The 55,069-nt window shown below is 47.3% G+C and overlaps 4 protein-coding genes, 1 long non-coding RNA gene and 1 pseudogene across 8 annotated transcripts; 3 read left to right on the plus strand and 3 right to left on the minus strand.

The window, feature by feature from the left end:
- The first annotated feature begins 954 nt into the window (after positions 1 to 954).
- On the plus strand, positions 955 to 9,562 carry LOC110969831 (actin-binding protein WASF3-like). Of its 2 annotated transcripts, XM_051946385.1 has the most exons (11): positions 956 to 1,100; positions 2,303 to 2,442; positions 2,845 to 2,979; positions 6,087 to 6,240; positions 6,329 to 6,446; positions 6,741 to 6,785; positions 7,198 to 7,322; positions 7,392 to 7,649; positions 7,789 to 7,910; positions 7,985 to 8,197; positions 8,473 to 9,562. In XM_051946385.1, exons 2-11 carry the CDS (start codon positions 2,310 to 2,312, stop codon positions 8,634 to 8,636), a joined length of 1,467 nt encoding a protein of 488 aa, XP_051802345.1. In that variant the 5' UTR covers positions 956 to 1,100; positions 2,303 to 2,309; the 3' UTR covers positions 8,637 to 9,562. The 2 variants fall into 2 exon arrangements, with proteins under 2 accessions (XP_051802346.1, XP_051802345.1); XM_051946386.1 differs by lacking the exon at positions 2,845 to 2,979 and having other exon boundaries at positions 955 to 1,100.
- A 376-nt stretch (positions 9,563 to 9,938) lies between these two features.
- zgc:110222 (uncharacterized protein LOC550336 homolog) lies at positions 9,939 to 11,598 on the plus strand. Of its 2 annotated transcripts, none has more exons than XM_022220008.2 (3): positions 9,939 to 10,252; positions 10,550 to 10,828; positions 10,902 to 11,598. In XM_022220008.2, the coding sequence occupies exons 2-3, from the start codon at positions 10,570 to 10,572 to the stop codon at positions 11,108 to 11,110; spliced, it is 468 nt and encodes a 155-aa protein (XP_022075700.1). In that variant the 5' UTR covers positions 9,939 to 10,252; positions 10,550 to 10,569; the 3' UTR covers positions 11,111 to 11,598. The 2 variants fall into 2 exon arrangements, with proteins under 2 accessions (XP_022075700.1, XP_022075699.1); XM_022220007.2 differs by having other exon boundaries at positions 9,942 to 10,252; positions 10,568 to 10,828.
- Positions 11,599 to 11,805: 207 nt separating this feature from the next.
- On the minus strand, positions 11,806 to 26,093 carry alg13 (ALG13 UDP-N-acetylglucosaminyltransferase subunit). Its single transcript, XM_051945881.1, has 25 exons — positions 25,974 to 26,093; positions 25,624 to 25,707; positions 25,404 to 25,454; positions 25,290 to 25,336; positions 24,571 to 24,643; positions 24,369 to 24,450; positions 24,109 to 24,274; positions 23,969 to 24,029; positions 23,331 to 23,448; positions 22,847 to 22,911; positions 22,556 to 22,656; positions 22,321 to 22,406; positions 21,942 to 22,203; positions 21,731 to 21,838; positions 21,145 to 21,289; positions 20,760 to 20,931; positions 19,536 to 19,571; positions 15,147 to 15,202; positions 14,958 to 15,026; positions 14,696 to 14,822; positions 13,483 to 13,602; positions 13,078 to 13,412; positions 12,782 to 12,890; positions 12,541 to 12,654; positions 11,806 to 12,179 (listed from the first exon to the last, which is right to left on the minus strand). The coding sequence occupies exons 1-25, from the start codon at positions 26,091 to 26,093 to the stop codon at positions 11,806 to 11,808; spliced, it is 3,081 nt and encodes a 1,026-aa protein (XP_051801841.1).
- Positions 26,094 to 27,973: 1,880 nt separating this feature from the next.
- Positions 27,974 to 37,289, plus strand: aars2 (alanyl-tRNA synthetase 2, mitochondrial (putative)). The gene is given in 23 exon segments (XM_022220014.2): positions 27,974 to 28,299; positions 30,391 to 30,579; positions 30,666 to 30,811; positions 30,895 to 31,086; positions 31,186 to 31,330; positions 31,948 to 32,093; positions 32,194 to 32,302; positions 32,640 to 32,678; positions 32,751 to 32,865; positions 33,126 to 33,253; positions 33,336 to 33,471; positions 33,554 to 33,723; positions 34,679 to 34,792; positions 34,909 to 35,049; positions 35,144 to 35,281; positions 35,363 to 35,466; positions 35,573 to 35,681; positions 35,755 to 35,880; positions 35,957 to 36,067; positions 36,156 to 36,239; positions 36,392 to 36,505; positions 37,019 to 37,139; positions 37,142 to 37,289. Coding segments are annotated over 23 exon segments (2,955 nt in total). The 5' UTR covers positions 27,974 to 28,065; the 3' UTR covers positions 37,186 to 37,289.
- LOC110969838 (calpain-2 catalytic subunit-like) lies at positions 37,288 to 54,564 on the minus strand (annotated as a pseudogene).
- On the minus strand, positions 38,591 to 40,235 carry LOC127533414 (uncharacterized). Of its 2 annotated transcripts, none has more exons than XR_007941166.1 (3): positions 40,112 to 40,235; positions 39,901 to 40,005; positions 38,591 to 38,695 (listed from the first exon to the last, which is right to left on the minus strand). It is a non-coding gene; the product is annotated as an uncharacterized LOC127533414 (long non-coding RNA). The 2 variants fall into 2 exon arrangements; XR_007941167.1 differs by having other exon boundaries at positions 40,070 to 40,192.
- Positions 54,565 to 55,069: the final 505 nt, after the last annotated feature.

Below are 55,069 nucleotides of genomic sequence, written 5' to 3' on the forward strand. Positions count from 1 at the left end.
GACATGAAGGTAGTTGGTGTGAGAGAAGAGGATGCAGCAGACAGGGTTAGATGGAGGCAATTGATTCACTGTGGAGACCCCTGAAGGGAAAAGCTGAAAGGAAAAGAAGAAGAAAGAAGAAGATCTGGAATTCATTTGAAATTTTGTCCAAAATCACTCAAGATTTGTTAAGAATAGCTATAAATTAGTTACAACTCATTAAAATATGTCAAAAAAAATTCATAAAGTTTGTCCAAAATGATTCAAACTGCTCAATTTTACTAAAAATGCATCCAAAAAAGCTAAAATGGTCAAAAAATGACCACAAATCTGAAAAGAATATTTGAAATTCATCTAAAATATCTCAAAATGTATCCAAACTGAATTAAATTTGTCCATGTTTGTGGATATTTGTCAAAAAATACTTTGAATTGTTTGAACATGATCTGGAATAAGTTAGAAATTGTCTAAAATGACTCAAAATGTGTCCAAAGTAGCTCAACAAAAAATCCTTAAAGATTGTGGAAAATTACTTAAAACTTGATGAGGATGACTCAACCTTTTCACATTTCTGGTGAATATTTGTCATTTGTCACATTTTTTGAGCCAATTTGTAAAATATTTTGTCATTTTGGACAGCTGTGAAGGGATTCTGATAGGTAGTACACCTGAACGCACTCACCTGGACAGACGTGGTTTTACTGCTGAGGCGGGATCAGCTGCTGCTCACCTGCTCAGGTGTTGCTCAGTTTCTGTTTCTCCTTCTGGATTATACAGAGTTTTCAGCTTTGACAGATAAAATTACAAAAGTAATGACTTTACATAATTAAAGTTAATATTAATATGAGTCAATGTTTGCAATTAATAAATTACACTACTGACTTCAAGTTATTCAAATACCCTTCAATGAGAATTAAACAAGCCGATCGGAGCCGATGTGAGCCGAACGGAGCTGACCGGAGCCGACGGGAGTCGATGGGAGCCGAGCGGCTCCGAGCAGCTCCCCTCCTCTTTTCCTCCTCTCCAGCATCTCTCTGGTCGGAGGAACCCGCCGCTCTGTGACGGAGGAGAACCAGCAGAACGAACCGGACCCGGATCGGAGCCGAACTGTCCTCAGCCCGGTGAGTCCATCGATCCGTTATTGGCTCTCAGCGACGTGTTATCACAAACCGGCGTGGTGATCGATCAGCGGGCTGTGACGTGTCTCTGATCAGAAACTTATCAGAGACCTGTCAATCAACCCGGCCCGCCGGTGACGTCATCTGATGTCAGCTCGAAGCCGAGATCGATCAGTCAGCTGACCAAAGAGATCGATATACACAGATACACACAGCATTACGTCATGCAGACATCTGATGAAGCATTGCGCGCGTGTGTTGATTACCTGTGTGTGGGCGGGGCCTGATTGATTGACAGATGAATCAGACTTTTGTCTTCTCATGTTTCAGTAAATCTGTGTGAATGTTGTAAGCTGCTGTTTGTTATAAAATCATTATTTAGATGAAGTTAGTTAGCATGTTAGCATGAATGAGTTTCTCTGTTTCATCCTCGCCATGCTGTCTGACAACAGAAACATCTGGATTGTACAACTGTATTGTAGTTTAGATGGATTAAAATGTAGTTTAATGAGCACAAACAGCAGGATGGAAGCTAACAGATGCTAAAAGATGCTGACATGAAAACACAGTCACTCACCCAGTTCTAGTTTTAAATTAATTAAAGTTTTCACAGATATCTGAACATCAAAGCTAATGTTGTCCACATTAGCCCTCGTTAGCCTACAGCATACTAACACTGAAGATTCTGCTATTCTTGTAGCTAATGCTAACATTAGACCACATCTGATTACAGCTAGAGGTAGTAAATAGTAATCTGATTACAGCTGGAGGAAGTAACTGAATCTCAGCCATCAGTAATCTGATTACAGCTGTATCAGTTACCTGGTGTCTCTGTGGTAACTGGATGTGATGCAGGACATCCTGCTCCATCTCCTAGCAACAGTAACCATGGTGTTCTATGTGGGCAGCAGAGCATGATGTGAGCGGCTGGCTGTGTTGCCATGGCGATGCTCTCTGAGACAGCACTGCTCACACTACGTAGAACACACTGAGATTAGAGAACATGACAGAACCAGAACCCTGAGCCTAAAGCAGCAGGAAATAAAAATGACTCACCTGAGAACCTGTCACTCTGACGACTCACCTGTCAGAACCATCAGAACCGGATCCATCCAGAAACTAGGTTCTGAGGTTCTGCTGCAGCTTTAAGGTGTCGTTTCTTCCAGACTGAATGAAGCACTGATGATGATGTCATATCTGTGCAGGTGAGTCATGCCGCTGGTGAAACGCATCATCGAGCCCAGGTACCTGTGCCGTGGAGCTCTGCCTGATGGGGTCGCCAGCGAGCTGGAATGTGTCACCAACAGCACCCTGGCAGCTGTCATCAAACAGCTGGGAGGACTGAGTGAGTAGACCAGTATGACCAGTAAGATCAGTTAGAACCAGCTAGACCAGTTAAAACCAGTTAGACTAGTTAGAACCAATAAGACTAGTTAGAACCAGTTAGACCAGTTAGACTAGTTAGAACCATGTAGACCAGTTAGAACCAGTTAGACCAGTTAGACTAGTTAGAACCAGTTAGACCAGTTAGAACCAGTAAGAACAGTTAGAACCAGTTAGACAAGTTAGACCAGTTAGAACCAATTAGACCAGTTAGAACTAGTTAGAACCAGTTAGACCAGTCGTTCTGACCAGCCACATCAGTCAGAGAACATTTAGAACCGTTAGAACCCTTAGAACTGTTAGAACCATTAGAACCCTTAGAACCCTTAGAAACGTTAGAACCCTTAGAACTGTCTGTGTGCAGGTCGCCATGCTGAGGACATCTTCGGTGAGTTGTTCTCTGAGGCTAACAGCTTCTATCTGAGGATGAATCATCTCCAGGAGAGAGTCGACCTGCTGGCGGTGAAGGTGACGCAGTTGGACTCCACTGTGGAGGAAGGTAGCAACACGGCAGCAACGCGGCAACAACACGGCAACACGGCAGCAACACGGCAACAACATAGCAACAACACGGCAGCAACACAGCAACAACACGGCAGCAACACAGCAACAACACGGCAGCAACACAGCAACAACACGGCAGCAACATAGCAACAACACGACAACAACACGGCAGCAACACGGAAACAACATGGCAACACGGCAGCAACACGGCAACAACACAGCAGCAACACGGCAACAACACAGCAACAACACAGCAGCAACACAGCAACAACACGGCAGCAACACAGCAACAACACGGCAACACGGCAGCAACACGGCAACAACACGGCAACACGGCAGCAACACGGCAACAACACGGCAACACGGCAGCAACACGGCAACAACACGGCAGCAACACGGCAACAACACGGCAGCAACACAGCAACAACACGGCAACACGGCAGCAACACGGCAACAACACAGCAGCAACACGGCAACAACACAGCAACAACACAGCAGCAACACAGCAACAACACGGCAGCAACACAGCAACAACACGGCAACACGGCAGCAACACGGCAACAACACGGCAACACGGCAGCAACACGGCAACAACACGGCAACACGGCAGCAACACGGCAACAACACGGCAGCAACACGGCAACAACATGGCAGCAACATAGCAACAACACGGCAGCAACATAGCAACAACATGGCAGCAACATAGCAACAACACGGCAGCAACACAGCAGCAACACAGCAACAACATGGCAGCAACATAGCAACAACACGGCAGCAACATAGCAACAACATGGCAGCAACATAGCAACAACACGGCAGCAACATAGCAACAACACAGCAGCAACACAGCAACAACATGGCAGCAACATAGCAACAACACGGCAGCAACATAGCAACAACATGGCAGCAACATAGCAACAACACGGCAGCAACATAGCAACAACACGGCAACATGGCAGCAACATAGCAACAACACGGCAGCAACATAGCAACAACACGGCAGCAACATAGCAACAACATGGCAGCAACATAGCAACAACATGGCAGCAACATAGCAACAACACGGCAGCAACATAGCAACAACACGGCAGCAACATAGCAACAACACGGCAGCAACATAGCAACAACATGGCAGCAACATAGCAACAACACAGCAGCAACACAGCAACAACATGGCAGCAACATAGCAACAACATGGCAGCAACATAGCAACAACACGGCAGCAACATAGCAACAACATGGCAGCAACATAGCAACAACACGGCAGCAACATAGCAACAACACGGCAGCAACATAGCAACAACATGGCAGCAACATAGCAACAACACAGCAGCAACACAGCAACAACATGGCAGCAACATAGCAACAACACGGCAGCAACATAGCAACAACATGGCAGCAACATAGCAACAACACGGCAGCAACATAGCAACAACACGGCAACATGGCAGCAACATAGCAACAACACGGCAGCAACATAGCAACAACACGACAGCAACACGGAAACAACACGGCAACACGGCAGCAACACAGCAACAACACGGCAACACGGCAGCAACACGGCAACAACACGGCAGCAACACGGCAACAACACGGCAGCAACACGGCAACAACACAGCAACAACACAGCAGCAACACAGCAACAACATGGCAGCAACATAGCAACAACACGGCAGCAACATAGCAACAACATGGCAGCAACATAGCAACAACACGGCAGCAACATAGCAACAACACGGCAACATGGCAGCAACATAGCAACAACACGGCAGCAACATAGCAACAACACGGCAGCAACATAGCAACAACATGGCAGCAACACAGCAACAACACGGCAACATGGCAGCAACATAGCAACAACACGGCAGCAACACAGCAACAACACGGCAGCAACATAGCAACAACACGACAACAACACGGCAGCAACACGGAAACAACATGGCAACACGGCAGCAACATAGCAACAACATGACAACAACACAGCAGCAACACAGCAACAACACGGCAACACGACAGCAACATAGCAACAACACGGCAACAACACGGCAGCAACACAGAAACAACATGGCAGCAACACGGCAACAACACGGCAGCAACACAGCAACAACACGGCAACAACACGGCAGCAACACGGAAACAACACGGCAGCAACACGGCAACAACACGGCAGCAACACGGCAACAACACGGCAGCAACACGGAAACAACACGGCAGCAACACGGCAACAACACGGCAGCAACATAGCAACAACACGGCAGCAACACAGCAACAACACGGCAACATGGCAGCAACATAGCAACAACACGGCAGCAACACAGCAACAACACGGCAACATGGCAGCAACATAGCAACAACACGGCAGCAACATAGCAACAACACGGCAGCAACACAGCAACAACACGGCAGCAACATAGAAACAACACGACAGCAACACGGAAACAACATGGCAGCAACATAGCAACAACACGGCAGCAACATAGCAACAACACGGCAGCAACACGGAAACAACACGGCAGCAACACGGAAACAACACGGCAGCAACACGGCAACAACACGGCAACAACACGGCAGCAACACTGAAACAACACGGCAGCAACACGGCAACAACAAGGAAACAACACGGCAGCAACACGGCAACAACACGGCAGCAACACAGCAACAACACGGCAACAACACGGCAGCAACACGGCAACAACACGGCAGCAACACGGCAACAACACGGAAACAACACGGCAGCAACACGGCAACAACACGGCAGCAACACGGCAACAACACGGAAACAACACGGCAGCAACACGGCAACAACACGGCAGCAACACGGCAACAACACGGCAGCAACATAGCAACAACACAGCAGCAACACGGAAACAACACGGCAGCAACACAGCAACAACATAGCAACAACACGGCAGCAACATGGCAAAAACACAGGAACACAGGAACACAACAACATACAACAATGTTCTGATATTCCCCTCATGTTCCTCTAATGTTCCTCCGATGTTCCTCTGATGTTCTTCTGATGTTCCAGTCATATTCCTCTCATGTTTCTCTGATGTTCCTTAGTTGTTCCTCTAATGTTCCTCTAATGTTCCTCTGCAGTCTCTCTGCAGGACATCAACATGCGTAAAGCCTTCAGGAGCAGCACCATCCAGGACCAGCAGGTGGTGTCACGGAGCTCCATCCTCAACCCAGTTCTGGAAATGTACCATCGCTGTGACAAGCCGCCGCCCCTCAACATCCTGACACCCTACAGGTCAGTTTAATCCCCGCTCCTCAGCTGGTTCTGCTTCAGTAGAACGTTGATATGTGGAACTGAGGTTCAGGTGTGTTTGTGTCTTCAGGGACGATAAGAAGGATGGACTGAAGTTCTACACCGACCCGTCGTACTTCTTCAACCTGTGGAGGGAAAAGATGCTTCAGGCCACCGAGAACAAACGCAAGGAGAAGCGACGCCAGAAGGTTCTCCATCCATCGTGTCTCTGTGTTCCTCAGCTGGAGATCAGGTTCTAACGCAGGGGTGTCAAACTCAGTTCCTGGAGGGCCACTATCCTGCATGTTTCGGATGTTTCCCTCTTCCAACACACCTGATTCAAATGATCAGCTTATCATCAAGCTCAGCAGAATCCTGATAACGAGCCAGATCATTTGAATCAGGTGTGTTGGAAGAGGGAAACATCCAAAACATGCAGGATAGTGGCCCTCCAGGAACGGATCTTGACACCCCTGTTCTAACGGTTCTCTGTTTGTCTGCAGGAACAGAAGAATGTGGAGGAATCTTCAGGACGGGAGGTGAAGAAGGTGAGGAACCATCCCTGTAGAACTCCCTTCAGAGGAACTGTACCTGTAGAACCTCCGTCAGAGGAGATAAAGCTGCTACTGCAGCGTTGTGGTCCAGATGTTCTCTCCAACACCACCATCAACAACGTAAAGTTCTCCAGATGTTCTAAGAGAACCAACCTCCATGGTTCTTTTTCCTACGTAGAACTGGAGTTCCATCCACTAACTGTTGGTTCTGAAGTTAGAATTTCAATCTACAGTCTAACCAAAACACTGGAAGGATCCTGTAGACGAAACATCCTTGTAAATGTTCTGACATGTTCTCGTAAACATTCCTGTAAATGTTCCCCTAAACGTTCCCCCAGGTTCCTCCTGACATTCCATCGTTGTGTCTCGCTAACGTTCTGCTGTGTTCTCCTCGTTCTGTCTGAAGGTCCGTAAAGCTCGAAACCGGCGCCAGGAGTGGAACCTGATGGCGTACGATAAGGAGCTCCGCCCAGATGCTCGGGTGACGCCGTCGCCGTACCACACCTCCGACGGCTCCATGTCACCTGACAGGTAAACACACCTGACACTCCTGTCCAATCAGCGCTGGCCACCTGACCTCTGACTAGCTCCACCCCTCAGGTCAGGGATGTCAGATGACCCCTCCTTTCCGGCGAGCCCCCACCACCCTGATGGGAAGGACCACGTTGCCGTGGCGACCAGCAGAACCGGTCAGACTCAGTCGTTGGACCGAGCTCTCAGACCCGCCTCAGCCTCCTCTGCCGTCACCACGGCAACCGCCAGGCAGCATTCTCTGGGACGTAACCAACCGCATCATCACCACCATCCTCCTCCCACTGGCTCAGCCAATCAGAACGGAGCACGGAACAAGGATGCCAAGTACACACACACACACACACACACACACACACACACACACACACACACACACACACACACTGATTGTCTGTACAGGAAGCGTTTCCATATTTGGGCGTGCTGCAGCGTCCTGTCTGACCTCTGACCTCTCTGCCCTCAGTGACCATCAGATCCCTCCCGCACCCCCGCCGCCGCCCCCTCTGATGACGTCATCTGGACAGATGGCATTAACCAACAGCTCCGTCCACGGCGCTGCTATGGCAACTCCACTGCATGCTGCTGGTAACCAAGGTCACGACAGTCAGCTGATGGAAAGGAAGCGTCCAGGTGCTCATGTTGTTTCCTGTTTCCTGCAGGTGGCCCCGCCCTCTCTCGGCCCTACAGCCCCTCCCCTCCGCCCCCTCCCCCTGTTAATTACGTCCCTTCCCCCTCCCGCCCTGGAGGACAGGCTCCCCCCTCTGCCGCCATTACCCCGGCACCCCCAGCGACGGACGGCAGGAAGCCTCCCGGCGACCCTAATGTACCGATGAACGACGCTCGCAGCGACCTGCTGGCTGCCATACGCAGAGGTGAGCCGCTAGCATGCTAATAACAGGCTAGGCTAACATGCTGGCTAACAGGCTAACAGGCTGGCTAACAGGCTAGATTAAAATGCTTAGTGCTCCACAGCTAACGTTAGCATGTTAGCTTGTTTTTTCAGAGACATCAGGTTGGGTTTATCAGAAAAAGCCGATAAACCAACGTGTGTGGTGTGTTTTAGTATTTAGCATGTTGTTCTTCATGTGTTTTTCTGAAACTCAGACGTGTTGTTGAGGTTCTGTTCTGTGGTTCTGTGATTTTGCAGGGATCCAGCTGAGGAAGGTTCAGGAGCAGCGCGAGCAGGAAGAAGCCAAAAAACGAGAACCGGCAGGGAACGACGTGGCCACCATCCTGTCGAGACGCATCGCCGTGGAGTACAGCGAATCGGAGGAGGAGTCTGAGCCTGAGGACCAGGAGTGGTCCGACTGAGGAGGAGAACATCCAGAACATTCAGAACATCTAGAACATTTAGAACATTTAGAACATCCAGAACATCTACAATATTCAACCACCAGAGGAGAACCCTTCTGTTGATGGTTCCAGTCTAACTTTAGTTCTTTCTGTCACTGACGGAGAACGTTTTGGTTCTGGTCCGGTTCCAGCAGCTCTACTGGAGGAACCTTCATCCATATTCAGGAGAACCTGGTGTTTAAATCTGGACTTTATCCAGATGTTCTAGAATCCTTTAATCTGATTCTATTTATTTTAATCTGGATAATCTTTGTTCTGCTTATTATTTAGTTTTTATTGAGTTCAGAATAATTTTACATTTTTAAATCATTTTATTGTGAAAGGTCTGTTTTACTGATAGAAAATTATTTTTCTTTATTTTGTTTTAATAGATATTAAATTTTTATGATTGCCGTTAAATGATTCACATTCTGTTTATTTTTTATTTATTTCATCACTTTTATTTTAAATCTATTTTTGTTATATCATTTTATTTTCACACATTATTTATTTTCTCTGAATTCTGTTTCAATTCTGAAATAATTTATTAAATTATTCACACTTTTTCCTGTTTTTTTTTTTATTCATTTTGAGGTTTTGTTTTCTCTTTAAATAGTCTCCGAGCTGTCTGATTGGTCGACGGCCTCATTCGCGGTTCCTTAGTTACCATGGTGACCGGAGGCAGTCCTTAACGAGGGCGGGCCGCTGTGGACATCACTGTATAAAGGGGGCGTGTGCCCGCTGTCCTGTACTCTGTGATCGGTTAGTCTGTGTTTGCTGTGTTTCTGCATGTTGGTGATAAAAAACAAACAAACTGTGAAATAAGAAACTTTGTTTGTTTCAGAGGATTAAAGCTGCTCCCAGCTCTGATTAACATTTAAAAATAAAATCAAAATAAAAACCTGCAGAGTTTATACTTCTATCATCACCTCCACTTAAACTGAAATACAATAAAATATGTAGAATTTAATTACAAGCACTTTAAAACACTCAGATCAGGCCGTTAAGTTCCTCTAAAAAAAATCCACATTTTTCAATTTGTATTTGAACAACAATAATAAAACAACAACAAAACAGCAACAACGCACAGCAGCTGATATCGGAGAGACTCATAAAATCCTTCAAAAAGTATCAATTTAGCCTTTTTTTTGCATTAATTAAACCATAAAACACTCATTTTCCTCCATCAGATCGTCTTTCTGCGGATTAAAGAGGATTCTTTTTTTATTATCGACCTGCTATGAGCCGCTCTGGCCGCTGGGGGCAGCAGAGCGCAGAAGAGACGTTCGGGCCTTCAGCCGGAAAGAGCCGACATTTACACAGCAGCGGCCGCAACGTCATCAACGAGCTCCCATAGACTGTGCGAGTTCCAGCCGTGCATTGACATAGGGGTGCATAGACACTGCAGCCATAGATATGATGGTCTTCATATCTTCATATCTATGGACACTGCAGCCGCGGAGCTTCTCCTCCCGACCGGAAACTAAAAGTCTGTTTCTTGTGTGCAACCGGGAGTAACATTCCAGTGAAATAAACCAACAGAAAGCAGGAACAGTTTCATGACGAGGTTGGATCCGTGCGGAGCGAAAGTCTGGGTGCGTTTGTTTTATCCTCTTTATTCAGGGGTGCGTGTGTGTTATACTTTTCACTTCAGGGTGCGTTTGTTTAACCTGTTTATTCCGGGTTGCGTTTGTTTTTCCCTCTTCACTTCGGGGTGCGTTTGTTTCATGCTTTTCACTCCAGGGTGCGTTTGATTTATCCTCTTTATTCAGGGGTGCGTTTATTTTATACTTTTCAGTCCAGGGTGCATTTGATTTATCCTCTTTATTCAGGGGTGCATTTGTTTTATACTTTCACTCCAGGGTGCGTTTGTTTCTCCCTCTTCATTCCAGGTTGCGTTTGTTTTGCAGACATGGCGGTGCAGCTGTGGTGCCTGTCCTTCCGGCAGCCCTACGCCGGCCTGATTCTGGACGGGGTGAAGACGGTGGAGAGCCGCTGGAGACCGGTTCTGGCGCCTCTGGAGAACCAGACCCTGGCAGTCCACGTGGCCTGGCGGAACTGGGACGGGGAGGAGTGGCAGGCGGTGCTTGGCGGCCCTCTGGGGATGAACCGGGTGCAGGTGGAGGCGCTGCTGGAGTCTGGGGAGCGGTGGGGCCGCAGTGTGGTGGCAGGTGGGAACCGAACCCGAACGCTGTCTAAAGGGCTGGAGGTCGGAGGGGTCACATGACTCTGCTTCTCTTCCAGGATTGGTGGACGTGGGCCGGACCTGGCTCTGCCCCGCCTCCTTGCAGGGGGAGGAGCTAAGCCAGCTTGAGCGCGCAGCCGTTCTGATTGGTCTTCAGGAGAAACATCTGACTCACCTGTCAAACCCCCGCTGGCTGAAGGAGCCGCTGAGCGTGAGAGGAGGCCGTGACCTGTTCAGCGTGGAGATCCCAGCCCACCTGTTACCATGACGACATGTCCACCTGTTACCATGACAACCTGTTTAATAATTAGTTAATCATCCGGCTCTAAATTAGTCGTTAATCTTTAATCCTAAACTTTAACCAGATATTCGTCTCACAGCTCATCCTTTAGAACGGTTCTGTCATTATTTTTATTGTTCTTTAGATCATCCAGAAGGTAAACCAGGAAATAGAAACTGTTACCACAGCAACCCATCAGGTGTTCCTTGGTCATGTAACCTGCAGGTAAACCAGGAGAGAGTCTCTGTCTGCTGGTGAAACTAAACTTTATTCACACGATCAATCAACACAAATACATCCCATAATATCAACAGGGACTGAGTGCGCCCGGCCCGAGGCCTCTGATTGGTCAGCTCATTCGACCAATAACAAACAACGAAAGAAGTGGGCGCTTTGTTTCCACAGCAACAGAGGATAGCGTCACTAATGAGCAAATCAATTTACAGGAACCTTAATGAGCCTCTAACAAAGGAACGCTAACAGGAAGGAACCCAATAGCCACAAGCTAACGGCTAGCATGTGCATTGTTTTTAATGGTAGGCTAATGTGCTAGCATGCTAACAAAGAAAAAGATATTTATTTTTTATGTGAAAGAGAAATGTTTTCATTATTTTTTAGTTGACATGGTTAGCACTGTCAGCACCATTAGCACAGTTAGCACTGCTAGCACCGTTAGCTATGTGCTACATGGTGGGGGGGATGTAGTGGGTGGCCGTGTGGTGAGTGGGTGGGGCAGTGATGTAACCAACAACATGCGCGGGGCTGGGGACGGGGCAATAGAGTCGGGGGGTGTGGCTTCCACCGGTGAGCTGCCCCCAGTGGGTGGAGGGGGGGAGGCAGGGGTGGTAGGAGGAGTGATGAGGCAGGTGGGTGGGGTGAGGGGGCGGGGCAGCAGTCAGGTAGGCAGCAGGGGGCGGAGCTTCATATGGCAGGTGCAGCAGCGGAGGGGGAGGGTGGAGGGACGTCTGGTCCGGGTATAGCATGGCGGAAGAGGGGGCAGAGCTTGGAGGGGCGGGGCTGATCGCAGAGGAGGGGCCCTCTGCTGAAGGGGCGGGGACTAATGCAGGGGAGGAGCAAACAGAAAAGCTGATGTTTAATTGGCCTTCCAAATAAAACAGAATTAAATTAATACAACAGCTTGGAACAAAAGGCGGTAAACTGGACAGCGTTGCATCATGGGACACAGGACTGTTGAACTACAAACACCAGAATCCCACTAAAATTTGCTTTAAAATAACAGATGAAACCTTCAATCCTGTAAACATGTCTGTCACATTAAATACAATCAACAGTAAACAGGTGTCGGTCCGTTATTCAACACTCACAAGTTGTTTATTTATTTAGTTACTTATGTATTTCCTGTAAAATTAAAGCTTCTTCTGGAGTTCTTAAAGCATGTTCCACGGTTCTACTACCACCTGTGTTCAGGTAAAGCTCATCAGGACTCACCTCCGTGTCCGTCCGTCTGTCCGTCTGCTGCCCTGGTGGATTCTGGGTAGGAGGGGGGGGCTGATGGGAGGACTGAGGGGCAGCTGGGGGCAGAAGAGGGCAGATGGGGCTTTAAGGCCTAAATACCAGCACAGATGAACGTTCTACTGAGAAAATGTTTTATTCTGATTGGTCGATGGAGCTGTGTCGGCCAATCAGCGTGGGTCTCACCGTGCAGGGGCGGGTCCTGGCTGGTCAGGTAGGAGGGGTAGGGCTGGTAGGAGGAGTCAGGTGAGGAGGAAGGAAATACCTGCTGCTGCCAGCAGCTCTGGTGGTAAAACTGTAGAGGAGCGGAAACTGACGCACCTCAGATACACACAACAACAACAAACAATAATAACTGCGATGCTAGCAGCAGTAGGATCTTTGACCTCCAGCTCAACTGCTACAGGTGTGGACTGCTGCAGACTCCCATGATGCACTGGGCTCCTCTCCACTAACTGATGTTCTCCATCTGTTCTCTATACTGAACCCTGACCCACCTGTCCAGGCAGACCTCTGCCTCCCTGAGCTGGTTCTGATGGAGTTTTTCTCTCCTGTTGCTGTTTAAACTCTGGATTTGTTGGTTTCTCTGATTCTGAGTTTTTAATTTTACTGTGAACCAACCAAAGATTCAACACTAGAACTGAAGGAACCAGTAACACTGGCGTTTTTGGTTTTACTGGTTTAATTAGTGTTAGTGGTGTTGGTGGTGTTATTGGTGTTAGTGGTGGTACTGGTTTTACTGGTGTTACTGGTGGGATCCAGCAGGTGCGTCTTACCTGGACACCCAGGTTGAAGTAGTACTGGAGAACCCTGCAGTCTGCAGACAGGAACATGAGTCAGATGGCTGGTGACAGACAAACAGTTAATAAAGCAGCGTGACCTCTGACCTCTCGGTAAGTCGCTGCCATTGGGGTCGTAAGAGTAAGGGGGCGGAGCCACCACGGTGCACAGCGGCTCTCCCAGCTCATTGACCAACCAGGGAGAGGCAGCGGGGATCGCCATGGCGACTGAGGACAGAAAGCACATCATGCGGAAAACAAGAAATAAATGCAGCAGAAACAGAGAATCTAGTTGTTGGAGATCCATCCAGCATGGAGGAACATCTACAGGTGGTGAGCAGAGTAGAGAGGAAACATGGAGATAGAAGAACATCTGCAGGAGGAGGACATGGGTGGAGCTTCAGGAGAAACCAGCTGGAGGTTCTGGAAGATGTTTCTTCCAGCTGGTTCTTCCTTGGAGCTCCTATCTCCAGGATGACTGAGAACCTCCTCAGAAGTATGAGGAGTCAACATTAGTCCAGAGTTTAACTGAGGAGACACGATGGACATGGTGGCTCCTGAGGTGAAGGGTTTAGTTCAGGTAACTGGACTTGCGATCTTGAAGACGTTTCGTCTCTCATCCGAGCAGCTTTTTCAATTCTAAAACTAGTTTGGAGTTCCAGGTGTTTAACCACTAGAGGGGGGCTAAGGCTGATGGTATCTGCTGAAAGACTAAAGAAAGGACAGATGGTTTGAAAGAGGACATTTATGTTCATCTACAGCAACCCACTCTGAACAAAGGGGGAGACCTCAGACACCTTCTCTCAGAAACATACAAAGCTGCCTTCAGAACTCTCTCCAGAAGATTTAACCGCTCTTCACACCTTTCCTCAGGAGAGCCTAAGGACTCACATGATGATCAGTCACAGGTAGGAGGCGACTCATTGGACCGTTAAATCAACGACTCTCACCAGGCCCCCCTCTATTAGCATATTAATACCTCACTGGATTCAACACCTGTTGCTGAAAGATTTCTTTAGTCTTTCAGCAGATACCATCAGCCTTAACCCACCTTCACCTCCAGTGGTTAAATACCTGGAACTCTCCAAACTAGTTTTAGAACTGAAGAAGCCGCTCGGATGAGAGACGAAACGTCTTCAAGATCACAAGAATAAGTCCAGTTGCCTGAACTAAACCCTTCACCTGAACATGACCTGGATGACTGAGAACCTTCACAGACATGATAGTTCCTGGATTTAACTTTTACAGACTAAACACTAAAAGTTTCGTCATTCTAACAGAAGACATCTGTGAGCTGTCTCCTTCACGTCGTTCTCTTCACCTGAGCGTGTCTGAGCGTGAGTGGCGGGTGGCAGGTGAGCAGCTGCAGGAACTCGTGATGATGGAGAGGAAGGTGAGGAGGAGGAGGATGAAGGTGAAGAGCAGATGACAGTGAGCGGCTTCACCACCTGAAACAAACATCTGAGGTCAAACAACAAATGCTGCAGGTGTGTCTCCCTGTTGTGTGTCTCCCTGTTGTGTCTCCCTGTTGTGTGTACATGTATTTACCTGTTGTGTGAAGGTGTAGGTGTTCATGTATTTACCTGTTGTGTGAAGGTGTAGGTGTTCATGTCGGGTCTCTCTGGAGAAGTGGTTCCGTCGTCCTGTTCGTCCTTTCAGGAATAAAAAGAACATGTGGAGGAGAACGTTTGACCTATGGCATGATAGAACCATGAAGTCCATGTTCAGCGCTGACAGGTAGGTCAGCTGACCTGTTCAGACTCAGGTGTTACCTGATTGGTGGAGGGCTCAGCAGCAGCGTAAACACCTGAGGGCTGGTAGCTCTGATCTGGAAGCAGGAGAACGTACCGTCACTGATGTCTGCATCACGGCTGCTCTGATGTCACGATAAACAGGGTGATGTCACGGTCAACAGTGTGATGTCACGGTCAACAGTGTGATGTCACGCTCAACAGTGTGATGTCACGCTCAACAGTGTGATGTCACGCTCAGATGGTGTGATGTCACGGTCAGATGGTGTGATGTCACGGTCAGATGGTGTGATGTCACGCTCAACAGTGTGATGTCACGGTCAGATGGTGTGATGTCACGGTCAGATGGTGTGATGTCACGGTCAGATGGTGTGATGTCACGGTCAGATGGTGTGATGTCACGGTCAGATGGTGTGATGTCACGGTCAGATGGTGTGATGTCACGGTCAGATGGTGTGATGTCACGTCAGATGGTGTGATGTCACGTCAGATGGTGTGATATCAGGCAGCTACCCACTGCAGGAACCTTTAAGAAACGTCAACAGTAACGTTTCAGGAACATTTCCATGATTTAATGGTTCCTTTCATTTTGGTTCCATTTTTGGATCCAACAGCTTCAATATGAGCTCTGAGTCCAGAACCAACAGTTACTGGACGGAACTCAGGTCTATACAGGAAACAGAACCATGGAGGTTTGTTCTGTTAGACAGGGATGGCAACAGGAAATTCTGATTTCAGCTGAAAATTATTGACTTGGGGGGGGCCAGGGGAGCTCCGCCCCCCCGAAGCTGAGAGATTTATAGTAAAATAGAAGTCATTTAGACTGATAAAAATGATCAAAAACATAATAATACTAGACTTAAATAAGTCAGCAAATTTAATGAAAAGTGAACTTACTTGTTCAATCTTTTCTCACTATCTTCAGTTCAAAATGTTTCACAAATCTGTAAGAGTTCTATACTACTATGTACACTACAGCCATGGCCATAAGTTTGGACACAAGTACCATGACGCTTGTGAATCTTAGAAAATACCACAAAACTGTCACTTACAATATAAATACCAGTCATAGCCATCAACCAAAATGAAATACATTTCATTTTTGTCCAAACTTATGGCCATGGCTGTATATACAAGTCAGTTCACTGCAACACTCCTATTTTGCCATTTTTCTTCTCTTTGCAGCAAACTGTGCAAGTCTCTGGACAGCATTCCTTTTCAACTCCTGCTGGTTGCTTGGTTCAGCCAAAGTCCCCCAATGTGTAACGTCTTTGACTTTGTCCATTGTCAAAGTTTGTTTTGAAAACGCCGATCCCAATGAATAGTTGCTCCGCCGGATTGCAAGTGTTTCGGCATGTTTCTTCACTTTTGATGCGTGGTCTAACAGTGCTACGCATCCACGTGATCCGTAGTTAATCAAATCTTTACAATATACACAAAAAGCTTTTCCAGCCACGTCTGGTTTCTTCAGAATTTGTCCAAGTGTTTCTGTTACCTCGTCGATCTTTGAGCCAATTTTCACCTTCACAGTGTCTTTTCTCTCAAGCTATTCCCATCGGAACTTATTTTTGACACTTTTGTCAATTTCTGTGACTGATGACTCCTGATCCTTCGTTAAAAATCTCATTATTCCGCTGAAGACTATACCAAATCTCCAAATATCCGAGTCGAACACGCCGCCATGAATTTGTGACAAAGAATGCTACGAGCAATTTGATTGGTCCAAGCTTGAAGCTATCCAATCGCTGGGCCGTTTACAATCGAACGATAGCTTCAGTAAAAATCTAGCTTCAGGATTTTCTAGGCGACAATAAAGTACCTAACCCCCCTAAAATTTTCTCAACAGATTTAGACGATTCACAGAAATGTTCAAATTTGAAATTAAATCGTCAGAAATCCGCGGATCCGCGGAAAATTGCCATCCATGGTTAGAACACACACTCAAAAGATAAATGTTCCAACTGGAACCATAAATGATTTTATGCAGTGACACCACAGACAAACCATTTTTAGTTCCACAAAGAAACTTGTAGCAGAAGGTTCTTTAAAGAACCATTCCAGAAATGGTCTATAAATTGTGCTCAACATCACTTCAACAAGAAGAGGTTCTTTAGGTTCTACTTGTACATATCCAAATGTATACTTACAGTGGTATGAAAAGGTTTGGGCATCCCTGACAATTTTCAAGGTTTTCCTTTATAAATCACTGGTTGTTCGGATCAGCAATTTCAGTTAAATATATCATATAGCAGATGAACACAGTTATGTTTGAGAAGTGAAATGAAGTTTGCAGGATTTACAGAAGGTGTGCAATAATTATTTAAACAAAAGTAGACAGGTGCATACATTTGGGCACCCTTGTTGTTTTGTTGATTTGAATACCTTTAGCACTAATTATTGGAACATAAAATGTGTTTGGTGAGCTCATTGATCTTTGACCTGCATACACAGGTCGAGCCAATCATGAGAAAGGGTATTTAAGGTGGACTATTGCAGGTTGTTCTCCTCTTTGCGTCTTCTCTGAAGAGTGGAAACATGGGAGCCTCAAAACAACTGTCAAATGAGCTGAAAGCAAAGATTGTTCAGCATCATGGTTTAGAGGAAGGAAACAAAAAGCTAGCTCAGAGATTTCAGCTGTCAGTTTCCACTGTGAGGAACATAGTGAGGAAATGGAAGACCACAGGCTCAGTTCTAGTTTAGGCCTGGAGTGGCAGACCAAGAAAAACCTCAGCTAAGCAGAGATGAAGGATGTGAGAACAGTAAAACTCAGCCCACAGAGCAGCTCCAAAGACCTACAACATGATCTTGCTGCAGACGGAGTCACTGTGCATTGTTCAACTGTTCAGTGCATTTTGCACAAGGGGATGCTGTATGGGAGAGTAATGCGGAAGAAGCCTTTTCTGAACACATGCCACAAACAGAGTCACTTGAGGTTTGCTAAAGCACATTTGGACAAGCCAGCTTCATTTTGGAATAAGGTGCTGTGGACTGATGAACCTAAAATGGAGTTATTTGGACATAAGGGGCGGTATGCATGGCGGATGAAGAACACAGCATTCCAAAACAAACACTTGCTGCCCACAGTAAAATGTGGTGGTGGGTCCATCATGCTGTGGGGCTGTGTGGCCACTGCAGGTACTGGTAATCTTGTTAAAGTTGAAGATCGCATGGATTCCAGTCAGTATCAGCAGATTCTTACCAACAATGTTCAAGAATCAGTGACAAAGTTGAAGTTGTAGTGGGGCTGGATGCTTCAACAAGACAATGACCCCAAACACTGCTCAGATTCTACTCAGGCATCCATGCAGAGGAACAAGTAGAACATTCTGGAATGACCATCTCAGTCCCCAGACCTGAAAATTACTGAAAATCTGTGGTGTGATTTAAAGCGGGCTGTCCATGCTCAGAAACCATCAAACCTGACTGAACTGGAGATGTTTTGTAAAGAAGAATGGTCAAAAATACCTTCAACCAGAATCCAGACCCTCATTGGAAGCTACAGGAAGCGTTTAGAGGCTGTTATTTCTGCAAAAGGAGGATCTACTGAATACTGATGTCATTTTTCTGTTGGGGTGCCCAAATTTATGCATCTGTCTACTTTTGTTTAAATAATTATTGCACACTTTCTGTAAATCCTATAAACTTCATTTCACTTCTCAAATATCACTGTGTTCGTCTGCTATATGATATATTTAACTGAAATTGCTGATCCGAACAACCAGTGATTTAGAAAGAAAAACCTTGAAAATTATCAGGGGTGCCCAAACTTTTGCATACTACTGTATCGTGAACATGGTGACCTGTCCAGGGTGTCCCCTGCCTTCGCCCTAGTGAGGATAAAGTGGTGTATAGAGAATGGATGGATGTATCATGAACATGTGGAATGTGAACACTGTCTTTATTAAGTTCTGTTTCTTCTCCATCTGTTAATTTTCCCAGTTAGGAACCAGTACGGTTTATTTTCTTTCAGGAACCATTTACAAGAAGATTCTTGGTTTAGATTTTAATTAAAGAAATGTTCTCCAAACTAAATGGTTCCGTCAACATATTAAAGGTCTAAACATGAACGGAGCTGTTTGTATTCTCCGATCAGATCAGACAAATATCGGTTCTAATAAACTCACTGAATGACAGAACCCTCAATGAACCACTATGTTCTGAGAGTGTTCTGTTGATGGTGATGTTAGAGCAGAAGAACCTGCTGGATGAGAACATCCTCTGAGTTGAACCAATCAGCATCAAGACCCTCAGAGTCAGGACCAATCAGAGGAACCGACCCATGAGGAGGAACTCTGTTCTCCCTGAAAACATTCCTGATGGAGGTTCTACAGCTGTGGTTCCTCAAAGAAGTTCTACAGTGATGTTTTGTTCAAAGGTTCTTGCAGTTGAAGGCAGGAGAACGTGACTCACCCTGGGCTCCGTAGAGGAACTCCTCGCTGTACTCAGCTGTAAAACAGAAGCATGAGTCACATCAGACATTCTAAAAGCTGCAGGGACAAATCTGATGGAACTGAATGATGGATTAGTTCTCTGGATGTGTTCAGTTACATGAAGAAGAACACGTTTCTTCTAGGACCCTCAAATACCACATTTACCCTCTAATGCCACATTTACCCTCAAATACCACATTTACCCTCAAATACCACATTTACCCTCAAATACCACATTTACCCTCAAATACCACATTTACCCTCTAATACCACATTTACCCTCAAATACCACATTTACCCTCAAATACCACATTTACCCTCAAATACCACATTTACCCTCAAATACCACATTTACCCTCAAATACCACATTTACCCTCTAATACCACATTTACCCTCAAATACCACATTTACCCTCAAATACCACATTTACCCTCTAATACCACATTTACCCTCTAACGCTACATTTACCCTCTAACGCTACATTTACCCTCTAACGCTACATTTACCCTCAAATACCACATTTACCCTCAAATACCACATTTACCCTCTAACGCTACATTTACCCTCTAACACTACATTTACCCTCTAATACCACATTTACCCTCAAATACCACATTTACCCTCTAACGCTACATTTACCCTCTAACGCTACATTTACCCTCAAATACCACATTTACCCTCTAACGCTACATTTACCCTCTAACGCTACATTTACCCTCTAATACCACATTTACCCTCAAATACCACATTTACCCTCTAACGCTACATTTACCCTCTAACACTACATTTACCCTCTAACACTACATTTACCCTCTAACACTACATTTACCCTCTAACGCTACATTTACCCTCTAACGCTACATTTACCCTCAAATACCACATTTACCCTCAAATACCACATTTACCCTCAAATACCACATTTACCCTCTAATACCACATTTACCCTCTAATACCACATTTACCCTCTAATACCACATTTACCCTATAGCAATACATTTACCCTCTAGCACTACGTTTAACAGGGTTCTCCTGGAGCTTTACAACAAGGTTCCACCTAGAGAACATGAAGGAACAGAGTGGATATATTTGGTTGTAAACACTATAAATTATGAGGAACATCAGACTGAGACTCTGCAGATCCTGAATCTTAAATGACTGAGAACCTGTTCTGGAACATCTCTACGTTCCACCGTTCTTCCTCACCTTGGTCCTCCACGGTGCTGGTGTCCTCCTGGTCCTCCTCCGATGAGCAGACCGGAGTGTTTCCAGGTGGAGGTGCTGGAGGGAGGGGCCCCGAGCCTCGCTGGACTCTGTAGGAGGAGCCAGATGGAGGGGGCGGGGCTCCCATAGCAGGGGGAGAAGCTACAGCAGGACCCTGCAAAGAGACGGTTAAAGTGATCGATCTTCAATTGTTGGAATCCTCCTGAAGGTCCTCAAGAAGCTTCATTAAAGCTGGAAGAACATCTCCCTTCACTAGAAACGCTGATTAAAACCAGAGATCTACACACTCTGAAGTTCTGCAGGTCTTTAAACATTCTTCCACCCGATCCCTTCTGTTTCTGTTGAACCTGTCATCTGGGTTTCTCACCGGCAGCGGAGGAAAGACGCTGTCATTGGTGTCGTCCAGCTGGTAGTAGGCGATGGCGGCGTCCAGGTCAGCCGGTTCCTCCGCTGCCTCGGCTGGGAACCCGAACTGGACCTCCTTGTTGAGAGCCAGCTGACGGCGACTGCGACTGGAGGAGGAAATAAAGCTGGACTAGAGCTCAGAACAAAACCGTAAAACGACATATTTCTGTTAAACAGCTGAAGGTGTGAACTTCCTTCTCTTCTGGATCCTTCATTTTAGATCCACTATGGAGCCGATGGTCCTCTGAGGGCTGAACTATCACAGCTCAGTGGTTAGTAGAGTTCTCAGGATCACCTAGAAGCCTCTCTGTTTACATGGTTAGATCTCCATGGTAACTGATGCTGAGGAGCTAGATCTCCATGATAACTGATGCTGAGGAGCTAGATCTCCATGTTAAATGATGCTGTGGTCTGGGTTAGGTTTAACATTAAAAACATAAACCAGCAGAGTGACAGTAGATCAGCTTTAAACACAGCAATGGAACTGAAGAACAGCTGGAACCACACAATTTACAGCTGTTTGTCTGTGTGTCTGTTTGTTTGTTTACCGGGACCTGAAGGCGTAGTTCTCGTAGTCGTGGTAGTATCGCCTGCCAGGATGGTAATAGGTCAGCTGTGGTCCAATCAGGTGACGGTTCAGGAAGCGGGTGGAGCTTCTGACCAGAAACCATGACGACAGACACACAGACACAGATTTTTGTGTTTAGTGTGAGGTGTATCTCAGGTGTATATCAGGTGTATCTCAGTTGAGTGTCCCACCTGGAGGCGTAGCGAGGAGGTCTGGCGGTGGGGGGGTGGTGTGGGGGGGCGTAGGGGTCGTAGGTCATGGCTCCAGGTGAGGGCGGGGCAGGTGGGCGGGGGTGACCTGCTGGCTGGAATCGGGGTGGCAGAGCGGAGGGGGCGGGGCCTCCATAAGAGGATGGCGGCTGCATCAGTAGCTCCGCCCCTTTCACCCCGCTGCTGCCCCGAGACTTCCTGAAGTAGCGATGGCGGTGATGGCGCTGACCGCGGGAGTCGGCGTCTGGCGACAGACAGCAGCCATTTTATTTATCTAGTCATTTCCTGTGTGTTTACCTTCAGAGGTCTTCATGTTCTACTCTGAACACTGCTGTGGTCCAACAGAAGGTCTAAAACCTACCCAGATCACCTTTTCTGGTGGGAGCAGCAACGTTCCAGGCAGGAACCGGATTAACAGGCTTCAGGTCAGTCAGAGGAACCAGGTGTCTGATGGGGAGGAACCAGAACAAGAACCTGATGGACCTCAGAACGTTAGCTTCAGTTTACACCAACCAGACCAAGAACTCTGAGGAACCTGCAGGCTGTCTGAGCTCTGACTGGTTTTGGTTTAAGTTCAGGTTTAAGTTCAGGTTTACTTCTCTCCGAGTTCCTCGATGAAGACTGTGACGGCTGTTGAGTGAGTTCCTACTTCTTGGATGAAGGCGTTGTAGTACTTCCCCTTTGGCTCCAGACGCACCTGAAACACACCTGATGCTCAGACTGCAGGTTTCTGTGTTTGTGTCTCTGAGTCATAACACTTCAGACAGAAACATCTCCAACATTACAGAACTGGCCCAGAAAGACTGAAACTAGATAAACTGAGGAGAACTAACTGAGACAGATGGGAGACGTAGACCGGTGGAAACAGGCTGAAGGACGTTTAGTACCTGACATTTGTCTCCCAGGAAGTACTGCCTCCCTGCAAACACCATGTAGTCCGTCTTCTGCATCTCTGCACAGTAATCACATTATTTCAGTCAGTAATCTGATTACATAGCCATCAGTAATCTCCTCCAGTCTGTATATATAATTTTTATTATTATTGCTGCTTATTATTTAACTACAGTGGATATACTACAGTCTGTATATGTTGTTATATCTGTAGAATACACTATAGGCTGCATATATTATTATTGTTGTTATATCTGTAGCATATAAAATAGGCTGTATATGTTACTATTATATAACTACAGTGGGTATACTACAGGCTGTATACATCATAGGGGATTGTGGGTCAGAAAGACCAGCACATGCTCAATGAACTGTACAATCCTACATCCTGGTACTGCGAATACTGCGTCTGGAGTACTGTGTTTACGTGTACTGTTCACTGTGGTACTGTGGGTCCAGATGATCCAGTTCAGAGCATACCTTTACAGGTGTCCTGCCACACGTCAAACTCCAGGTTCCTGTAAACCTCTCCATCCAGAGACTTGATTACTTTATAGGGCAGAGACAGTCTGGAGGGGGGCGGAGCTTCTGCAGGAGGCTGGACAGCAACATCAACAAAAGTATGAACAACAACATCATCATCAACATCAGGTCAGCATCTCTTCAGGTGGGTCAGGATCTGGTTGGGTTTGTTTGGTTCTAGTGTGGTTCTGGTTGGTTCTGGTTGGTTCTAGTGTGGTTCTGGTTGGTTCTGGTTGGTTCTAGTGTGGTTCTGGTTGGTTCTAGTGTGGTTCTGGATGGTTCTGCTTTGGTTCTAGTATGGTTCTGGTTTGGTTCTGGTTGGTTCTAGTGTGGTTCTGGATGGTTCTGTTTGGGTCTGTTTGGTTCTGGTTGGTTCTAGTGTGGTTCTGGATGGTTCTGCTTTGGTTCTAGTATGGTTCTGGTTTGGTTCTGGTTGGTTCTAGTGTGGTTCTGGTTGGTTCTAGTGTGGTTCTGATGGGTTCTGGTTGGTTCTAGTTTGGTCCTAGTTTGTTCTGACTGGGTTCTGGTTGTTTTAGTGCAGACTGATGACCAGCTGATGAAGTTGCTGTCGTCATGACGACCACCAACATCCAAACCTTGAAGTCATCATTCAGAAGTCGGTTCTTCTCCTCGGCTCCACCTGCCTCCACCTCCTCCCTGGAACGAAACAAACACACCTGACGGACTGCAGAGCACAGGTGAGTCTCACGACACCTGGACGGTTACAGGTGTGTACCTCTGTCCTCGGTCCTCAGGTGTGTCATAGCCAACGTCCACGTCGCTACACGCTGAAGGGCTGTTTCTATAGCGACGCCCTCCAACCCTGAAGGCCTCCATGGCCTGATAGAGCTCCACCTCCTCCACCCCAAACACCTGAGTGTAGAGCAACTCGTACAGCAGCGCTACACACACACACACACACTCAGTGCACAGCAGCTACACACACACACACTGCCTGTCAATCAGTCCCTCCACCAATCAGAGAGCAGCACTCACACTGACAGAGGGCGGCAGAGGCGGGATAACTCCTCGGGTAGACGATGTCATAGTGACCATTGATGGAGCAACACAGGGTCACCTAGGCAACACAGAAAACACACAGTCATCTCTGACCAATCACAGCACAGTGCTCAGAGTCATGTGACCCGTATGGATGTTACCATGGCGACCAATGACGAGGAGCTACACTCTTCCTCACCTTGTCCACAAAGTCATCCTCAGAGATCATCGTGGCTGGTTTCCCCGGGTAACGGTAGATCAGGAAACAACGTCTACACACAGTAACACACACACACATCAACACACACACACACATCAACACACACACACAGTAACACACACACACAGTAACACACACACACAGTAACACACACACACAGTAACACACACACACACACACACACAGTAACACACACACACAGTAACACACACACACACACACACACAGTAACACACACACACACACAGTAACACACACACACACACACAGTAACACACACACAGTAACACACACACAGTAACACACACACACACACACAGTAACACACACACAGTAACACACACACACACAGTAACACACACACAGTAACACACACACACACACACACACACACACACACACACACAGTAACACACACACACACAGTAACACACACACACACACACACACACACAGTAACACACACACACACACACACACACAGTAACACACACACAGTAACACACACACAGTAACACACACACACACACATCAACACACACACAGTAACACACACTTATTTTATGTTAGTTCATACACTGTGCTGGAACATCAGTTAAACCTGATCATCAGTCTGAGTTATGAAGCTCTCTGGATGTGAGTATCTCCAGTAACCTGATTACCTGTACAGATGTGAGTAATTCCAGTAATCTGATTACCTGTACAGCTGGGACAGAGCCTTGATCTCCACCTGACCCACCGTCTCCTGAAAACACACATCGTTAACACACCTGTGGACAGGTGGACAGCTCAACCTGCAGAGATCATCTCACCTTAGGGTCCTCCAGACGCTGCAGGTACTTCTCAAAGGAACCTTCAACGAACTGGAGAACATAAAAGAGGACCTCAGTATTACTGCAATGCTACTACAGTAGTATGTCAGGTTAAAGGTTAGAATTCAGTAAAATACTGTGTTGTGTGTTAATAGTCAGTGTTAGTTAGGTTATGCGTTAGTAGTTAGTTTTGTGTTAACTAGTTGTGTTTTGAACTTACCGGCTCAAAGTTGCTTCTGTTGGCTCTCATGAAGTTTGCACAATCCAGCCTGATCTTCTGGTGGTAGTTCTGAGAGAAATACAACTACACACACACATACATATGTTAATACACAACCACACATAGACACACAAACATTACTACACACACACACACACACACAAACATTACTACACACATTAATACACAACCACACATAGACACACAAACATTACTACACACACACACATATTAATACACAACCACACATAGACACACAAACATTACTACACACACACACATATTAATACACAACCACACATAGACACACAAACATTACTACACACACACACCTGTCCCTCTCTGCTCACCTGTTCTGAAACGGCCCTGAAGAGGCTGGATGCGTCTCGCGCTACCATCTTCCGGTAGAGGCCGAGGCTGGACAGATATTCGTCCATGTTGACGAAGTACTTCTTCAGGCCTTTCTGCATCCTGCGGCTCCACCGGCGGCTCCGGTGAGTCGGTAAACTCCGGTAAACTCCGGTAACCTCCGGTAACCTCGGTCCTCACGGAGCTCGAGCCGGCGCGTCAGACAGGTGACCTCAATCAAGCCTAATGAGCGCGTGAACCCCTGACCTCTGCTGAGGCATTCATGGAACCAGCGAGGCTCGGAAATAAGAGAGATGAAAACAGAAGATCGACCCGTCATCTTCAGGTTATTGATGGTTTATGTGTCTATATTCATATTTTTAACACTTTTATGTGTTCATATTCACATTATTAATACTTTTATGTGTTTATATTCAAATTATTAATACTTTTATGTGTTTATATTCATATTTTAATACTTTTATGCGTTTAAATTCAAATTATTAACAATTTTATGTGTTTATATTCAAATTATTAATACTTTTATGTGTTTATATTCAACTTATGAATACTTTTATGCGTTTAAATTCAAATTATTAACAATTTCATGTGTTTATATTCCAATTAATAATACTTTTATGTGTTTATATTCAAATTATCAATACTTTTATGTGTTTAAATTCAAATTATTAACAATTTTATGTGTTTATATTCAAATTATTAATACTTTTATGTCTTTATATTCAAATTATTAATAACTTTATGTGTTTATATTCAAATTATCAATACTTTTGAGTGTTTAAAATCAAATTATTAACAATTTTATGTGTTTATATTCCAATTATTAATACATTTATGTGTTTATATTCAAATTATTGATACTTTTATGTGTTAATTTTCAAGTTATTGATATTTTTATGTGTCAATTTTCTAATTATTGATACTTCTGTGTTAATTTTGACTTTACTAATATTTTTGTCAATTGTTTTTGAAAGTTTGCAGCTTTAATGCTCAGATATTTCAGACTTAACGTCATACACTGACAGTAATTAAAAACTTTGAGACCATATTTTTCAACATAATTTTTATTTTGAAGCCCCAAACTGGATTTTCTTCACATGAATCATTTGTTTAGCATATTGGCATACGGAAACAAAAATCTAAAGTTTCAAGAATGATTTCAAAATAAAGAATTTGACAAAAGAAAACGGCACCTGCCAAACACAAAGTCACAGCAGTCAATACCGAGCATGGCCTCCATCTGCTTGGATGCAGGCAGCAATCCGTCGGCGCATGCTTTGGACCAGGCTTCTGATTGTGGGTTGGGAACAGCCCATACGCCTGGATACATCACTGTAGCTCAAAGCGGCCTCCACCATACCCAGTGCCCGGAGACGTCGTTCATGTGATAGACGCGGCATGATGCTGTTCACTGGACTAACAATGGGGGCCTTTTCTGGGCCTTTATATAGGCCTTCAAAACCCATTCTCACATTGTGCAGATACTCACTGAGTATTGCTTGGTGTGTATTTGGTTCACTTTTGCAAAGTGACCAACCCATGTGCAATGAATCATGACAAAATGACAACTCATCATTATCTCAACTACCAGGGTACTAGATCATCAGTAAATCCACCATGAATCATTACAACCCCCCCACAAGTAGAATTCTGCCTACATTTCTACCTCAAAGTTTCTACTGACTGGCAGTATATTTCTAGTAGGTGGTGAAATGAGTTAATGAAGCGTCTTCAGTAGCTTTTTGTGTTCCTTTGTGTGTTTTATTGTGTGTTTTATTTATTCTTTCATTTCATTAAATCCTGTTTATTGTTCTGCTTTCTTTTGCAGTTTATTTCTTCTTTTATTTCATTAGTCATGTTCTTGTTCAGATTTCTTTCTTTCTCGTTCTCATGAATCCAGCTTCAATCTCTGACCCGAAGCTGCGCCTGCGCACTGCGACCAGCAGGTGGAGCTCTACGTCACTACCGACTACCGACCGCCGAAGAAGAAAAGGGCTCCTAGTGCGCCTGCGCCTACTGCAGCCTCTAGTCCTGGGGGACAGCCTGGCTCGGGTCGGTCTTGGTTCGGTTCACATGTCCCGGCTGCTGTTCTGGGGGCTCCGGCCGCTCGGCGGTCCGACGGGGCTCCTCCCCACCGCCCCGGGTCGCTCCTTCGGCGGCTCTGTTCCCGAGCTTCCCGCCGCTCAGGTCCGCAGCACCTTCCTGGACTTCTTCCGACAGAAACACGGACACCTGCTGGTTCCGTCCTCCCCGGTCCGGCCCAGAGGGGACCCCAGCCTGCTGTTCGTCAACGCCGGCATGAACCAGGTCAGTGTGGGTCTGCTGGTTCTGGTGGAACCCTCAGAGGTTCTAACTAGGGTTCAGAAATAAAAATAAAGGACACCCACCACGGCTGCTCGGGGCCACAGTTCAGTAAAGTTGGAAAGAGTCAGACTTCCGGCATCAGTAACTCATGAGAAAAGGGTTGTTAAAACATAAACGATTCCTCTTTCCCATCGTTGTAAGGCAGACAATGTGCTACAAGGCCAGTTTTATCAAAAGTAGCTGTCTTTAAAGCTGCAGGAATAACACTGGTGTCTATGGAGCCAGTTGAAGGCTGCAGTGATTCTGGTGACAGTGGATCAGAGTGAGGTTATTGAATATTTGTGTCTCTTCACTAATGCAGCGGTTTTAATTTGCAGACCGTACCTGTTCCCTCCACAGACACCAATGTTATTTCTGCAGCTTGAAAGACAGCTACTTTAGATAAAACTGAGCTTGTAGCACAACATCTGCCTTACAACGATGGGAAAGAGGCATCGTTTATGTTTTGTCAGCCTATATCTAATGAGTTATTGATGCTGGAAGTCTGAATCTGTGAATATCTAAACAACTTTTTTGCACTCGGGGCCACAACCACCCAACAAGTGGTAATATTTAATTTAGAAAAAAAGCATTTAGTCATACTTAAAGCTTTAAGTGCTTTATTAACACAAAACTAAGACTTTTGTATTGTTTTATGATCACAGGTTCTGTCTAAAAAGACGTGGCATCATTTTAAACAGTGAAACCAAACTAATAAATGTAATGACCAACCTGTGTGTAATACTGGATTCTGCACAAACATAAGCAACTGAATGCAGAATACTGGACAAAGAAAGTCTCTACAGATATTTTTCCCATCTAAATCTTAACATTTATTAATTTATTTATGTGTGTAAGCATGTATTTATTGAGTCACTAAAATCCTGTAGAGTCTACGGCCACATCTGTCTGACTATTAGCATCCTCTGGTAAATTCACAACCAGATACTGCAGATGATGAGATGATGATAAACTGTGACCTGCTGGTTGGTTCTCTCTGTTCTCATGTTTCTTACATGTTGATGCTGCCTTACTTCAGTCTATGAGCAACAGAAAACAGTTTGTACCCATTACCAGGGGTTCCACTCACACTCATGTCTGTACAATGAAAACGTTTTTGCTTCTTTGGACGTGGTGGAGTTTCAGGTGTAGACATTTTTAAACGTGCGGGAGCAGCAGCGTCTGTAACCAGCAAACCAGACACAGGACCTGGTAGGACCTGGTAGGACCTGGTCCAGAGAGAAGTCTGAGGTCTATCCGCTGGACCTCACATCGGGTCCTACAAAGATGAAACTGGCTGTCCCTAATATTTTCTGTGTTTTATTTTATTCATTGTATAGTTTTGATGAGCGTGTGACAGACGTGTACGGGACATTTATGAAAATACGCAACAATCGATTCAATATGGGACACAACAATTAATTGACAGATAAAGGACGATTCCGTATTTTAAGGGATGTTGACAGCCCAAGTTCTAACAGACTAAAACACTGAATGTGCAAACCGGTTCTGTTCAGTCAGAACCTCAGAGTGAGTCCAGATGATCACAGGTGAAGGTTCTGATGTTTAACGCATTTAGTGACTCAAATATTAGATTTTTATGCAAAGCGTCTTTGAGTCTTTTGAAAAGCGCTGTACTAATAAAATGTGTTGTTATAAATATTTAGTGAATCATGAAACATCAGACCGTCTCTGAGGTTCTGCTGTGGAGGAACCTCATCAACAGATTCTGGATCAGAACCGTCAGCTGAGCCGTTTGACCCGATTCACAGCAAAACATTACAGCTGATCAGAGCCGGAAAACAATGAGGTCATAAAAATATAAAATATGAAGAGAAGGAAAGAGTTCAGCAGAAACATCGAGAGGTTGAAGTCCATGGTTCCGCCTTTAGAACTTCATGTTCTGTAATGAAACCACTGAACCACTGGAACCAGCCTTTCTTGGATTTATGCTTCTGGAAACAGTGAATATTTGGTTAAACATTCGTATCTTCTCCAAGTTCTCCAGCTGCAGCGTCTGGGTTCTACCTGATGTTCTCCTGGTTCTGATTCCAGTTTAAGCCCATCTTCCTGGGAACGGTGGATCCTCGCAGTCCGATGGCGTCGTACCGCCGCGTGGTCAACAGCCAGAAGTGTGTCCGAGCCGGCGGCAAACACAACGACCTGGACGACGTGGGCAGAGACACCTACCATCACACCTTCTTCGAGATGCTGGGGACCTGGTCCTTCGGAGACTACTTCAAGGTGAGCTCACCTGGCTGCTGTGAGGTGAGGGGGGGTCAGCTGTTGGGCTCAGTGGGCGGAGCTTCAGTCCTGCTGTGTGTGTTCAGGAGGAGGCGTGTCGGATGGCGTGGAGTCTCCTCACAGAGCATTATGGGATACCTGCAGACAGACTCTACGTGTCCTACTTTGGTGGAGACGCAGCGTCAAGACTTCAGTCTGACGAGGAGACCCGACACATCTGGCTGGACATGGGGTAGGTTCACATCTGTCTGCTGGACACCAGGTATCTCCAGTGGGAGGCAGCAGACCTCCAGGTTGACCATCTCTCCTCCTCAGGATTCCTCCTAGTCGCCTCCTGCCGTTTGGCCTGAAGGAGAACTTCTGGGAGATGGGGGATTCGGGCCCCTGTGGACCCTGCACCGAGATCCACTACGACCATGTCGGGGGCCGCGACGCCGCGAGGCTCGTCAACGCCGACAGTCCAGATGTTGTGGAGATCTGGAACCTGGTCTTCATGCAGTACAACAGGTGAGTGCACACCTGGACTGGTTCACCCCAGTTTAGACCACGGTAGGCCAAGTACACCCACCCACCCAGCTGCTCTTCTGATTGGCTGTTTGTTGTCAGGGAGGCGGACCTCAGTCTGCGGCGGCTGCCCCAGTTCAGCGTGGACACTGGGATGGGACTGGAGCGACTGGTGAGCGTCCTGCAGGGCAAGAGGTCCACCTACGACACGGACCTGTTCACCCCGCTGCTGCACGCTGTGCACCAGGTCTGTGTGATGTCACTGTGATGTGTGTGATGTCACTGTGATGTGTGTGATGTCACTGTGATGTGTGTGATGTCACTGTGATGTGTGTGATGTCACTGTGATGTGTGAGATGTCACAGTGATGTCATGGTGATGTGTGTGTGATGTCATGGTGATGTCACGGTGATGTGTGTGATGTCACAGTGATGTGTGTGATGTCACTGTGATGTGTGTGATGTCACTGTGATGTGTGTGATGTCACTGTGATGTGTGTGATGTCACTGTGATGTGTGTGATGTCACTGTGGTGTGTGTGATGTCACTGTGATGTCATGGTGATGTGTGTGTGATGTCATGGTGATGTCACGGTGATGTGTGTGATGTCACAGTGATGTGTGTGATGTCACAGTGATGTGTGTGATGTCACTGTGGTGTGTGTGATGTCACTGTGATGTCATGGTGATGTGTGTGTGATGTCATGGTGATGTCACGGTGATGTGTGTGATGTCACAGTGATGTGTGTGATGTCACTGTGATGTGTGTGATGTGTGTGATGTCACTGTGATGTCATTGTGATGTGTGTGATGTCATTGTGATGTCACGGTGATGTGTGTGATGTCATGGTGATGTGTGTCCTCAGAGGTCCAGGGCGGCTCCGTATGGCGGTCGGACCGGGTCAGAGGACCAGGACCGGGTGGATCTGGCCTACAGAGTCGTGGCCGATCACATCCGGACTTTATCTGTCTGCATTGCTGATGGAGTTCATCCGGGAATGTCCGGAGCCGAGTGAGTCGCCGTCCAATCAGCTTTCAGCGCTGTGACGTCTGCTGGTTCCTGTTTGTTGCTGACTGTACTGTTCTTTACCTGTTTGTTTGTTTGTTTCCAGGCTGGTCCTGCGGAGGATTCTGCGGCGTGCCGTCCGGTTCTGCGTCGAGGTTCTCCAGGCACCTCAGGGAACGCTGGCCAGCCTGGTTCCAACCGTTGCCCACCTGCTGGTAAAATATATTTTCCAGAATCCCCAGCACTCAGTCAGCTCCATCCTGCCAGGCGTGTGCATGAGAAACTCTGGATCAATGACTAGAATCTGCACAGGAAGTATTTTTACTGCTGCTACTTCATTTTGATGGTCATACTTGTGTACTACTGTAGTATTTGTACTCTGTTGGTACTTTTAAAGAGTACTTCCTGCATTGACCACTCAAAGGGGCGGAGCTATGAGCCCTGAACCCTCCTCCAGCCTCTCAAAGACTGACGGATTGAGCGCGTGCAGAAGGGAGCAGTCACATGACTAAGCTGTGTCCTCTGATTGGTTGATCTGTGTCCTGTTGTCAGGGCGACGTGTATCCGGAGCTGCACAAGGAGGCGGACCGGGTGAGTCTCAGAACCAGAACCTCCGTGTGAATCAGAACACCTGAGCAGCAGGTGACCCGGTTTCTCTTCCAGATCGTGGACGTGATCAACGAGAACGAGGCTCAGTTCCTGTGGTCGCTGCAGCAGGGCAGCCGGCTGATCCAGCGCACGCTCACCAGGAAGGACTACAAACATGGAGTCTTCCCTGGTCAGTCCTACCGTTAACAGGAGGTTCTGATCCGACTCACCAGAACCTTAGCCCAGACCTCATGATGCCTCTTTAACTTCTCAATGATCTCTAATAAATAATAGTGTAGTCAGTAACGGGGACTGATGATGGTGGACACAGGCTGGATGATTTACCTGTAAGGTGTTTTATCAGCTTCTTCATGTCTAAGAAACTGAACCACAGCTGTCAGAACCGGGTTTTATCTGTCAGTAATCCTGGTTCTGCTCTGCTGCTGTCAGCCTCCGTGGCCTGGTCTCTGCACCGGGACCTGGGCTTCCCTCTGGACCTGGTAGACCTCATGCTGGAGGACCGGGGCGTCCAGGTGGACCGCCAGGAGCTGGACCGGATCATCGCAGAGAACCACAAGGTTTGTACCGTCAGACAGTCACTGGTTGTCAAGGAGACCTGTGTCTCTGGTGATGTCATCAGTCACCTGTCCTGTGTCTCAGGTGTTGTCGGAGCAGTCGGGTGTTGAGTTGTCGGTGATGCTAGACGTTCTCAGCCTGGCGGAGCTGCAGCGTCTTGGGGTTCCTCACACCGACGACAGTCTGAAGTACGCCTACCGGCTGGAGAAGGACCGCTACGGTACGGCCCCGTCTACCTGCACAGGTAACACACCTGCCATCTGGTCCATTCAGACCGCTGACCCGTGTGTCCCTCCTCCCAGAGTTCCCAGCATGCCGAGCGACGGTCCTGGCGCTGTACGACGGCCAGACGCTGGTGTCGGAGGTTCCTGAGGGGCGGCGCTGTGGAGTCGTCCTGGACCTCACCTGCTTCTACTCGGAGCAGGGCGGACAGTCACATGACCGGGGCTACTTCACCCGCCACGGCCTGCAGGTCAGCTGACACACACCAGGTCAGGGGTCAGCAACCTTTAACACTCAAAGAGCCATTTCGACCCGTTTCCCACAGAAAAGAAAACACCGGGAGCCGCAAAATCCTTTTGGCATTTAAAATGAAGACAACACTGCATGTATCGCTTTTTTACCTCTATACCCTTGTTAATCAGTCGTGATTAATTAATTACAAAGCCTCTAATTAGATAGATTCATTTTTAATTGTGTCCTTCCACTAATATTTATCTTACTTGGTTAATGTCATTTTTGCTCCTGGACCTCATATGTTACATAATGTTAGCTGGAAATCAATATTTTGCGAATGTCTATTTAACTTGTAAAATCTATTTATCTTAAGCTAATAACTTTTCTCCGGTAAGTCGCTGCCCTATTTTCAAAGACAACACTCCTCTGACTCTCTGACCTGCTGCCTGGATGCTGGACATGTTCTTGCAAGCATAGACGTATATATGTCTATGCTTGGGAGTAACGTGTATTACCCTATCAAAGAGTAGATACTGAGCAAGACAATTATCCGTAGTTAACCTCAGTACTCACGAGTACTTTTGACTCAAAGACGTGTCTTTCATGGAGTGGAGCTTTAATATACAGGCTTGACATTCTTAGTACAAAACGATGTGAAACTACAGGCGTTGCTTCTCCATCTTCTCTGCATCAACTTTGCGCTCTCGTGTCCAGGGGAAAACCGCAGCACATCCGGTGGAGTGACACGTCAAAATAAGAGCGGTAATTTCACAATAAAACTCTCTATATTAAAATTTATTGAAACGCGCCTGAAAGGCAGAACAATTTATTTTCCAAAGTTACAGGGAGCCACAACAGAGGGCTGAAAGAGCCGCATGCGGCTCCAGAGCCGCGGGTTGCCGACCCCTGCACCAGGTGCATCATGGGAAAGCTTCTGTTTCCAGGTGACTGCAGGTGTCTCCTTCTCTCAGGACGTGGTGTTCCCGGTGGAGGCGGTGCTGCGGGCCGGAGGGTACGTGGTCCATCAGGTGACCACAGCCGACAGCCTGAAGACCGGGGACCAGGTCCACCTGCACCTGGACCAGGTAAACGCAGAAGCACCAGGTCCAGAACCACCAAAACCAATTTTATTTTTTTTCCCCACATATTCAACCATCTAAAACTGAGATGAACTTGATGTGAAATCTACCTGTCTGTCCAGGTCCACAGGATGTCCTGTATGGTTAAACACACGGCCACTCACCTCCTGAACTTTGCTCTAAAGAAGGTTCTCGGTTCTTCGGTTCAGCAGAGAGGATCTCATGTGTCGGCTGATCGTCTTCGCTTCGACTTCACCGTAAAGGTGACGCACGCTGACCGACGACTAACTGCCAGTCTGAGATGTCATTCAGTGTTCTTCTCCTGCTGGTTCTCAGATGTTCTGTTGTCCTCTCCAGGGTTCTCTGAGCATCTCTCAGCTGCAGCAGGTAGAAAGGTGTGTCAGCGACGTGGTCACAGCCAATCAGATCGTCCACAGCCAGGAGCTTCCTCTGCAGAGAGCCAAGAGCATCCGAGGGCTGAGGACGGTGGATGAGGTGCTGTCTGGTCCTCTCACCTGTCTGTCCACCTGTCTGTCTCCTGGTCTCACCTGTCTGTCCACCTGTCTGTCTCTACAGGTGTACCCTGACCCGGTCCGGGTGGTGTCGGTAGATCTTGCAGCCTCTGAGCTCCTGGACCATCAGACGGACAGAGAGACGTCTGTGGAGCTCTGCTGTGGAACGTGAGTCTGGAACACACCTATCGGCCTATTCACCTGTCCACCTGTCATAATGAGACCGCAGTGAGGTAATCGAGTCATAACTTTAACGGTCTGCATTTGTCTTCAGTCACCTGCTTCGGACCGGAGACATCGAGGACCTGGTGATCGTCTCTGAGAGACAGATGGTGAAAGGAATCAGTCGGGTCGTCGCGGTGACGGGACGGGAGGCAGCAGGGGTCAGTTCCCAACCTCACGTTCTCATTGGACGTTCTAAATGTGGGCGGTTCTTTAACCTCACTGTGCCTTCAGGCCCGGGAGGCCGGTCAGGTTCTATTGCAAGATGTCGACTCTCTGGCAGCCAGACTGGCAGGCTCCGCCCCCTCCAGCCTCGACTCCGCCCAGCAGCTCTCCAAGGAGGTCGGCGTCCTCTCTGACGTAAGCCCGCTACCCAGGATGCACTGCAGCTACTTAAAACAGGTCCCAGTGTTTGACCCTGAGCTGTGTCTGACAGGCGGTAGATAACACCCCCATCCCCCAGTGGCAGCGCAGAGAACTGCAGGCTCGACTCAAAGCTCTGCAGAGGAGCAGCAACACAACTGTCAGGAAACTGGAGACCAGAGAGGTACACACACCTGACACACACCTGTGACTGTAGTCCTGCTGTGTGCTGCTGCTGCTCTGATGCTGTTTTCCCATCATGCTTTGCTCAGGCTGCAGTCAGAGCTCAGGCTCTGCTGGAGAAGAACGGCAGGAAGGAGTTGCTGGTGGACGCTGTGGAGACGGACTCTCTGTCGGTAGGTAGAGCTGCAGGTGAGCTCTAACTCCACGTGTTCCAGACCAGCAGGTGGAAGTAAAACCAGGACGTTTTCACAGAAGCCAACAGGAAGAGGCTCCCCCTGGTGGAACATCCAGGAACTACTGATGTGTTCTGGTTCTGATGTTCCAGGTGGTGATGAAAACGGTGAATCAGCTGAGCTCTGTCACTCCTCTCAGTCACGTGATGCTTCTGGCTCACCAGCAGCATTCTGAGAAGGTCCTGTGTGCCTGTCAGGTTCCCAAGGTAACCACCACTCACCTGTCAGTGACATCACAGGGGGCGGGGTTTGTTGTTTGTTAAGCAGCTTCCAGACAGAAGCACGTTCATTAGCAGGGACAGAGCTAATGTTTGCTAATTAGCACAGGATAAACACGTCTTATCGCTGTTAAAGGACAGAGACGTTTCCCCACTGGACGTTTAGAAGCTGCTCCTGTTTTAATCCACTGAGGAGTGCATTGGTAGTGATGCTAGCTTGCAACATTAGCAACCTGTTAGTGATGCTAGCAGCGATGCTAATTGATTGTTAGGGACATTAGCATCACTGGTGTTAATATTCAGACCCTCCAATAATCCGTACTGTATAAATGAGCCGGTACGTTGTGTACGTTCTACCAGGTACTTTAGTTTACGCATTAATGATCACAATCTTGTACTTTGAAAAGAATTTTAAAAATAAAACCAACATCAGCGTGTTGAAGACGTTGGGTCAGAATTAAATCCAAACATTTATTTATAATGACCGTTCACTGTCTGCAGGACTCTCCGTGGATCACGGCCTCTGATTGGGCGGTGGCGGTGTGTCGTCACCTCGGAGGGAGCGCCGGGGGCTCGGCGCTGGTCGCCAAGGGAACCTGCAGCAGCACTGACATCAACGAGGCCTTAGGTGGGCTGAGCAGTTTGCCCGCCAGAAAACACAGCAATGATGTCATCGACTGTAGACCCCGCCCACAGCAGCAACAGCCTCTTGTGATTGGAGGACAGATCTCAAGTTTCTTTGTTTTAGAAGAAATAAATACTCTGAGAGGTCCTTTGTTCTCTGTATTCTTTTTATTCTCTGAGTCAGTGAGTAGACAAAAGGACCAATCAGAGCAGGGGGGCGGGGCTAAAGAAAAACAGCTGCAGTCATCGCTAGAACCAGGACCAGGAGCAGGTTCTTCAGAGCAGGTTCCTCAGAGCAGCGACACGTTGAGCCACTGCAGGAGAACCAGACAGAACATGTTAGAACTGAAGGATGTTTCTGGAGGTTAAATCCAGTAGAACCTGTTTGTTCTGGTCACAGAGTTCCTGTTGGAACCGTTCAATACAAAAGAACAATTAGAGAACCGATCCTGAAAACGTTCCTGCAGGAAGAACGGTGGCTCAGATTCCATTCAGTGTTCCAGTGAAGCAGCAGGTTCTACTCATTAATACACCTGGAGAACCTAAGGACAACAGGAACATCTCCCTGACGGTTCTCTGATGTTCTTCCAGACTTTTCCTGATCAGGAACCAATCAGAACAGTCTGGGCTGTGGTGGAGCTCCGTACCTCCAGGATGTTGAGTTCCACGGTTCCTGAGTTGTTCTTGTTCAACGTGTTGAACGTGTCTGCAAAGAGAAGAAAGGTCAGAACGAGGAGGTGCAGACAGTGGTCCTCAGGCTGAAGATGATGAAGACTCTTTTACTGCTTTTATGTGTTTTATGCACAATATTGTTTTTATGTGTTTTTGTGCAATACTGGTAGCACAGCTCTGAGTCCAAGACAAATTTCCCCAAGTGGGACAATAAAGTATATTGAATTGACTCACTGAACATCGTCTCCAGACGGACCAGGCAGGACACAAAGTTGTCAAAGTCGATGGTGAGATCTGATTCGCTGTAGCGAGCCACCAGGACCTGATGGAGAGGATTGTTGAGGCTGAAACCTGCAACACACCCAGGAGACCACTAGAAGGTCAGAGAGGGTCCAGAGATGTCACCAACAACCATTTAGTTCTACGGCCCTGACACCACTGAAGGTCCAGTTTGAAGACCATGAACCAAATCTGAGCTTCAAACTGATATTTGATCGGAATCACTTCATTCTACTGGAGCTAATGTTGTCTCCTCACAGTTCAGGAGGTTCTCAGTCATCAGGTCCTGGAGATGGTCGGAGCTTCAGGAGAAACCAGCTGGAGGTTCTGAAGACGTTTCTAGAAATGTCTTCAGAATCTCCAGTTGGTTTCTACCATCTCCTTGTCCTGTAGATGTTCTTCTAATCGGCCAGGCGCTCGCTGACATCGGCCAGGCGCTCGCTGACATCGGCCAGGCGCTCGCTGACATCGGCCAGGCGCTCGCTGACATCGGCCAGGCGCTCGCTAACATAAGCCAGCCGCTCGCTAACATAAGCCAGCCGCTCGCTAACATCAGCCAACCGCTCGCTAACATAAGCCAACCGCTCGCTAACATCAGCCAACCTCTCATGAACATCAGCCAACCGCTCGCTAACATAAGCCAGCCGCTCGCTAACATCGGCCAACCGCTCGCTGACATCGGCCAGGCGCTCGCTGACATCGGCCAGCCGCTCGCTGACATCGGCCAGCCGCTCGCTGACATCGGCCGCCGCTCGCTGACATCGGCCAGGCGCTCGCTGACATCGGCCAGCCGCTCGCTGACATCGGCCAGGCGCTCGCTGACATCGGCCAGGCGCTCGCTGACATCGGCCAGGCGCTCGCTAACATCGGCCAGCCGCTCGCTAACATAAGCCAGCCGCTCGCTAACATCAGCCAACCGCTCGCTAACATAAGCCAGCCGCTCGCTAACATCGGCCAACCGCTCGCTGACATCGGCCAGGCGCTCGCTGACATCGGCCAGCCGCTCGCTGACATCGGCCAACCGCTCGCTGACATCGGCCAGGCGCTCGCTGACATCGGCCAGCCGCTCGCTGACATCGGCCAGCCGCTCGCTGACATCGGCCAGGCGCTCGCTGACATCGGCCAGCCGCTCGCTGACATCGGCCAGGCGCTCGCTGACATCGGCCAGGCGCTCGCTGACATCGGCCAGGCGCTCGCTAACATCGGGCCAGCCGCTCGCTAACATAAGCCAGCCGCTCGCTAACATCAGCCAACCGCTCGCTAACATAAGCCAGCCGCTCGCTAACATAAGCCAGTCCGCTCGCTAACATAAGGCCAGCCGCTCGCTGACATCGGGCCAGCCGCTCGCTGACATCGGCCAGGCGCTCGCTGACATCGGCCAGCGCTCGCTAACATAAGCCAACCGCTCGCTGACATCAGCCAACCGCTCGCTAACATAAGCCAGCCGCTCGCTAACATCGGCCAACCGCTCGCTGACATCGGCCAGCCGCTCGCTGACATCGGCCAGCCGCTCGCTGACATCGGCCAGGCGCTCGGCTGACATCGGCCAGGCGCTCGCTACATTCGGCCAGCCGCTCGCTGACATCGGCCAGGCGCTCGCTGACATCGGCCAGGCGCTCGCTGACATCGGCCAGGCGCTCGCTGACATCGGCCAGGCGCTCGCTGACATCGGCCAGCCGCTCGCTGACATCAGGCCAGGGCGCTCGCTGACATCGGCCAGCCCGCTCGCTGACATCGGCCAGGCGCTCGCTGACAGTCGGCCAGGCGCTCGCTGACAATCGGCCAACCGCTCGCTAACATAAGCCAACCTCTCATGAACATCAGCCAACCGCTCGCTAACATAAGCCAGCCGCTCGCTAACATCAGCCAACCGCTCGCTAACATAAGCCAACCGCTCGCTAACATCAGCCAACCTCTCATGAACATCAGCCAATCCGCTCGCTAACATAAGGCCAGCCGTCGCTAACATCAGCCAACCGCTCGCTAACATAAGCCAACCGCTCGCTAACATCAGCCAACCGCTCGCTAACATAAGCCAGCCGCTCGCTAACATAAGCCAGCCGCTCGCTAACATAAGCCAGCCGCTCGCTAACATAAGCCAGCCGCTCACTAACATCAGCCAGCCGCTCGCTAACATAAGCCAACCTGTCATGGAACATCAGCCAGGCGCTCGCTAACATAAGCCAACAGCTCAACTAAATCAGCTAGCTGCTCTGCTAATGTGGTAAACTACTTCTGCAATGCTGGTGTAGCTTAGCTTGCTACACTTAGCTCATTTAATGTAGAGGAGCTGTTAGCTTAGCACCAAGCAACTGGACCAGCAGATGAAACATCTCAAAGTCTCACAGCTTCCTCCACAGCAGACCTCATCTCTGTAGAACTCATCGTCCCAGAATTATCCACATCTCTGTCCCGGTAGATTTTCTGTCAACAGATATTAAACAGAATAAACTGAAAAATTAGTTGATTTGTTTATGGATATTTATTATTATTATTTATTCTCCGAGTGTCCCTGGTCCCAGAGCTGGATGCTTCAGATCTGCGGTCGATGTTCCACCAGCTGGTCCAGTCTCCACCATGTCCACTGTGGGATGCTGCTACTGACCTTCCACCAGCCCTCTGCTTCCGATTCCCTTTTCCACGAGTCAACTCTGCATCGCCTTCAATATACTGTTATGCTAACTTACATACTGTTTGAATTTTACTGCTAGCTATATAAGGGAGTATGTTTAATGTCAGAGCCGTACATCATAAGAGTAAACTATGAGTCAAGTTTTCAATGTTAGCTTATACTTTGTCTGTGTCACATATCCTGTCATGCATGTATTCAAATGTGTGTTGTGTTTTCCTTGCTTTCTCACCCCTCCCTCTTCTCCCATCCCTCCCCCTTGCCCTCTTCTGTCCTTCTCAACCGCCCGGCCAGCAGGCAGATGGGTCCCCCCTATTTAGAGCCGGGGTTCTGCTCGAGGTTTCTTCCCTGTTAAAGGGTGTTTTTCCTTGCCACTGTCGCCTTTGGGCTTGCTCTGGGGGGTCAGGCATATGGGTTCTGTAAAGCGTCTTGAGACGCATTTGACTGTAATTGACGCTATATAAATAAATTGAATTGAATTGAATTGAATTGAATTATTATTATTAAACATGAATATTTAGTGGACTTATGCACAAGAGCTCACCAGGTAGTTCTCAATTTTGGTCCACAGCACTTTGAAACTTCCACCAGCCCAGCTTACCGCTGCCGTCTTTCTGCACAGCAGCTCAGGAGCTTACAGACTGTCACAATAAGAGTCCTAAAGTTTCAAAATAAAAGCTCCACTGCTAGCTGTGAAGAGAAGTGTGGCACTTTCTGCAGAGGAAGGATACGTCCAGCAGGTTGACCATGTTACGGCAGGTTGAGATGCTGAACCCGCTGGTCTTGATGTCAGATCCTGGTAGAGAGACGAAGGTAAACAGGTGAGCTGGGTGAACAGGTGGAGAAGGTAAACAGGTGAGTGGTGCTCACAGACTGATGTTCAAATGGTGGTTCTTACGTTTCATCACCACCTTGTCGAGGATCTTCTTCAACTCAAAGGCGCTGATCTCACAGTCCTGCAGCGACAAACAGTCAGTGTGACCTTCAGGTGTTTACATGCAGCTGCTCTGTGATTGACTCACCCCTCCTGCCAGCTGTCCAAACAGACCCCTGAACCGGTCGTCCACGTCGTCCTCGTCGATCTCGATCTGCAGGTTAAAATCAGGTCAGAAAAACTAAAGTTCTCCTAAAGTTCCTCTAAAGTTTTTCTAAAGCTCCCCTAAAGTTCCTCTGAAGCCCTTTTAAAATTCCCTAAAGTTCTTCTAAAGTTTAGACTGGTTTTGAACTGGTTTTGAATTGGTTCTGACTGGTTCTGGGTGGATACAGCAGAGACCCAGAAAAACACACAAAGTTAAAGAGATGAAAGGAAGAAGTTGACGGTTCCCCATCAGCGTGTTCTGGTTCTCAGCGGTCCTTCTGGTTCTCAGTGGTTCTTCTGGAACTTTATTGTGGTTCCTGTAGATGTTTCTTCACCTCTACCTGGCCGATGGTGAGTTTCTGTCAGCTGGTCAAACTTTGGACTCACCTTCTCCACTCGGGACTCAATGGGGTCGTCCAGCTCTCTGCAGGAACAAACAGCAGTCGTCTTATTAAAAGGTTTTAACAATGGATGGACTTTCTCAGTGGAGCTGAGGAGACCCATCCGGTGCTGAGAAGATAAGCCCAGCAGCTGCAGTTTGCTGCTGTGATCAGACCTACTGGAAGTCGGCCTGCTTCTCGGTGAACACTCGGACACAGAAGTCTCCGTCCTTGTGGGGCTCGAAGGTGGACGGGACCAGCAGGTACTCTCCAGGAGGCAGCGTCAGGCGGCTGCAGACCTCTCGCAGGTTGATGAAGGTCTCGGACCGAGCGGCCGAGGAGTGGCGCAGGAAGAAGTTCCGGTTCAGGTGGACGTTCCTCTGACCGGGAGAACTGACAGACAGACGCAGTTAGTTTCAGATCCGACAATTAGAAATCACGGTTCAGCAGCAGGTTCTCCTCCTACCTCCTCAGGAACCTGCAAGACAAGGATCAGGGTTCAGAAGAACTCCACCAAAGACCAAGACAAAGGAGAGGTTCTCTTTAACAGAACCAGGCGGATCGAAGGCTGGAAACCTGCCAGAAACCTCTGAGGAACCTTCAATCCTCCTCACTCGTAGATGGCGAAGCCAACCGTGTGCATGTCCTGGCCCATCTTCCTCATCCGTCTGCGATTCTTCTGGATCAGTCCCACCACAAAGGTGCAACCCGCTCTCCTTCATCCAGGTCATCGTCCTCCTCCTCCAGCCGGATCTTGAACTGAGGGTTGGTCCAGAATGTGTCTGTGGACCAGAGAGAACATTGGCCAGCCGGTTGGAGGATTCAATGTGTAAAAATCTTGTTATTAGCTGCTAACGCTAACTGGCACTCACTGGGTAGCTAGCATTAGTAGCGCCCTCTGCTGGATGATAATGCTAACTAGCACTCACTGGGGTAGTTCCTGCAGCATCCAGCGGTGGATGCTGGTGCTAACTAGATGCTAACTCACTGGGGTAGTTCCTGCAGCCTCCAGAGGTGGATGCTAATGCTAAGTCGCTGCTAACTCAGTGGGGTAGATCCTGCAGTCTCCAGAGCTGGATGCTAATGCTAACTAGCTGTTAACTCACTGGGGCAGTTCCTGCAGCCTCCAGTGGTGGATGCTAATCCTAAGTAGCTGCTGACTCAGTGGGGTAGCCTCCAGCGGTGGATGCTAATGCTAAAACTAACTAGCTGCTAACTCAGTGGGGTAGTTCCTGTAGCTCCAGCGGTGGATACTAATGCTAAGTAGCAGCTAACTCACTGTGGTAGTTCCTGCAGCCTCCAGCGGTGGATGCTAATGCTAACTAGCTGCTAACTCACTGGGATAGTTTCTGCAGCCTCCAGCGGTGGATGCTAATGCTAACTAGCTGCTAACTCACTGGGCAGTTCCTGCAGCCTCCAGTGGTGGATGCTAATGCTAAGTAGCTGCTAACTCAGTGGGGTAGATCCTGTAGCCTCCAGCGGTGGATGCTAATGCTAAAGCTAACTAGCTTCTAAGTCACTGTGGTAGTTCCTGCAGCCTCCAGCGGTGGATGCTAGTGCTAACTCAGTGGGGTAGTTCCTGCAGCCTCCAGCGGTGGATGCTAATGCTAACTAGCTGATAACTCACTGGGATAGTTCCTGCAGCCTCCAGAGCTGGATGCTAATGCTAACTAGCTGTTAACTCACTGGGGCAGTTCCTGCAGCCTCTAGTGGTGGATGCTAATCCTAAGTAGCTGCTGACTCAGTGGGGTAGCCTCCAGCGGTGGATGCTAATGCTAACTAGCTGCTAACTCACTGGGGCAGTTCCTGCAGCCTCCAGCGGTGGATGCTAATGCTAAGTAGCAGCTAACTCACTGTGGTAGTTCCTGCAGCCTCCAGCTGTGGATGCTAATGCTAACTAGCTGCTAACTCACTGGGGCAGTTCCTGCAGCCTCCAGTGGTGGATGCTAATGCTAAGTCGCTTCTAACTCAGTGGGGTAGATCCTGTAGCCTCCAGCGGTGGATGCTAATGCTAACTAGCTGATAACTCACTGGGATAGTTCCTGCAGCCTCCAGCGGTGGATGCTAGTGCTAACTAGCTGCTAACTCACTGGGGTAGTTCCTGCAGCCTCCAGCGGTGGAGCCTCTCCTCCAGCTACGTCGAACTTGGACAGAGCCCCACTTGGGAGAAGTTGTTGTCGGTCAGGCGTCGGGTGTCAGGTTGCCGATCTCCAGACGGGAATAGTGACGCAGGAAGTCGCTGAAGGACTCCTGGCAGACACGGCCGAGGGTTACTCGCCTGCCACACTGGGGAGTGGCTCAGGTGCGCAGGTGAAGCAGGTGAGGTCTTACCAGAACTCTCCATGCCTCGGAGCGGTGGCTGAAGACGCTCCCTGTCCTCGTCGCTGATGTAGCGCCACTCGCTGGAAGCTGCAGAAAACAGCAGTTAGCCAAACACAGACTACAACCTCCCATGATGCTCGGAGTGGACACTCAGACTGACTAACTGGAGGGTTAATGATGACATCACACATGAAGCATCTGAACATACATGTTTCATGAGAGAAAAATAATCAATAACTGCTTATTATTGATATTTTAGTGTTAATATTTGAGTTATTGATTGCTGATATCAGGTAATTGATTATTAATATCAGGTTATTGATTGTTGTTTTCCATTTTCTGGTTTTCTTTCTATATATTTAATAATCTTCTCACTTGTCGCTCCACGCTCCGGTCCACTCCACCTGCCCCAGGGGTTCCTGACTCGGATCAGCTTCTGCATGTCGCCACTGTATTCCACCTGCAGCCAATCAGATACAGTTACACCTGACTCACCTGCGGCTTGTGTTAATCAGTGAAAATCAAAACAGGTGTTCTTTTTAAGTTTGACTGAATCGTTTCTGATTCTCTGATTTATTTCTGCTAAGACTCATGGGAACTGTAGTGTGTGAGGGGCGGGCTTGTTGGTGGGCGTGTCCTCACCTGAAGCCTGCACCTGTCAGCGAGTAGGCGTGGCCTTTCACCAGCTTCTGACGGGTCACCGCCTCCGAGTCGGCTGAGCTGGTGATCTTGGAAACGGTTTAAACAAGTCAGAGTCTGGATGGAGGGTTCTGGTGGTTCTGTCGGTTCTGTCTGGGTTGTGTTAGTTCTGTCAGCGGTTCTGTTAGTTCTCTCTAAGGGGTCTGTGTGTGTCTTTACGTCGATAGAGCAGCCCATCAGCGACCCGCGGTCCAGGGCCTTCCTGGATGATGTTAAACAGATGTGGGTTCCGTTTCTGCAGTCGTGGACCTCAGCGATCCCTCCAGTAAAGTCCTCGAAGCCCTCAGTGGTGGAACCTCCGGACAGAGCCTCATAGCATCCATTCAACCTGCAGAGAACCGACAGACTTACACTGAGCAGAACCCACAGAACAGAACCCACAGATGAGAACATGTTCTGCTGAGGAGGTTCTTACTTGGCGTAGGCCTTCTCCAGCAGGGCACTCCAGAACTCCCGGCCTCCGCCGAGTGGACGAACATCAGCTCTCCGTCTTTAACTGGCAGCTGGGTCGTCGATCACCACGTCACCCACTCACCAAACTGCCAGAACTACAGACAGACAGGCGCTGTGATTGCTGAGAACGCAGCGCTCTGATTGGATAGCTCTGGTTCCATCTGTTTCTACCTGGAAGTGGAAGATGCCGACAGTACTCTCCATCCTGAAGCTCTGTCCATGTGGAACCACTCGAGCCAGAACCTCTTGGTTCAGCGTCAGAGAAGCGATGGCAGCGAGCAGCCCAGCAGTCACCTGGACAGGGGGTGGGGCTTTAGGTCAGGTAAGGAAATGGTGCAGAGAACCAATTATCTTTGTTTCCTGTGGAACATCTGCTGGACTAAAACTATTCACCAGAAACTAACCTTCACCTGCAGACCTCCTGAACCTGCAGAACCTCCTGAACCTGCAGAACACTCCTGAATCTGCAGAACCTCCTGAACCTGTAGAACCCTCCTGAACTTGCAGAACTCCTGAACCTGCAGAACCTACTGAACCTGCAGACCTCCTGAATCTGCAGAACCTCCTGAACTTGCAGAACCTCCTGAACCTGCAGAAACCCTCCTGAATCTGTAGAACCCTCCTGAATCTGCAGAACCTCCTGAACCTGCAGAACCTCCTGAATCTGTAGAACCTCCTGAATCTGTAGAACCTCCTGAACTTTGCAGAACCTCCTGAACCTGCAGAACCTCCTGTTGAAGTCTTTTCTTCCATGACCCGTTAGCCTTCTCGGCTGCTAACAGCTAGCTAATAGTTGTGTTGTTACTTCTGGTTGAAGCTGCTTCTCTCTCAGAGGATCTGAGGTTTCTTCATGTTACCTGCTGTGGTCAACCAATCAGAGCCGAGGGGGAGGAGCTAAAACAGAGTGATGCGTTCAGAGAGTTTCAGGTTGAGCTGCAGGCAGTGTTCCTCAGAGAGACTGAAATAAAAGCAGCAGAACCACAGAACAGAGGAGCAGGTTGTTGGAGATCATCCAGCATGGAGGAACATCTACAGATGATGAGCAGGAGCAGAGATCCTAAACATGGAGATGGAAGAACATCTACAGGAGGAGGAGCTTCAGGAAAAGCAGCCGGTTCCTCCTGAAGCTCCTCTGGTCTCCAGGACCTGAGAGAACTTCGAAGTGTTTCCAGGACGATCTTTCTGTTCTCAGTTTTGAATGTTCCCTTCAGTTTGAGAAACCTTCCTGAATTTTTACCGTCTAAGCCCTTTAAGCTGCAGTCAATTCTATCCATTTTCAGTACAAAAAAATCGCTAATATTCCTATTTGTAAATAAAAACATAGACGAGAATACAGGGAATATTGGACACGCATTGCGAGGTGCATTTCCTCGAAAACGACCTATTCGTGGATTTTATACCGACTTCAAGACATGTTTTGGACAAAATATTTTACTGGCTTGTGTCGTCTGGATGTCCAAGGTTGGATTATGGCCGTTTTTTGTGGAATATTTTCATCTGTGTAATAATGAACCCGGAAATGTGAGTCGCGCTGTGTGCGTTGAAGCCGTGAATAGAGAACGGATGGATGGATATTCGTTGTTTGTCTGACAAATGTGTTTTTCTCACCTGCTGTGGTAATCACATCTGAAAGTGGTTTATACCGGCGGATTCATGAGAATCTAAGCTTTCCATCGGCGTATAGTGTTTGTATAATCGCGTTTGCAGCTTCAGGCATTTAAGGAAATGCTTATGCAGATCTCAAAGTGTTCCGCTTGCCGGACGGTGAAGCTTAACGGGTTTTAAACATCCAAACCCAGATTTAGGTTGAAAAAAACGGCTCGTGTTTAAATGATTTATATTTTTGGATAATTAGTAGAAAAGTTAAAACATTTGTAGTTTTTGGTACTTTTAAACGGGCTGCACAGTGGAATAGTGGTTAGCACTTTCGCCTTGCAGCAAGAAGATCCCCGGTTCAAATCCCCTGGCCTGGGATCTTTCTGCATGGAGTTTGCATGTTCTCCCTGTGCATGCGTGGGTTTTCTCCGGGTACTCCGGCTTCCTCCCACAGTCCAAAAACATGCTGAGGTTAATGGTTACTCTAAATTGTCCGTAGGTGTGAATGTGAGTGTGATTGTGTGTCTGTATGTAGCCCTGTGACAGACTGGTGACCTGTCCAGGGTGTCCCCTGCCTTCACCTGAGTCAGCTGGGATAGACTCCAGCACCCCCCATGACCCTAGTGAGGATAAAGCGGTGTATAGAGGATGGATGGATGGTACTTTTAAACAATATTTTTCTCATGTTTTGTTCAGATTGTTTTATTTTATTTTCATACATTTTGCATTTTTATTCATATTTTGTTGACATTGCTAAGATTTGTTCATATTTTTTTGCATTTTTTAGACACTTCACATATTTTTTTAAAGCTTTTTAATAATCATTTTCAAGATATTTTTAGGAATTTCAAAGATATTTGAAATTATCAGACTTTTTTTAAAAATATTTTATCTGTACCTTCGGACATTTTTTCACATTTTTCATTGTGATGTTATTTATTATTTATTTATTTTATTTATTTACTTTTATTTAATTAATTACCTTTCATTTCTTTATTCATATTGTTTATTGATGTGTCCAACATGTTCTTCAGGGCAGTGAGAAGGTGTCTGATTTTTTTAAGTTTATCTTTATTTATTTTATTTTATTTTTATTTTTATTTATTGATGTATCCAACGTGTTCCTGTGGGCAGTGAGAAGGTGTTTTCAGAATGTTTTCAGGCTGTCTTGTGGAGAAAACCAGAATCTTCTCAGTAAAAACTTCCATATGTTGTGGAATATTTCAGGCACACTGAAGGAGACGTGAACAGACTGAAGCTCATTTGCGTATCTGAAGCTGGAACAGGTTCTCTCTGACGTCTGCAGCTTCACTTCCTGTTACCAGAAGTAGCTCTGCCTTCTGATTGGCTGCAGCCCCTCAGGTGTCTCCCTCCGTTACCATAGAAACCATTTCAGCCACCGCCCGTCGCCGTGTTTACGATTTCTGTTGACAAGACGACACACGCTTTGCCTGAACACACAAACCTCACCTGTCCACAGGTGAACACGCCCAGCAGGTGGAATTTTCCAGCTCAGGTGTGTCTCCTAACTGTCACGGATCAGCTGACTGTTGGTTTCTGTTGTTGTGTGACTGCTGGATGCTGCTTCTCTGTTCTCTGTTTCTGAGCCGTGACACGCTTATTTTATTGCTTTTCCTCTCATATTCATTTCTCACAAGTTTTGGAACATTTAGATTCTTTTTTTTCAACACTTCTGCAGATTTATGGCATTTTAGACGGTCGTTTTTCACAAATTTCTGTCATTTTGAACAAATTATGAGTCCTTTTCAATAGTTTTAAACACTTGCTGACAGGTTTAATACATTTTAAACCATTTCTGAGTCCTATCCAGTGAGTTTGTGTAATTTTCAGACAGTTTTTGAATCATTTTTGACCATTTTACACAGAATTTACACAAGTTTGTGTCATTTTGAACATGAACAACTCCAGCTGTAGAAAGATGTTTCACCATGCTGAATGGATCTCCACTATCTTTTAAACAACTCATTTTAGACTGTTATGGGGTCATTTTATGGAAGTTCCTGTGATTTCAGACAGCTTTTAAGACACTTTTGCACTTTTCTGCACAAGTTTCAGCTATTTTGGACACGTTTAGAGTCAGAGCTGTTGCTCCATGCTTCACTCTCAGTAAAATCACACCAAACTGCCCAAAATGACCCAAAACTTCTTCAAAATCTATCAAAACTCATGCAGAATTACCTGAACCTAGTTTAAAATGACCCAACATGAGTTCAGAATGTTCATTTTAGACTAATTCTGTATGATTATAGATGTTCTGAAGAACTTTTAGTCCACATCTAAGTTTGAGTTCTGACTGAATGTTCCCTCAGGAACCAGTTCTCAGAGCTCAGTAGGTGGAAACGGTCTGACGGCTCAACGTTCTCACCCAGAGCTCCTTGACAGATGTCGGTCCTTGTCGCCCCGGAAACGATGAACTCTGGAGAACAGGTCAGCTCCTGGAGACAGACAGCAACAGACAGACAGCAACAGACACACAGCAACAGACACAGCAACAGACACGCAGCAACAGACAGCAGCAACAGACACGCAGCAACAGACACGCAGCAACAGACAGACAGACAGCAACAGACGCGCAGCAACAGACGCGCAGCAACAGACGCGCAGCAACAGACACGCAGCAACAGATAGACAGACAGCAACAGACAGACAGCAACAGACAGCAACAGACACGCAGCAACAGACACGCAGCAACAGACACGCAGCAACAGATAGACAGACAGCAACAGACAGACAGCAACAGACAGACAGCAACAGACAGACAGCAACAGACACACAGCAACAGACAGCAGCAACAGACAGCAGCAACAGACACGCAGCAACAGACACGCAGCAACAGACATGCAGCAACAGACACGCAGCAACAGACATGCAGCAACAGACACACAGCAACAGACACACAGCAACAGACAGACAGCAACAGATAGACAACAGATAGACAGCAACAGACACGCAGCAACAGACATGCAGCAACAGACACACAGCAACAGACACGCAGCAACAGACACGCAGCAACAGACACACAGCAACAGACAGACAGCAACAGACAGACAGCAACAGACAGACAGCAACAGACAGACAGCAACAGACACACAGCAACAGACAGACAGCAACAGATAGACAGACAGCAACAGACAGACAGCAACAGACAACAGCAACAGACACGCAGCAACACGCAGCAACAGACACGCAGCAACAGACACGCAGCAACAGACACGCAGCAACAGAGACAGACAGCAACAGACAGACAGCAACAGACAGCAGCAACAGACAGACAGACAGCAACAGACAGACAGCAACAGACAGACAGCACAGCAACAGACGCGCAGCAACAGACGCGCAGCAACAGACAGACAGCAACAGACGCAGCAACAGACAGACAGCAACAGACACACAGCAACAGACACACAGCAACAGACAGACAGCAACAGACGCGCAGCAACAGACGCGCAGCAACAGACGGCAGCAACAGACGGCAGCAACAGACGCGCAGCAACAGACGCGCAGCAACAGACGCGCAGCAACAGACAGACAGCAACAGACAGACAGCAACAGACGCACAGCAACAGACGCACAGCAACAGACACACAGCAACAGACACAGCAACAGACACACAGCAACAGACAGACAGCAACAGACAGACAGCAACAGACAGACAGCAACAGACGCGCAGCAACAGATAGACGCACAGCAACAGATAGACACACAGCAACAGACACACAGCAACAGACACACAGCAACAGACACAGCAACAGACAGGCAGCAACAGACGCGCAGCAACAGACGCGCAGCAACAGACGCGCAGCAACAGACAGACAGACAGCAACAGACACACAGCAACAGACACAGCAACAGACAGACAGCAACAGACAGACAGACAGCAACAGACACACAGCAACAGACACAGCAACAGACAGACAGCAACAGACAGACAGCAACAGACGCGCAGCAACAGACACACAGCAACAGACGCACAGCAACAGATAGACAGACAGCAACAGACACAGCAACAGACACACAGGAACAGACGCGCAGCAACAGACGCGCAGCAACAGACACGCAGCAACAGACAGACAGCAACAGACAGACAGCAACAGAGACAGACAGCAACAGACAGGCAGCAACAGACAGACAGCAACAGACAGAGCAACAGACGCGCAGCAACAGACACGCAGCAACAGACACACAGCAACAGACACACAGCCAGCAACAGACAGGCAGCAACAGACACACAGCAACAGACAGACAGCAACAGACAGGCAGCAACAGACACACAGCAACAGACACACAGCCAGCAACAGACAGGCAGCAACAGACACACAGCAACAGACAGACAGCAACAGACAGACAGCAACAGACGCGCAGCAACAGACAGACAGCAACAGACAGACAGCAACAGACGCGCAGCAACAGACACGCAGCAACAGACATGAAGCAACAGACACACAGCAACAGACAGAGATCAAGGTCAACCTTCGCTGATGGTTTCAGGTTCTCCTGAAGAACGTGGAGGTGATCCTCCTTCATTTTTCCATTTACAAGCATGATGCTGCCACCTCCATGCTTGGTGGTAGGTTTGGTGTTCTTGGGGTTAAAGGCTTCACTCTTTTTAACCAAAAAAACAAAACTCTTGAATGTTTTAGTGACTGGAAAGTGGAGAACCAGCACATCAACATGAACAAGAACATAAAACAAAAAGAAACAGTCCTTAAAATTCAGATGTTTACGACAAAACAACAAAAACAATACACAAACACTGAGATGATAAAAGTTTCGTTATCTGATCTCAGGTGCAGCCTGATCACACAAAGCAAACATCCCAGAATCTCTAGAACTTTATCTGTAGTACATTATCTCTACATTAGAAGGGATCTCCCGATTGAGGGCGGATGTTTTCTGATTCTGTCTGAAAGCTAATATACCCGGCATTATTCCTTACCCATGTCATACAAAATGATAAAAGCGATTGACTGCATAAACTTCAAATTTATATGGAGAAACAAATATCATTATTTAAGCAAAGACGATATGATTAAATCCTTTGAAGAAGGGGGAGGAGGCACTATTGATTTTGACAATATGAATGGTACATTGAAACTTAATTGGCTAAGGTCCTGGCTTAACAATATTCAGTCCGTTTGGTATTATATTCCAAACTTAATCTTTCATCAACTGGGAGGAATTCATTTGGTGTTAAAGGGTTAGGGTTAGGGATTTTTGTTCCCTCAAATTTACCAACAAATGTTTAAGAAATTCTTTGCTGAATACCTGTTTTCCTAATCCAGTAAGAAGAAATTATATTTTAAGAGATTTCAAAAGAGAAGAAATAATAAAGATAAGAAGAAAATATCTCTTTTTCCCAATTCCGTTTAAGGCAAAAGAAATTCAATTTAAAATCCTAAACAATATTTACCCCTCAAAAGAATTTCTTAAACATAAGTTTAAAATAGACACTGGCAATTGTATATTCTGTAACACTGGAAGTGAAGATTTGGAACATGTTTTTTTTTCTTGTCATATAATTCAAGTTTTTGGCAAAATTTTAAGACTTGGCTTTACTCCGAGGGGATACAGATTCCTTTTTAAACGTTTAAAGAAATTAAATTTGGAATTAATTTGAAAGATAAAAAGGCAGATAATGGTGTAAACAATTTATTAATCCTGTAAATGGTAAATGGACTTGCTCTTATATAGCGCTTTTCTACTCATCAGAGTACTCAAAGCGCTTTCACAACAATTGCTCCCATTCACCCAGACACACACTAATGTGCAGGTTGCTAATCAGTCAGTATACATTCATACACCAGTGGAACAGTCACTGGTAGGCAATTCGGGGTTCAGAATCTTGCCCAAGGAAACTTCGGCATGCAGCACATGACTAGGCGAGAGCGGGAATCGAACCGCCGACCCTTCGATCATTGGACGACCCACCTGATCCACAGCCGCCCCGTGCAAACATTTTATTCATAAATGCAGATTTTTTAAAACCAAGTCATTCACTGGAGGAATGAGCTCAGTCTTTTTGCCAAATCTTTGAAAGTAATTGAACAAAAACAAGCATATTCTCTTGAAGATTTTTCTCGAAATTTGGCTTGGTATAATTCCCCAGTTGTGGTTTCTTTTTTGTTTTACTTTATTTCAATTTATTATTATTATCATTACCTCATTTTTTGACTATCAATAACTTGACGGCTGTGATTCCAATGTTAACGGTGTCTTAATGTTGTTTTTGAAATGTGCAATAAAAATAATAGTACAGACAGCGGTCTGTGTCTGATCAGGTTTATCTTTGGTTCTGCTTCACTTTAAGATGAGCTCCGCTGCGTGAGAAGAGCTTCAAAGTTTCAGACTGTACTGTTTCAAAGTAAGACAAAAGTCTGACCACCAGTTTTCTGACAGCCTGGACTGAGAAGGTAAACACTGTCTTGGCTGTCAGCTGTCTTCTCAGAAATGTGTCAAGTGGATGAAGAATACCACGATCAGCTGGAGCGAACTGATGTTCCCAGGTAGGGTGATATAGTACCAGGTTGGTTAAAGATCAGTCAGTCAGTTTTGAGAGATGATTTTGAACCACTAAACATTAAAGCGTTATCACACAGGAGTGTGTTCACTTCTGTTGTGAACTGTAAAAAAAAATAAATCAGTCTGAAAGCTGAGATAAGTTAAAGTTTAAACTGACAGTTTTTCTAATGGACTCTGGTGTCTCTGGACCAGAACCTTGCACCGTCCACACCAGACTGTTAGAAAAAAACATCTTTTTCAGAAACACTGACCGTCGGTCTCTTCCACTGGACCTCTCTGATCTTGTAGGACCCGGGGCCCAGCTCGTTGAAGCCCAGAGAGGAGTCCGTCGGCGGAACTTGTCGTCATGGAACAGAGAGCCCGACTCGAAGCAGTGCTGCCGCAAAGCCTCGTAGTCCTGGTTCAGGTACCGGACCGCCTGGCTGTTGGAGCCGACGCCCCGGTTCTTCTCCCGGCGGTGCTGCAGGGTGGCGGCGATGCCCGACATGCTGGTCTGGAGGGTCCTGGAGAGTCCTGGAGAGTCCTAGAAAGTTTGTGAGTTTCACAGAGGATGTGTGTCTGCTCGGGCTGCAGGTGAGCTGTCAGGTGAGGCGGGTCGCTCTGGATCACTACTCAAGATGCTGAGTGAAGCTTCCTCTGACTCCTTCACAATGAAAGCCTGTTTTAGTTCAGTTTCCACAGAAGTTTTAAAAGTATTTTATTCAGATTAAATTCAGAGATGCTCCTCTCCTCCAGACTATAATCCTTCTGGTTTTATTCTAAACCGTTTCTGTAGCTTTAAATGAGCTGCTGCTGGCCCCGCCCCTTCAGGAAGAAGACTTTCTGTCTGACAGAATCAGACTTTACATCTACTCATATGTTCCAATAAATCTGTGTGATGTTTTTAACTGCTCTGTTTATTGTTATAAAATCAGTATTTAGTTGAAGCTAACACAGGGTAGCATGTTAGCATGTTTGCCATAACAGAAACACCTGGAAATAAGAACAGCTGTATTGTAGTTCAGATGGGGGTAGTTCAGTTTAATTAGCACAGAGAGCAGGAGACAAGCTAACAGACGCTAACAGAAGGAGCTAAAAGACACTAACAGATGCTAGCAGAGCTAACAGATGCTAACAGAGCACTGCTGATGCTTTTACTTTGAAGGGTGCTGCCTCAGTGAGCTGCTGTTGATCTGTCAAGTTGGAGGGAGTTCCTGCTTCATTCCTGGAGCCTAAGTCATCTGGGTTCCTCCTGAACCCTCCTGGTTCTTATTGAATCATCCCTGTTCCTCCTGAATCAT

This window comes from Acanthochromis polyacanthus, chromosome 3 (assembly GCF_021347895.1).
Source record: "Acanthochromis polyacanthus isolate Apoly-LR-REF ecotype Palm Island chromosome 3, KAUST_Apoly_ChrSc, whole genome shotgun sequence".
Lineage (NCBI taxonomy): Eukaryota > Metazoa > Chordata > Actinopteri > Pomacentridae > Acanthochromis > Acanthochromis polyacanthus.

Bases quoted from the DNA above. Each gene is read 5' to 3' on its own strand.
- LOC110969831 (XM_051946385.1), top strand. From the start codon at position 2,310: ATGCCGCTGGTGAAACGCATCATCGAGCCCAGGTACCTGTGCCGTGGA. The intron at 2,443-2,844 runs GTGAGTAGACCA...GTCTGTGTGCAG, and splicing joins CAAACAGCTGGGAGGACTGA to GTCGCCATGCTGAGGACATC. The intron at 6,786-7,197 runs GTGAGGAACCAT...TTCTGTCTGAAG, and splicing joins CAGGACGGGAGGTGAAGAAG to GTCCGTAAAGCTCGAAACCG.
- alg13 (XM_051945881.1), bottom strand. From the start codon at position 26,093: ATGCAGAAAGGCCTGAAGAAGTACTTCGTCAACATGGACGAATATCTG. The intron at 25,455-25,623 runs GTAAGTTCAAAA...TATGTTCTCCAG, and splicing joins ACAGAAGCAACTTTGAGCCG to TTCGTTGAAGGTTCCTTTGA. The intron at 22,204-22,320 runs GTAGGTTTTAGA...GTCTGTCGCCAG, and splicing joins CACCAGAAAAGGTGATCTGG to ACGCCGACTCCCGCGGTCAG.
- zgc:110222 (XM_022220008.2), top strand. From the start codon at position 10,570: ATGGCGGTGCAGCTGTGGTGCCTGTCCTTCCGGCAGCCCTACGCCGGC. The intron at 10,829-10,901 runs GTGGGAACCGAA...CTTCTCTTCCAG, and splicing joins GGGCCGCAGTGTGGTGGCAG to GATTGGTGGACGTGGGCCGG.